This window comes from Argiope bruennichi, chromosome 11, assembly GCF_947563725.1.
Source record: "Argiope bruennichi chromosome 11, qqArgBrue1.1, whole genome shotgun sequence".
In the NCBI taxonomy this organism is placed as follows: Eukaryota; Metazoa; Arthropoda; class Arachnida; order Araneae; family Araneidae; genus Argiope; species Argiope bruennichi.
Window position 1 is genome coordinate 81413894 of NC_079161.1, and position 72089 is coordinate 81485982.

Consider the following 72089-nt stretch of genomic DNA (forward strand, 5'->3'; position numbering starts at 1 on the left):
CTCACATTAAGATTAATCATGCTGGCCGCCTTTGGCGACCAATTTGTTCACCTTGATTATTGAATTTTTCTAGACAGTAAATGATTAATAAAGAATATTTTTTTAATTCACTTTTTTTTTATTACAAATCGAAAAACATTACTTTAATTGACTGAATTTACTACAAATTAAAAAGCATATATATAATGAAATAAAAGCGCAAATGAAAATCCTAATACAGAGTTAATGATTAGCAAAAGTACGCGAATGTATCTTTTGATGCATGACTTTGAATTCTTGTATAATATTTAAAAACATTGGGTATCAAACCGAATTAAGCAATATTATTAAAATTAAGAGATAAAATTATACCTATTTAATGAAATTAATTTCATTTCCATAATTATTTTTAATCCTAAAATGATGCAAAGGTAATTTTTATAAGATAATGGTTTTGGACGGTATGAACATCCATTTCCATAGGCAAGTTTAGAATTGCCCATCTGATGACGGTTAAGTCTATTTTTGCTCTCGATTAAACTTTCTGTTTGAAACTTATTTCTTGGCTTCTTTTCTCTGACTAAATGGACTATTTTGTTCATACGGCGATTCCTTTCCACAGCATTTAATAATATTTCGCATTTTCAGCAACTTAAAAAGGTAAATGTTAAACTCAATGCAGCTGTAAATATATTCACTGAAGCGGTGTAAAATTCGTACGATATTTTGTTTACATTTGACTGTTGCCATTCGAAAATAAGTAATAAGAGCGATTTCTGTGCCATGCACCTTTTTATTTTATAAATACAGATTTAATCTATTTAAAAAATAGCAAAAAAGTTCATTTAAAATTTTTTTTTTATTTATAAAATTGGTAATACTAGTTCCCCAACTGAAACTACTAGACTGATTTCCCCAATTTTTAATATGTATGAAATATTCTAACTCTTAAATATATAATCAATGATCATCTGCACTCTTCCATTCCTCAATTTCGAGAGCAATTTTAAAGGATTATTAACTGCGCATTCTCCATGCAAAAAAGTCTCTCAAAGACACCCACAGTATTAACTTCGTCCATTTTAATTTCATATGAAAATTGTCGAGGAATAGATATATTATCAATGATCCTCTCCTCCTCATTATCTTCCATTTTCAAACCAGTGGGACTGGTCTTCTCAAAACTTTCTCGCATACTCTTCTAATAAATTTGCTACGCCAGAGAAACCTTACATGACTCTGGCGTACGAAATATTGACTTTTGGCGAGAATTTAGCATTTTACTGAATATATCGTGTCATCCTTGGAGAGTTATTTGGCGATTAATCCCTGGCATACGGTTAATAGTATTCTTAAAACAAATGTGTGTTTTAGATACATTTTTCTCAAACGACTGAAATAAAAATTTGACATTAAACTGTCATTGTTATCGCAAAATCCCATACTAAACTTGATATATTTAAGTCATTGAATTATCGCATTTTTTAACTATCTCATTTACATATTCCTGATAATACAGACTGACAGACAGCCAACCCTTTGTTGGATTTGGCTCAAAATTTTACAGTTGTCTTCACTACAGATGTTAAATCTGTGATTATCCCGAATGTTGCGTATAAGAAAATATAATTTATTAAAAAATGTCTCCAAATTTTGAACTTTTAGTATAAAATATTTTCTGTGAATGTTTGTTCTCGGAATAACTAGTAACGTGGTTCATCTGCAAAATTTCTTCTTGATATTGCTGGTCTCGTGGTAAGGAAATTTCTTTAATAGATATTCTATGGCATGTCGAATCAGTCACCCCTTACCTTGGCGATAAAAATGAAAATTTCAGAATATTCGAAAATCTTATCGAGATCTTCATTAGAACTCGATTTTAGGACATTTGATGCCCTGCCACGAATGTACTACCAAGAACGAACTCCATTTCATTATACATTCTCAATGGGTAAAAACTTTGACAAAGTTCTCCCACTACAGCCAGTGTATCAATTTCAACAATTTTTATCATTCATGATATCTTATAACTGCTAGATATATCATGACAGGTCACCTTCCCTCTACAAGCTATATTGCAAACTGTAATTCTGAAAAAGTATTCTAGCGTCTTTAACTAAATCCGCTTTCCATTCAGGAAACTTTTAATAAAGTTCTCTAATTACAGCCACTGTATCAATTTCGGCAATTTTTATATTCCGTCGCATCTCATGATCGGTAAATATTGTGGCGGATTTGGGATACGCGAGGATAGAACCTGGGAACTTGTGGTTCGCAGCTCAGTAACATGACCATGATACAAAAGTAATTGCTTGGATAGCGTAGCTGTTAACTGGATTATAAGCTATTCACTACACACTCTCCCTCCAGTGAGTCGGAGGTGAGACGAACGATATGGCTGTTGAGTGGTGATGTATTAGCTGTTGATTCTAATGCGCCTGTACCCGTTTGAGTAGCGCCAAGCGTTATGGCGAGCGTGTTTGGGTTGCTGCGTCAAGTGAATCTGACAACTGGTTGCGGGTAGATGGCGCCACGAAGCTGTACGAAGGTTGAAGGTTCATCGTCCGAGGTCACCAATGGTATGGATTTGGGATACGCGAGGATAGAACTTGGGACCTTGTGGTTCGCATCCTAGTAACATGACCATGATTCAAAAGCAGTTGCTCGGGTAGCATAGCTGTTAACTGGATTATAAGCTATTCACTACACTATATCATCAGAGCTCACTTGTCCACTGCCCTCCTTTTTGTGATAATAAAAAACGAAATTCTGATTGAGTGTTCTAGTGTCAATAATCAAATGTGAATCGATATATTCCCCCCCCCCACTTTGCTATCAAAATGATTTATGATTATTGCTACTTTAAAAAGTTAAATTAGTGAATACGGTACAGATTTCTCGCCAATTTCTGTCGAATCGTGATAAGCAGTAGAAGAATCGTCAAACTTTAACTAAACAATAGAGTTTAAATTATAATTTCTGGTAATTTAGCGAATTTAGAAAGGAACAGTTTGGTGATAATACCGTATTCTTTAATTCATCTGTTTGAATGAATATTTTTGCTTTTTCAGCCCTTCAATCAGTGTTGTATCTCAGAAGTATTGTAAAATATCCATAAGTGGTGAAATTTAAAAAATATAAGATTATATTTAAAAATATGAAATTTTTTTTGCAGAAATATTCTACAAATAAAAGACGTCCTCTGTAGATATTGCAACTCAATGAAATTTATTTAAAAATCTCATATTTAATGATCTTGGATATTCTAAATCTAATAAAAGTTCTGCAAATTATGAGGATTTAATGGCAACAGACAAAGATTATTTTGGGGATGCAGAAATTATACAATCATAGCTGATACTAGCCACAGACTGTCCAAAAAACGAGAAGAGAAGCTTGTAATAAATCATAAAAATGCTGCTATATTTATTTCTGCTTTATTAATGTCTAAATTCAAATACAATTTGTACTTTTTGTCTCTAGGTTCTCGTTTTCTTATTGATAATTTCTTTTCCATGGTTTGGAAAAAGAAGAAACTTTACAAAATTTAATCTTTTAACTCTAAATGCTTTTTTAAAAACAAAATAGAAAGATAAAACTTTGGTAAACGAAATAGCAAAGAAAATTAAAAATTCATGTTGAAAGGAAAGAAATGACGCAGGGAGAAATATTGCAGGCCAATACAAATATTTACTCTTTACGAATAACAAATTCTTTTCGTATTTGATAAAATACTTTCGTTAACCAGCTGCAAACAAATGAAACAAATTTTCTGAGTCACCAAAAGATGTCGTTACGTAACAATTATTGTATCAATAAGCAAGGTTATTTTGCTTTTGGTGTCGCCATCTACTGATGAAAATAAACATTACTCCTAAGAGATTTTTTTTTTTTTTTTGTAGAATTATATAGTTAAATAAACGATAATTTACAAATGGTAATCACTGATGTACATTGATGAATATTATAAAACTATAAAAAGTTTTTGTTTATTTTTTAAAGACTTCGGTTTGAAGATGCATTCCTTACTTTTCTCGTTTCTTTCTCATTAATATGATGTTTGAAACAAAAAATATTTGTAATCAATTTCATGATTTTCTACTGACGCATTAATCTCGGTAACTACCTTACTAACGATTTTCAATTATGCTAATTATTTTGAAATAAAGTTGCGCTAAATAATTTCTAAATACAAGAAGATATAACTGGTTTACATGGTTGAATACTTTTTTTTATTAATCATTGGGCTAGAAATCAACTAATGTCGAAGCTATTAAATGCCACAGTATTTTTGCAGGGTTATTGTTCCAATTTTTCGTTGCCAAAAAACAGCACAAATTTCCGGTCTTTACAAATTGGAATTATTAGGCAAGAAAAACCGTTATAATTTTCCTATATTATGTTATTGCTAGAGAACAAATAATTTATATTTTAACACTAGATATTTATCCAAAAAAAATAGTTCTAACCAGGGCGAAATTAAACCCTTTAAGGACCTTCAGTCAAAGCAATGTTTGCAAGCAATGTTAGTCAAAGCAATGTTCATCTATAAGTTCCTACGCCGGATATATTTTATTGATTTTTTATTCTCTGTATAAGCAGTTTTATGCATTAAATTCTGATAAACCGATAAAACATGTAATCGTGGGCTGCTTTCAAGAGAATTGATTTTAGTATTTCACAAAGTTAAAAAAAAGATAATTGAAGTTTCAAATCTAAAAGCAATTTTAAACAAAATAGTAAAAAACGGTTTTTGAATACCATCTAAAAGCTATTTTATTAAGGATGAGCATTTTTTTAAACTATAAAGCAATATATTTTTTAGAAATTTTAAACAATATAATATTCTTATTAAAGATAGTTAATTAGGAATATTAGAATAATGTTCTACCCTTTAAATGATTCTAATTTGTATCAGTTCAAGTACACGACTCTTGCAAATTAAATGAAAAAATAAAATTAATACACTCTGAAAGTATCGGGGCAAAATATCAATATGATTTTTAAAAAAATATGCAGCGAATTTCAGGGCTTCGTAATTTGATAGCCACGCCTGGATATAAACATCTGCGAGTTTCTTTGAAGTGCTTTATAAAACACTAAGCGTATTTTTTCCCCCAGCACTATCGCCTATCACAAAATGAAAGCAACTGCAATCAATCGAAATACCGGATATGATGCAATCTATCAGCCATTTCCGTCTGCAGAAAACCGTTAATATATAATCTATTTTTACTAGATAGTGGAAATCGATTTCGGTATGAAATTCAATGGAACTATGAACAAAAATGTAGAATTAGGAAGCAGTTTCTTTTTTATATATTCCGTATTATTTTCTATTGATTTTTTTTAGATTAGTCTTCAATATTATCATTTAATTTTTTTGAACTATATTTTTTTCATTTGACTTATTTTATGTCTGTAAATATGGGATTTGATATGCTGGAATTTTGTGTGTTCCCGATGACAATATTTTCATAATTTGGTTATAAGCTAATGGTTTATTTAATGAAATTTGGATCCCACAGCGTGGCGCTATCATGTAGCGAGTTAGGAAAAAATTCGATATAGTGATTTAATACGATTTATAAATTAAAATCTAAAAAGTGAAAAATATGAATATATATATATTTATATATATTTTTTTAGTACATTAATATAAGTATGTTTTTAAAAATAGTTTTTATTAAGATTGTTTTAAAAAGGAATCGTTTAGTGATTTGATTAAAAAGTCTAATATGCTTATTTTCGTAAATCTCTTGTTGCACTTTCATGCCTCAAAAAAAGTAGTTCAAATTCAAAAATCTAAAAATAAGTAGCATAAACAAGAATAAGTACTTCCTTCACAAAGCTGACGAACACCCCCAATTTTGTCAATTTTCGTTCCATATGGAAGCTCACTATTCGGAGATAGTCGTCAGGGATTGCCTGTCCCTTACACCAATTTTTGTTCAAAATATCAAAAACACTTCTTCAAAGCGCATTTTGTATGGAAAGAAAAAAACACGATGTCGAATCATCTAGTCCTAAATACTAAATCGATTTCGCCAATTTTATTTCATTTGAAGCTTTGTGATGTTTAAGTAAATCCGTAATGTTGCTCTACCCTCCTCCGCCTTTCATTTTCAAGATAAATCTCAAAATAAAACATCGAAACCTTGACTACAGACCCCAGCTTCAACGGCTGAATCGATTTCGCCAATTAATTTCACCATTATGCAGTCATAGTTAACCTATTAGAATGTTCTATGTTTATTCTATTAGTATAGTCCAAAATATTACTGCGAGTGTGATAAAGTGTAAGTCATCAATGACATTATTAAAATAATGTTATTAACATCATGGACAAACAACTAGTCGCCAAAGGCAGCTAGTAAATAAATAAGTAAAGAAATTATGTCTCAGTGTGTTTAGCTATTGACCAAAGACGAACAAAATTCTATCCATTGTACTGTTGACTAACTAAATTCATTTATTATTTTTTTGATGCGAAATTGTAACATTTGAAATTTTTTGGAGTGAACATTTATATCTTAAAATATAAATTCGGAATTGGATGTTTTCTGCGTAACTGTGTTCTTGCGTATAGAGAGAAAAATAAATTTTTTGTACTTTGATGAGCAAAGATGTCTCTTTTTAATATATTGTATATAGTATATTTAGCTGATGAAGACAGTAAATTAAAATTAGTCATTCCACTGTGTGTCAGCGTGTTACGAAAAGTACGAAATGAATTTTGCCTTTATTTGTTGCATTTCAAATGAGTTCAAAAAATTATTTTAAAAAAATGCATGTTGAGAATTTTTCGGTAATTTCTTACTTAAACAATTGTGATTCAAAAGGTAGTTTTAGAACTTTTTAACGTGTATCTGCATCAAAATAATGGATAAGATCCAAACAGTTTTGTTTTCTGATAAGCAAATATAAACTATTCTTATGATGATTTAAACTTTCGTTAATCAGAAATTAAGTATTTCCAACTATACTATTGTTCAATAAACTAGTAATTGTGGTCGGATTAAGTTTTTAATTAATTTAGACTCAGATTTTAGTTTCCAGAGTCTCGCATATAGGCATTATATGCTTTTAAGTATAGTGAAGAAAATCGAACATGCAGTTTGGCAGCCATTTTGTCGACTAATTAAAATTAAAGTTTAACACAAATTTAAAATTTTAATAATATGAACACAAACTAGATTTCTGTCTTTTGTAATTCGTTGCATTGTTGAAAAAGTTCATATGCATATGAAAATACAAAAAGACAGACAGTCAATAATTTGTTTAAAATTTAATACAGGCTCACATTTCAAATGCTGAATAGCATTCCAATTTTTGTTTCTCCAGTTCTTAAGATTGTGAAGTTAACATCGTGTTCACTTGCACTGAGTATATAGACAAACTTTTGAATGGATTTTAAAATTGCTTAAAAAAATATTTCCATTATTAATAAAGAGATTATATCAATATTGATTAAAGCAGACATTTAATTGCAATTATATCAATACTTATAAAATCAGATATATAATTGCAATTACATCAAAACTGATAAAAACAAAGATTCGTTTGCAATCATCCAATACCGATAAAAGCAGACATTTAATTGAAATTATATCAATACTGATATAAGCAAAGGTTTGATTGCAATTATTTCAATACTGATAAAAGCAAAGATTTGACTGCAACTATCTCAATCAATACTGACAGAAGCAGACTAATTGCAATTTTGTGAACGCTGATTAAAGCAGATGTTTAAATATTATTTTGTGAATACCAATAAAACAACCATTCCAAGATCTTAACTTAAGAATAAACGAAATATCCAACAAAGAAGAACAGACATTTAACGGACTTCATGCACAATTCAGGTTCGAGATTATAAAGAAATCAGTTATTGGAAGGTCAACAAAGTGATTGTGTATTCTCTGGAACGTAAAATCAACATGCAAGTTATGGTGTTTGTAATTTATTGGTTTTCTCATAAATGCGTGTTAGTGAGTTATAGTTTGGTATGCATCAAACATTAAATAAATAACTGTCTATGAATTTTTTTATCTTACTGTATCATGACTTATCTGAGCATTACATTTCTCATTAATTGAATATTTGTTTTTAACGGCTGTGTGATTACTATTTGTTACTGTTTCAAAAAGAAATGCCGGCTTTCAAAAAGAAACATGGCATACTAAGAATTCTTGTTTGTTGTTATTTATTGTAATGGTTTTAGCTCTGCGTTGATATTAGCAGAGCACTGTGTGTGTGTGTGTGTGTTGTCCTACGATGCTAAATTTTTATATTTATATATCTTGGAGGGTAAAGATGTGCACATTGTACCTTTTTTTTTTATAAATTTTAATTAATTCGAAATTAGGTTGCATTTTGACACTTTTCCTGATAACTTCCAAAAATACTATCGCACAAAAAATAAAGTTTGCAAAATTTCAAAATTTTAGAAAAATATTATCTTTTAATGATACCAATTTAATAATTGTGCAAAATTTTCCAGAATTTTAGCAATTTTTAAAAAAATATTTTTCTTGTCTAATTTCCAACTATAAATTACATTGTTGACCTGAGGAGCAAATGCTGTTCCATTACTTCATCAGATATCTGATTGAGTGTTTTTTTTCCGAGTAAAAGAAAAGAATTCTTTTTAGTAGTTATTTCTTTTAATAGTTCATGTGTACATTAAACAGAGATGAAATAATATAGCTGAAAAAAAAATGATTTTAATGTCTGATTATTTGGTGGAATCATAAACATGAATTTATAATTATATATTTAAATAAGATTAAATATTCATTCCCGGAGATCCAGCTGGTCTCCAAAGACGGTAAATTTATAATAATACTAAATAATAATTAGAAAAAATACTTAAAAAATTATTAGAAAGATACGAATTTGGTGTAAACATTATAAACCAAATTTCATTTCGTTTACTCCAGTGTTTTAGACTCATTGAGTTCACAGACAGCCATAATACCAAAAATGGGTTTATCGGATTTAAAAAAGGTCTAAAAGTTTAAAATTCGCCTATATTCAAAGTTCGAAATCGTTAATGATTACAATACTTTTTCTTTGCATCAAATGTAAGAAATAAGCTTAAAGAAAAGGATTAAAGATGGTGTTCATTAGAATCTGAAATGAAGACAATATACAGGGTGTTTATAAAGTCCCGGACCCATTTTGATGTTTAATAACTCATAAAATAATAAAGATAGATTTAAATTAATAACATAAATGGTTAAATAGACTCAAAAAGTTTCATGACCCTTGTCAATGAACTTCCACGTGCGCCCCCTTCGTCGCACGGAGAATATCAAGTTGATAGTCAATTTCACGCCAGGTAGCGACAAACATGTCGGCATCCACAGAGCCATTTGCGCACTTTATGGCAATTAACAATGCCAGAAACATGAAAGGATGCTTCATCGGAGAACATTATGCTCTTCAGAAAATCAGCAGCATCTTCTATCCTCCTTAGCATATCTGTTGCAAAGGCCATCCTCCTAGGTCTATCGTTCGGTTCCAAAACTTGAACAATTTGAACTTTGTATGCATGCAGTCTTAATTTTTTCTTAATAACCTTGTACACCGTCGAAATTGGCATATTCAATTCTGTTGCCGCTGATCTCACAGATATTCTAGGATTGTGTAAAAATGTCTCTCTGACACGCTCAGCATCAAAATCATTTGTGCAAGGACGTCTGGAACGTTTCTTATCTTCGATACTTCCAATTTCTAGAAAATTCTTTTTCCACCGCAAGATGCTGTTTTTGGATGGAGGATCTTTTTGGTAAATTCTTCTGAAATTTCTCTGTGCTTGCACTATCGATTGATTTCATTTCTATGGACCACCATAAAATCTGTGCTTTCTCTTGTGGTGTATGCATTCTCCTTAATATCCGCTCGAATAAAACATCACATACAAAAGTACTACATAGAACAAACACATCAAAAGTAAACATAACATTGCAATAGTTGACAAAAACAAAAGAGAGAAAAATGCAATTAATAAGCAGACAATATTTAGAAAAGTACAGATATTTAGACTGGGAAATGAAATTAACCACACGCGCAGACGATATTTACAAAAGTAAAAATATTCAAACCTGAAAAGGAAAATATATGAGTTATTCCATCAATAAATGTCATAAGTGTGTTTATATCTTTATTATTTTATGAGTTATTAAACATCAAAATGGGTCCGGGACTTTATAAACACCCTGTATATTTCAGAAATTAGAAAGGAAAGGCGAAAAAGAATCAAGAATGATAGACAAAAATTGGAGAATAGGTAAACTGTAGCGACCAAAAAAATTTGATCACCGATTTTAGAAATTTTTTCCATTCTAAGCGTTCTTGGTAAATCCCGACATTTTCATTTTCTCATATATGAATTAAGGATAAATAATCGTCAAAAGATTTGAACATGACATTTTCCCTGCCTGTCTGAGACAAAGATAACTCAAGACCCTTTGAACTAGATAGATGGAATTTGGTATGCCGTCTTTACATCGAACTTTAGAATATTCATCGAACTTGTTTTTTATTTATTTTAGTAAAATTGTGTTTTTTCAGAGAAAATATTTCGACATTCAGAGGAATATAATTTATACAAATCTATTTTACTGACTGCCCGGCTGTACGAATAAAAGTTGGCTTAATAACTACAAAGCAAAGAGAGTTTGATAGATAAAATTCGGTACACAAATTTATCATACATAAAGTAGACACCTGTAAAGTTTTTAGTCAAGTCCATCAAGGAGTTGACTATCTGTCTGTCTGTACTCTCAGAAGCATTTAAACGGGATAACTCCAAAATGCAATTGTATTTTTGTGTCAAATTTTGATTTAAATAGGTTAAGAAAATATGCGTCTAAACACAGAAATTCGAATTTCGGGTACTATTAATAGCATGCCAGATATTAATCGCCAAAAGTGATGTGATAGATTCAGCGAGAACGCCAAAATTCGCGCCAAAGTTTAACATTTCATAACTATTGTACGCTAATACCGTACAAGGCTTCTCAGCCTTACCCAAGATCCATAGTATTTTGAGGGGGTGGGGGGATATGACCTTTATTAGAGAGAATGCGAGAAAATTTTGGGGAGACCATTTTCCCTAGGTTGTCCGATGCAATTCAATTTAAAACAACTACTTTCGAATTCGTTTTTATTTTTTAGCATCATTGAAACTGCTGTATTTATATTTCTATCTTATATAGATTTAAAACAAAGCCTATTTTGGAATCTAAGAGTTTGGAATTTTATTTTTACATAATTAAAAAAAAATAATTTTTTAACTGAAAGAGCATTTTTTTAGTTGAATCCATAACAATTTAAGATATTGTGAGAAAAGTTCCTACAGCAGTGAGGACCTGAATTCTGCCAAAATAATTCAAGAGTTTTTCGACAATAATTTGTTTTTTCACAATGCAATCATTATTTCCGAAATTTTGAAAAAAAATCATGTGCCTTTCTATTAGCTCTTTAATCACCAGATGTGACACCAGGTGACTTTTTTTTATAACCACGATTGAAATCACTTCATCATGAAGACTGTTTCGAATATGGAGATAATACATTTATTAGAAAATACGTGAGAAAGTTTAGGGGTTCGACTGAAAAAAAACAGTAATTCTCTTGCTGCGAAGCAGAAGTACAGTTTTTTCATCAAGACTACATAAATTTCAGCTGTCTAGGTTGTTGCGCTATTGCATCTTTTCCTTTCCAAACACAAATACACGTATACCAACACAAATCCTGCGGGAATATTCTAATCTCGATTTTTTTTGTGTGTATGTTTACAATGTGGAGGTAGCTTAACATTAAAAAAAAAAATCTGGAAGACCAAGCTTCTCCTGGCATTTTTTATTTATTTTAGTAAAATTGTGTTTTTCAGAGAAAATATTTCGATATGAATCAAGCACTGATAACATACGAATATTTTTCAATCTTACCTACGTATGAACTGGTCATTAAAAAAAATCATGAATGCACTTATTTTAACATGTTAGTCGAAACAATCTGCTCTATTACAATATTGATACATTTTACAGTTTATCTATCATTACTGATATTTTTCAGCTTACACTCAGTTTTATCATAGTGAAATTGGCTCCGAGATGGCGCTAGACGACATTTTCAGTATGAGATTAGATAGAAAAAGGCTCTAATATTTAGTTATAAAAAGTTTGTGTTCGTGAAGCGTGTGCATGTGTGTGTGTGTGTGTAAAGTCAACCAACTGACTCTCCGACCCGCCACGAAGGCACACGGATTTAAACCATAAGGCTGAATGATCGGGCCGCCGCAACAGCAACATTGGCAGGAACTGTGGTTGAGTTCTAAGGGCCATCACCGGCCACGGTACAACCCTTCCCGAAGGAAGTACGTCCCGTCATCGATGGGAGAAGTCAGATCCCCGACCTATTTGTGTACCCTCCAGGGTGGCGAGATCCAACCACCATGCCGGAAGCATCTCATCCTCATTTTGAGGTCCTCCCCCCCGGGGCGGGGGTCTGTCTAATAAAAACTGTTTTAGAAGTTCGTTCGTGTAAATTAGTATCTTTGCTTTTGTTGACAATATTACAAGTTATCCGCAATTTATGCATCTCCTAAGTTCTAGTTTACTTTATTATTAAATGTAATCCTTTCCTCCTTTCTTCTTTCCTCTCACTGCCATTTTGTCTAAATGAACGCATGCGCAAAAGCGTGGAGGATCTTCAGATCCGGAAATGATCAATATATGACTGTTGAATGGTTGCCAAATCAATGTCTCTAGCCATGACCCTTTGTCGACTTGGTGGCGAATTTGGCGATAAAAGTTAAAGATCCAGTATATCTGAGAATTTCATAATAACACTATCAGAGTTCGAGTTCCGGCGTTTTTTCTAGAACTTTCGATGCTTTATCACGGAATTTATAAAAAAAGGTGGAAGGTTGGAGTCAGTCAGTTGAGTTAAGAAACCTGAGTAAATATTAATAACAATATCTCTTTTTTAAGTGTTCATTTCCTGCGATTTCTCTTTGATCGCTCTTTTTTGTTATAATTATTTATTACCAATATCTCTGTGTATTACCAATTATTTGTGTACCTATTTGTGTACCCTCCAGGGTGGCGAGATCCAACCACCATACCGGAAGCATCTCATCCTCATTTCGAGGTGCCCCCCGGGGGTTTGTGTGTGTGTGTAAAATCATATTTTTTTCAGAAAAGACACATGTAAATAAACTTAAAAAGCAAAAATGTTAAATATAAATGCATAAGTAATAAAATAATGTTATAAAATATAAATGCATAAATAACAAATTCAAAAGGTGTGACTCGGACCGAGGACCCGCATCATTGACGTTGTTCTCACAATTATACTGCACTGCCAACGCTTCGAAGTGGAAGTTGAATATATTTATTCTAACAGTTAATTATATAAAAAAAAAATTTGTGTGTGTAAAATTGCGTTTTTTTTTTTTTTTTTTTCCAGAAAAGTCACCTATACAGATAAACTTAAAAGCAAAACCTTATCTAAATATTAAATTTGATCAAAATCGTTATAGCCTTTTCCGAGATGCACGAAATAAATAAATGTGCACATATAAAAGAATTGCTCATTCACGGATATACGATAAAGCAGAATATGAAACCTTTCGTCCGATTTTGTCTAATCTTGGACACAAATTTATAATTTTGATATGAAAATCACATTCACTTCCATGCAGTGCACACGCATAAATGCATACACCACGTACCATTCCTGAGTTATAGCGTTCAGAAGCGCAAAGGGACATAAAACTTGCTCTAGGTATATTCTGTCCACTATTGAAGCATATGTTCGAAGTGTTTTCTAGAAACTTAGTTCGATTTTCAATTTTTGCTCTGCATTCATGTTTTTACGCCCACACGTCCATTTAGCTAACTCATCTATGTCCCAATGGGAGGCACCTCAGTTATGAGGATAAGAAGCTACCAGTATGGTGGTTGGTTCTCGCCAACAGGGTGGATGCAGAAATGGTGTGGGATGGGCTACACTTAACGAAGACGAGACGTACTTCCTCAGGGAAGGGTTGTACCGTGGCCGGTAAAGAACCTTAAAGCACCTCAGTTGTGAGGATAAGAAGTTTCTAGCATGGTGGTTGGTTCTCGTCATCAGGGTGGATGCAGAAATGGTGTGGGGTGGGCTACACTTAACGATGACGAGACGTACTTCTTTAGGGAAGGGTTGTACCGTGGCCGGTCAAGAACCTTAAAGCTCAACCTTAGTTCCCCCTGGTGCTACCTAGAGGCACACAAGTCAAAGTAGTCAACTTGTGATTATATGATTCATTAGTAAATAGAAGCCCTTTTTAGATCTCTGAGTATTGCGTTGGCTGCAAGAGTTTAAAATACTTTTTTTTAAAGTTATTATCCTTTAATGACGTGTGAATTAGGATCTGTCATCAGCTTTCTTAATGCTAGGAACATTAAATAAATTGAAGATCTCCGACAAATTTGTGAAGTTTATGAACAAAACGCTGAGTGATTTAGCATTAAGAGATGGGTTCAAGTTTTTAATGGAAGACAAGAAAGGTCGTTCAATGAAATTTATCTGTAAGATAAAATTTTACTAGCTACTGAGTTAAAAAAATATCAAAACAGTTCATTCAAATTGTCTATTATTATAAAAAAATAATATTATTTTAACAAGAAGCACTTAAATATTTATTTTTGAATAGTTTTTTTAAGTACTTTATCAAAAGTGTCTGAGGAATATTTAATTATGTTAGTACAAAAAAAGTTGTAGATTTTTCTTTAATTTATGATTGAGTTAATTTGAGAATAAACTATTTGTGATGTGAGCTAGTGTAAACTGAAACTGATAAATGTTTCACATGTTTTTTTGCAACGATAAGAATGTTAACATTAATTATTTTCTTTAGGAAGAATGTGTTTTAAACAAACCAGCATGTTTATTAAAACTTAGAAAGATTAAATGTGGTATTAAAAAAGTTTCAACGAGTTTCTAATGGCATTGGAATAGAGGTTGAAAAACTATTCTTTTTTCCGCCAAAACTTTTAAACAAATCACAGCATAAAAAATAATTTTACATCATCTTAAAACCGGATCATAGGAATTTCATTTTTATACTATTTATTTCTCAATTTTAATTATTATCTGAAATTAATTTAAATATAATTTTTGTAAATTTCTTTTTTTTTTTTGTCGAAATATTCACTGTTTAAACAGATTTGTCATTCATGCATTTCTGCAATTGTTTATGTTAAGTTGCTGTTTATGTTAAGTTAAATTGTTTATGTTAATTTTTATTTTTAATTCATAGAAATTATTTATATGTACATGCAACACTGTCTTTAAAAATTATTGCAATTTCTTTAGTTATTTGATTTAATTTTTCTACATATTATAGTATTTTTTTAAATTTTTAAGGCGCTCAGTGTGCTTTGTCATCTGTTTTTTGTTGTTGCTATTTATTTTGTTAGCTTGAATTCACTGAAAATGATTTCATTTTACTTGATAAATTTGTTAGTTTTTATTGTATAATAATATATTATGTACCAAATGGTGAAACTATAATGTCTCTTAATTCCAAAGCTTTAGAGTAGCAATTAATTAATAATTATTTATTAGAATTAAGTCATATAATTTTTTCAGAGATTGAGTGTAAGAATTCGAAAATTGATAGACATAAAAGAAAACAAATACACGCTCATATATATGGGGGGGGGCTCTTTTTTACTAGACAATAGAACAAATAAATGCAGCGGTAGCGGCGGATACTATGACTATACTATTATATTAATCTAGCTAAAACAGCTGATCGTTGGAAACTATATAGCATTGTTAAAAGTCCGAAAGTATAGCTAATAAGATTAAAAAAATAGCTATAATTTCATATTTAATGAATGCTATGTAGATAGTTATGCTTTCATGTTTATGTTATGATTCTTAACTAAATTTAATATATTTTGCATCAATAAATTAAGTTTCTAAAATGTCACAAATGCTTTTTCTTATTTTTATATATATCCCAATGGGAAAATTACGAAGAAATTTTTAAAAAGATTTTTAGATACCTCTAGCTTGCTATTCGGAATACGACAATATTATTGTTATTGAATTCAGGAATTAGAATTTGAAAAATCTTAACTATACATTATAATCTGTAAAAAAAAAAAAAAAAAATCTATGGATTGAATTCGTGATATTTCTCATTCCAAATATCACCTTGGTAAGATTCTGATAAAAAAAATGAAAATTTTTGTTAACCTTAAACATTAAGTAGCTACAGAATTTTGAAACATGTTGTATATTACACACAATAAAAAGTATTTGATTATGGAAGTCAGTCTATCACATGTTTTCCACTATGGTTCTATAATCTCGCCTACTAATTCTTCAATTAAATTGTGCAGATAATAAACAAAATCTTTTTTTTTTTGTAGCTTTCAACAATAATAAAGATTACACGTTGGTTGAAAGAATAAAAACAATTAGAATTGTATTAAAAAGACAGAAAAAAAATATTTCAAATATATCATAAAATATATTTTTCAAATTAGCAAAATTTAGGATAGAATTTTACGAGGGCTAAATTGGTATAATGAAAAAAAAAACATTTCTTTTATTTTTAAAATGCTATAAAGAATTTTTATGCGATGTCATTTTGAGAAGTTATCGTAGAAAAATTTAAAATTCCATTTAGTTTCTAATTAATTAAAATTTCAACAAAATCACAAGGAGTTGCACGTTTCGAATTTCTAAAATATATTTCTGTCAATTTCGGTAATTCTAGATCCAGGAACGTGTGTGTGGAGTACAGAGCACACACACACACACACGCATGTTCTTATTTATTATTAACAAAGATTCAATTTTTTTGAAATATGAAAATTCAAATCTACTTTCAATTTCAGAGCAAATTTCGTACGTTAACTTTAAAAAAAATGAAAATGTAACTGATGTCAAATAATTCTAATTAATACAATGCAATGCAGAAAATTTGGTACCTGATATAGAATATTAGAGTTTGGATTTTATATGAATGGTAAATAATTTTAAAAATCATCCTCAGTTGTTTAGGTCATGTCTGAGTTAATTAATAGCCAACTACTTTATTTCATTTTCTACATTGCATAATTATTTAACACATTTAATTTTAAAACAATTTATTTCTAGAAAAACAAAAAGTACATATCTTTTTTTAGATTACTTGACAAACAATACACATAAAACACAAACATTTAAAGGGCACTGAGGTTTCGTAGAATCTCGCTTCCAAGCTTCAGGTCATGTTCGTTTACTTCTTGTAACGCAGATTGCTGTAATGAAAGAAAATATGTGTGAAAAAAAACATAAAGCTTAACATAAAAAAATTCTGTTTATCTTATAGGTCATCTTAATAAAATTAATTTAGTCCTCCAATCGACCACAATCAATCACCAAACTTAAAAGTTTCCATACGATTTTGACGCCAAACTCTAGAATAGGGAGCCAATCTTAAACATACATACACGCCACAGTGATGCTATAATAACAGCAGCAAAATATAAAGTTTCGCTTGAGAATCATTCAGTTTTCTTTGTGTAAGGTAGTAATTGAAATTTTGAAGTTTGCCATATTTGGCAATTTATCGATTAAAAAAACTTATATTGTGTATATCTAACAGAATTGCGATTAACGGAGAGTTATTTAAATATCTTTTGCTAATATATTGTTATATTGATGGTTTTAAATAAATTCTTCCATAGTTTTGTAATATTTAGTTTCAAATTGACAATAATGGGAAGGTATCACTGTAAATACTTATTTACTGTCCTTAGTGTATCACTGCGCCAAGGAAAACAGTTTTAAATGGGAATCTAATAAATTAAAAAACACATCGGAATGCCAATATATCTAACTTCCATATATCAATAATTTCTATATATTGAACATTCATATATCGAAGATTTTTACGTATCGAACTTCCACTTATCGAAAACCTTTATGTACCAATTTTTTTCCTAGAATCTTGAATTTTCAATAGAAAAATTGATTCTTATAATCGAATAATGCTTCTACATATGGAACAAAACATTCCGCATGAAATACAAAGTTATCTAATTGATTTCTTCCATCAAAAGGAGTATAAATGAAGAAAAAACTGTTTCACCGATTCTTCCTGCAATAAAAGATTTTCGAAAACTGGTAGTTTCTGACGTAAGCACAATAAACATTTGTTATTGAATCATATGATATTCTTAGTTTTTGTTCCAAGAATTCCTATCCTACCTTGGAATCATGTTTTTTACTTTAAATCAGTTTAAGTTTCTTATACTGAGTAAGACTTTAAATGAATTCTTCAAGAACCAATGAGAAATTAAGCTTAGCAAAAGGCATAGAAATCAGAAGGGAAAAAAAAACATACAACAAAGAAATTGCCAAAATGTGTCAAATCAATAACTTTGAAAAATCTTTGTACATTTTTAAAATTTGCCTTTTTCGATAGTTTGATACTTTTAAATTTTCTTTTATCCTAAAAAACGCCCAATATAATTATTGTTTAAAAGATGAAACATTTACAGTATTAATTTCTGTGAAATTAAAATTTCTATATATTGGATTTTCTATGCAACGAATTTTTTTCAGCAATCTTAAAATCCGATCTATAAAGATTCGACTGCATTTAATTTGTTTAAGTATAATTTAGTATTTAATAGCAATGATAAATAATCTGTGTATTAAAATACTATTTGCATGTAGTTAAAACATTTTAACATTATGAAGTTTCTATAACAGTGAAATGAAAGTCACTTAATAAGAAATATCTCCTGCTATACAGGAGTGAAAGCTATTTAATGCTGCGGTGCTTCTATTATAATAAAAGAAAGTTGTTGAATATTATCCAGCTCCTACTACAGAAAAACGGAAACAATTTGTCGTTTTGGATTTCTGTTATTGTGAAACGGAAGTTATTTAACGCTATTTAGTCCTGTTATAACGAAACAGAAGTTATTTAACGCTATTTAGTCCTGTTATAACGAAACAGAAGTTATTTAACGCTATTTAGTCCTGTTTTAGCGAAACAGAAATTATTTAACGTTAGTCCTGTTATAGCGAAACGGAAGTTATTTAACATTCTGGAGTTCCTACTAGAGAGAAATAAAAATTAATTAATGTTATGTGAACATCTATCCACATGATCCATTATATGCATTCCAAAAGGGAAATGATATCTCAATATGTTGTTATGCTATTTAGTCCTGTTATAGCAAAACGGAAGTTAGTTAACGTTATTTAGTCCTGTTATAGCGAAACGGAAGATATTTAACGCTATTTAATCCTGTTATAGCGAAACAGAAGTTATTTAACATTAGTCCTGGTATAGCGAAACGGAAGTTATTTAACGTTCTGGAGCTTCTACTAGAGAGAAACAAAAATTAATTAATGCTATGTGAGCGTCCACCCACATGACCCATTATATGTACCCCAGAAGGGAAAAGATATCTCAATATATCATCAAGTTTTGTAATTCTCAAGCTGCAACAGCAAGGTTGCCTTCAAAATACCATTTTTATGCAAGATGGTGTACCACCTCATATTACTTGAACAGTTTGTATTTTCTTACATTCCTTACTATATAAATAGCATAAATACATATTTCATTTTCTAATATGATGCAGTCGCTTGTAGCTTTCTATGATGTATCGTTTTTCATTGGAGTGTGACTGTGCAGTTCATTTACAAAGTCACTTATATTATGAAAATTAACCTTACCAGTCTGGCACATTTTCTAATGCATCGCAGGTGTAGGTTTCAAGATTGAAGGCTGATCCATATCCGCAGTTGAGCAACCTGGGCTGGTCGTTGACGCAGACGATCAGTTTTTGGCAGTCGTTGGGGTGGGGGTATCTTGGGAAGGGGTAGAATTTGGAAGACAGGCCAGTAAGCTGGGATGGGCACTTGAATCCGACGATGGCTGTGAAAAGAAGCAATTCAATACTAATGCATGAAAACGAAACTAGGATAAAAACTAAAAATGTATTCACAAAGGAATTAAACGTCTGATTAACAGGTTCAGAAAGTTGTAAAGTTTATATTTACATACTTAAATGAAGGTACGCCGAGAAAATTATATATATATATATATATATATATATATATATATATATATATATATATATTTGTGTCGAATATAGGGGACATTTCCCTGTTTGTCCCCTAAACAGTCATAAACAGTGACATTTCTGCACTGCTTATGAGCACTTACCTTGTGTTCCTGTTTGCAAAAAATAGAAGATTCTACTCAAGAAAAATCAGAAACAGTTTTCTTGACTAGTCATCCATTTATTTTTTATCGATCCATCCCTCATTTTTACACACTTTCTGATACGCAATTTCATATCATGGTTACGAATATTTCTTCAAGGCAATAAAAATTATTGTCTTCATAAATTACTTATTTGACAAGGAATTATATAACAAGGTTCATATAACCGTTCATATAACTCGCTAGGTTTCTGCGTCATCGTTAAAATAAATCTGCTCTGCTTTTCCTCGGTAGCTACTCACACTCCACGTGAACGTCTACTTTTCTTGACTGCCAAGCAAACAAGAAATCTTTTCTGCATAACTTTTAAAACAGCGGGAATGCACTGCCATCTGGGGTTAGGAAGGGGAATTAATCCTAACAATTTTATTAGTAAAATGATACATTTGAAATTTGACCGCTTATCTTGAAAAGCAAATCGAATAAACAAATATACAAATTTTGCTAAATTGAGTTGGATTTTATAATATAGCTAACTAGTTCATATAACCGGATTTGGCTCAGATTAAAATCTTTTCATGCATGAAAAACTAATTTAGTATAAACGAATTAGTACGTAAAATCTAATTTAGTTTAAAATATTGCAATATATAAAATGCAATTATCATTTGAAATGTTTTTAAATTAAAATTAGATTATGAATTGAATCAAGAAATTTTTAGAAACAGCTGACAGCTAATTTTTTTCATAAATTTTTGATATTTATTGTACTAGTATTGCAAATTTTGATAAAAAGTACTGAAATATAAGAAATATTTTAAAAATAATTTGAAGCAATGATTGATTTTTCATTAATAAGAAACATAAAAATAAATTTAATCAGTCATAGTTCCTTAAAAATTGTTACTGGTCCATTTTTAAAGTTTTCTTTTAGAATTTTACTAATGAGTTTTGCCAGCAGCTCTTCATATGTATTCTTGTTCTTCAAGAATAAAAAAAAAATCATTTACAATCGAAAGTTTTACTTTCTTTTCTTTAATTATGGCGGTAGACAAGCTTGTTTTTATATGTCATTAAAGCATTACTTTATATCCAATAAAATCATTTGTGAATCGATATGTATATAAATAAATTATAAATTTTAAAAATAATGATAGTGATATTAAAAATCCTATTGCCTTGCAAAGAAGTGTATCTACGTCTTTCCTGATATCAAAATCGTCTGCATTTATTTTTTTAATGGAAAAATTGCACAGAAAGGATATTATTATCGTTAAAAAGACCAAATTTTGAATTTTCAAGATAATTTAAAAACAGTTTTTCGAGAATAAGTTCTTCCAAAGTTACTGCAGAAAAACGGCTAAATTTTAATTAATTTCAAATTGATTTAATAATTAATTAATTTTTTACTTTGAAAAGTTGACTGTAATCTTTCTCTTTTTTATGAATAAATATGCATAGTTCAAATGAATTCGATCAAATTTTTTAGAAGTAAATGGTAAAAACATCCATAAATAGCCACAATGACTTTTAGTTATGTTATGATGACTTTTTTTAAATTTTATTTATATATATACTACATGGCAATTAAAACTCATTAGAACTTAGGAATTTAAATCACTTTATTTTAATTACTTAATCCTGGGATTTGTTCATATGAAAATAGAAATAAATATTTCGATATTCATAAACTTAATTTTGTAGAAATTTCTTTAGCTATAAATATACATCTAAGCGTATTGAACGAAATTCGATCAAGAATCTATATTCTTAAATTCTATGACATAATTCAACCGATTTAGAAATGATGAAATTCAAAACTATTCGAACGATCGTTTTGATCGTTATGATGAAATTCAGAACGATTCGAATCAACTAGACTTTATCAACGAAATGCAATGCATTAATTATCTATAGGAAAATAACAAATCTAGATCAAAACTTTATTAATCAGGTTAAGATAGTTAGTCTGGTCAATCAAAATAACACAAAATACTAGTTAACCAAGATAATCTATATTCTAACCGAAAACTGAACTATAATCATGACATAAAAACGTGACACCCTTTCGATAATCATCTTGAAAAATACAAAATAGGTTTTTAACTTATTTAATGCTATTAGTATTAAATTATTCCATGAGATCAGTTGATTTACAAATATATTGGTATCTATATCAACATCATAATGTTTATTGATTCATGACATAATTGCAGCTTCAAGTGCTGTTTCGTGCAATTAAATACGATGTTCAACCCATTTCGGAAAACGAACCACGAACTAAAACGATTGTAGCAGTCTAATTTCACACGAATAACAAGTTATCATGTTTGTGTATGCATAGCAAAATTAAATATGATAGCAATAAAAGTTTATGAGGGAAAGGAAAGTTATAAATGAGGGAAGTAAGAAAATAAGTAATTGGATTCCTTTTTTCTTTAATTTTCTTGTATACAAAATACAGAGGAAGTATTGCAATCGTCAAAAACTTCAAACTCGAGATTTTGACGAATCATCAAGTTTAAAATCTCTTTGGGTTTGAAAAGCGCATTATTATTTTCTCGAGTACGAAGTATAGAGGAAGTATAGTAACAGTTAAAATATTCGAATTAGAAATATTGGCGAATTTTCACAATTCATACCATCCTGAGTTCGAAAAACACATTTTTTGAAAAATGTCCGTCTGTCTCACTGTGACAAAGACAACTTAAAAATATTTCGAGCTGGATGGTTGCAATTTGATACATGGTATTTACATCAAATTTGCAAATTTCTGTCAGTTTTTGTGTAATGTCTGTCCAGAGGAAGTCCGTGTGTATAGCGGCTGTTCGAATACGATTTAACAAGATAATAATGTATATGGTTCAGTACACAGATTCAACATCTATTGTGTAGACATCTGTCAAATCTTGTACCAAATTCAGCAGCGGATTGACTGTCTATCAGTCTATAATTTCAGAAACATGTAAAAGCTAGAATTAAAAAACGCAGTAACTTAAATATATCAAATTTTCTAAGGGATTTTTGTGACTAGATATGCAGCCTCGGATCAAATTTTTGTTTCAATAGATTGAGAAAATCGTGTCTAAAACACAAATTTGATTTTTGTATACTAATAATGAAAGCCAGGATACTATTACTCGCCAAATAACTCGCCAAGGATTGCACCATAGATTGAGTAAAAATGTTAAATTCATGTCAGTGATCGATATTTCGTAATTATTGTTCGCCAATGCCATGTAAAGTAATCGAGGCCTTATATGAATTCAACAGTGTTATGTAGACAAAGGGAGATAACAATTTTATTGGAGAATATGCGAGAAAGTCTATATCTATAGGACTTTATCTATTATATCTAAACTATATCTACCAGATAATTGAATCACACTATATAGTATTTGCACTGCAAGAAAAGAGTTGGTCAAGATGAGATTTTACCTTCACTGTCACATCCAGGTACTTGATCGGGCCAGATGCAAGAGTGAGTATCGTCATTGTAGGCCAGACCTTCTTCACAATCGGTGATGTTGGGCTCACCCCATGCGCACCTGATGTACTGGGTGCAGCTGCCGGACGGGAAGATACCAAACCGGTAGGGACAGCCTGGAGTGCTGATGGGTGGCTCTAAAAGAATAGGATTTGAATCAAACACTGAATCAAGGTTTATAAATAAAATTGACGATGATGCTTTAAAAGTTAAGGACTGGGATGATAGTTGGTGTAGAAGGGACATAGCCAGAATTTAGTATGCCTTTCACAAATTCTCATTTAAAAAGGTAATATTCTGGTAGAATACAGAAAGTCTCGGAATTTTGAAAGCTTAAGTGCTTAGCAAATAGTGAAGCATTATTTATTTACGTAAAACACAAATATGTATTGAGTTCTGGGTACATAAATTCTGCAGAGGATCTTAGTTGTAAAGATTTCAGGATCATTATTTTCTTGCAGGAAGTTTCTATCTCAGAAATATGATAATATGCTTAGGTTTTCGTGTAACGTTTAAAGGATTAAGGGGAAAAAACCCATTGTCTATATAATAATGACTTGCAGGCGAAACGGAATGCTTTGTTAGTACAAACAATCCAAATTTAGCAATTTCCAAAATAACATTATATCCTAAACATTAACATTATATCAAGGAGATTTTCAGATCTTCTAGCCGGAAGTCCCCGGCTCCAACATCCGTTAATATACATTGGTTTTAATCTAAAACATGAAGGTTTAAGAGAAATGTTATTGTCAACTCAAAATGTCTGAACATTGTTTTAGGTAATAAAAATACAAATGCAGCTATTTCCAAAACAATACTTTTTATAGAATAAACTGATCATAATATATCCTTATTTTGCTTGCTACTTTCATTTTATTTCCTTGTTGAAATTCGAATACCGAGAGATCTGAAAATTAAGCCACGCCTTGTTAATTGGAGCGGTTCCATACGATTTTAACACATTCTTTTTCCATTTTATCTCAACAGTAGGTTTATTTATTATTTTCTTTTTGCATTCTCTTATTAACGAGATAATATATCTTCAATTTTTATAATATAGTTTTCAACTTTTTGTGTTTGAGTATAAACGATAAAGCTTTGTTAAAATCAAAATCGACTTCAAGAAATTTCTAAATAGCAGCTACAATATACTATAGCAGGCGATATGTGAGTAGAAAGTCCAGAAAACGTGAGTTGTAGCGCGATCTGTCCGTAAACGTGCGACACAAAACACGAATAAACTCGTGTAATCCACTCACAATGTGTTAAGTAAACATCTGAACCTTTACTTACCAAATATTTTGAATTATATTAGGATCTGAATGTAATAGGGTGTGCAAAATATGAGTAAAAATAGTGAAATCTATGCGCAATGTGTGACGTAAACATTTGCAGACAATTTTACTTTCTGCACTTCTTGCATAATCTCAAAATCTGTATTAAACAGTGGGTTCACAAAACACGAATACACTCTTGAGATCTATACATAATATGTTAAATAAATATCTGCACCAATACTTCCCAAACTTTTTGAATTATCTCAGAATCTATATGTAATAGTTGGTGCGCAAAACACAAGTAAACTCGTGAGATCATATTACAATGCATTATGTAAACATCTGAAAAGACACTTTTACTTTCCACACTTCTTGGAGTAGCTCAGGATTTGTATGAAACAATTGGTGCACAAAACACTAGTTAACTCTTAAGATCTATACATACTATGTTAAATAAACATCTGTTACCGTAATTTCATTTTCTAAACTTTTTGAGTGATCTCGGAACAATTAGCGCAAAAAATACAAATAAACTCGTTATCGTTCTACAGTGTGTTGTGTGAACATTTGCCACTGTGATTTTTGTCTCTAAAGTTTCTATATTATGTGACATACAGATTATAAGACTTAAGATTAACGTATGGTTTCTCGGCAGGCACTTCAGAATACAAATCTCTCAAAATTCCAAACACTCGCTGAAAATCAGCCATTTTAGATGGCTACCAGAAATGGTAGTAAATGACTTTTAGGATTACAACAAAAAATTGTTATAATTACATTTGGCGAGAAATCGTTGCTACCAAAATACCAATTAGTTGCTTACCAACAGTCTTCTCTCCACAGTCTACCTTCCAGTAGAATGTGCAGAAGTCGTAGACAGGACTCTTGTCATCGAAGACTAGACCGTTAGGGCACTGCTCGTGAGAGAAAGTTCCATTTTCACACTTGTAGTATTGGTCACAAGCGGTCTCGTGAGGCCAGCCAAATACACCGATCTCTGGACAACCTCCGCTGGGGGGTGCGGCACCATAGCCACCTGCTTGGGGTGCGCCTATTAATAAAAAAAATATGAGTTGTTAGACAAAAACTGAATTAAATATATGAGAATTTATTTCAAAATTAAGGTAAATTAACTGCCCTGTATATAGAAAACACTTTGATGGTTCTTGAGAATTATTGATCATATTAAATCCATATACTTTTCGATATAGAAATTTGATTGCAGTTGTTTCTTTCGTTTGTTTCACAGAATATATAATTGTTTAAAATAAATTTTAAGAAGGTTTCATTAAGTACTTCAATGTACTTTTATTAACACAGTACTTCTAGTACAGTTAAGTACAGTCTCAACCATGCTTATAAATACTATATTTTTTAAAAACCAATTTATTTTAGATGCCAATTGGGACTAAATTTTTCCTATTGAAAGAATAATTTGAACTTTAGCTCTGTTATAATTTAATAAAAATTTGCAAGTCTTAATATGAAGAATTATGAAGATGTCAAAAAAAGGGATTGGAAAACAACTTATAATTTTCAAATTCCAATACTTGAACGAAGTTAATTTTAAAGAATCGTTCAATATCTAAAAGCAGTTAAAAGGAAATAGTTATCATGAGTTAAAATTAAGTCGAGTTATTGATACAATTAAATGTTGGAGACCCATAAGTGCTTCCACAATATTTTGGCCATATAAATCGAAGCTTTGAAACTATTATCTGTCTAACTAAACTCAAGATGGCTAACGCGGATAATGTTTTGAGGAGATTTGGCGACAAATTCCTATGAGACAACATAATTCAATAAAGTCAATTAAAGAATTCTTTAATTAATATGATAAACAGGCAATAAAAGTTTCTATTAAATTTTATATTATTATAGCTAATCTTTTGGCGATATGATAAACTAAAACCATGGTTTTAATTGGCGAAGTGGAGAATAATTGGCGAAGTGGAATCCCATCAATATTTGATTATTTCGCATTTCATCTTTTGATTGCAAATTGTTAAATAAACATGATCGAGTGCGTAATTCGATTCTTTTTGGATTGGCATGAAAGTCATAAAAGGGGCATATGAGTATTATTTTTAAATTCTGTTTTGGAATGGCGGCCATTTTAATGATTTCGATGTTTGATGAGACATTGACGAATTTGGCGCCATTAAAAAATTTTGAATCCTTTTGATAATGGCGAGATACATAATTGTATATATGATGATAAAAGCAGTCATTTAACTGGATTTATTTCATACTGATTGAAACATATTTACTTGTAATCTTGTTAATACAGCTAAAAGCAGCCCATTTAATTGTATTTTTGTTAATACTAACAGAAGCATATATTTAATTGCTTTTTTTTAATACTGAGAAACACCGGTATTATATGTAATTTTATGAATACCAATAAAAACAAAGACTGTTGAATTCGTAAAAATAAAGGGTTTTTTTTTCCGAATTCGAGGTCCACCGCTCAGAGGAAAACTAGCATAACTTGATACAAAACTTACAATAATCCTTTTACAGTATGACATTCAGATGATTGCTTTTACATATAAATCTTGACAAAAAATATATAATGATATTTCTCCAAAAACGAGACTTTATAACAATATGGCTCCTACATAACATCGGAGAAAAATAACAGTCCTCCAAAAGCATATTTTTGATGTAATTTGATGTAATCTTAATCTTCACTAACTATTTTATATACAAATTGAAAGTAGAATGATTTATCTTTTTACTGACATATTTTAACTTTAAAAACATTTCATGAATTTATCGTGCATAATCAACTCATAACATTCCAATTCATTTAAGCAGCTTTTACAATAAATCTTTCAAAACCGCAATGGAATTCCTTCACACCTGTATAATTCTCCAATGAAATAAAAATCGGAAGGCATCCAATATTTAGTGACCCACATTTATATTCAATTAGCAGAATTCGCTTTTATTTTTGCCATAAAAACTTCTAAAAATGCGAGAAAAATTGTGATGGTGACCTATTTCAAGTGGACCATCTGATGAAAAACAAAGCGTTTCTTTAAAAGACAGGTTCAACATCCTCGCAATCTGATTTTTAAAAAAATGAGTGCCATAAATTCAGAGACCGTTGGCTGAATAATCATCAAGATAATTTCACATGATTATTCGTTGCTTGACTTCTCTTAGAATTATAATTTTTTAAAATTATGAAAGATAGTAAAACAAAGCGTTTATGAACGCCGTAAATGTAGGCCACGAGGGAGATTTTGTTTTTGCAAAGTTGAGGAGTTTTAAACCATTTTTAGGGCTAGGAATTCATGTCAAGGTGCTGTCTTCTAATACATATTCAAAGAAATAACCCAAAATTTCTCTTTGTAATTTCTTGAAGCTTTTATTAATATTAGGTACTTGCATGCATTTTGATTTTTTTTTTCACTTTAAAAAGGCATTTATTGAGAAAAATTGGTACAACATATATCAATCAACTATTTTCCATCATTTTCTATATAGTTTTTACTATTTTCATCTAATAAATTTTGCAATCGATTGTCTTCGAATTTTTTTGGTCCTCCCGGCCGTTTTTTGTCATTGACATTAAAATAATCTATTTTAAATCGTTGACACCAAAACCTACAATGATATGATATGACAGAGCAGCATCACTATAAATTTCTAAAAGTGTCCGATAGGTTCCGGCAGCAGATTTTTTCAAATCAAACAAAAAAAAATCAATGAATGTCGAAAATGCAATTTGGAGCATTCCATACACTAAATAACTCAATAATACTAAATGGAAAACTTTCAAACTGATAACAATAAAGTAATAGTAAATTAGTAAAACCCAAAACCATTGTAGCTTTATTACTTTTTTTTTATTATTTGTCGGTTATTACTTTATTATTATTATGTCGTTGTTTACTTTGCATGTTTACCAATAGATGTCGCTGATTAAAATACATGCAAGCACCTAATATAAAACCACTTTAGTATATTTTCAGTAGCATAATAATCGATGTCTTTTAAATGAGAATACGTATAGTGATATATACGCATAGTTTCTGATGCTTTAAATATGGTATAGTCATAAGTCAATTCATTTAAAAATTTGAAAGTAAAAGTTTGTAACCAAAATGTAAAAACACGACAATTTTTTTTTATATAGGAATGTAACCCTCTCGTTATGACCAAGAGTACGTGGATGAGAAGTTATCGTTTAAATAAATAAGATCTTGGTTCTCCTGGAAGAATGATAGTAATGTTGTCGTTGATTAATACTCTTGTCATGGATGGGGTAAATGAGTGAGGCTTTCTGCGGGATATGCTCGTAATATTTGCATGGGTCACAGAGCTTGTGTAATTTGCTATCTACTTATTCCTCATCCTATATAAATACATGCATTTTAACTCTTAGATTACCTGAAGATAAATCCTCAAAAGGCCTTTTTATTTTTTCTTGTATATAGATATACTTATCTCGTATAATAAGCATAGTAATCGCCAAAAGATCCGAATTCGAAATTTTGACGGATCTCCACGTTTTAAGCTTCTCTGGTCTCGAAAAGCATATTTTTGGAAAATGTCCGTCTGTCTGGTTGTGACAAAGATAGCTCAAAACCGGAAAGTTGGTATAAGTTCTTAACATCAAATTTGCAGGTTTCTATCAAATTTTTAAAAAAATCTGCGCAATGAAAGTCTGTTTGTCGTCATGTTCAAATATAAGCTGAACGATACCTACAAAACAAAGAGAACCTGATGGATGAAATTCGGTACACAGATTTGATATCTATAGTGTAAACAACCACCAACGTTTTAGCCAAATCCAACTACAGGTTGACTCTTTTCGGTCTGTACTTTCAAAAGCACGCGATAACTAAATAGTAATAACGCGATATTAAAAGTAGTAAGTAAAGTAAACGCGAAACAAAATAAGTAAGTAAAGTCGTAAATATAATAAATAAAATAGTCAATGACTTAAATATATCAAATTTGTTTTGAGATTTTGTCACTACAAGTGCAGTTTTGCGTTAAATTTTGGTTTCAATCGGTTGAAAAAGAGGCGTCTAAAACACAAATTCGACTTTTGAATATTGTAACGCATGCCAGGGATTAATCACCAAATAACTCGCCAAGGATGGCACGATAGATTCTGTAAAAATGCTAAATCCACGCCAAAAGTTAATATTTCGTAAGTATTGTATGCGAATGGTGTGTAAAGCATTTTCTGGCATGACAAGTTTATTAGAGAGTATCGGAGAAATTTTTGAAGAGATAACTTCCGCCGGTTAAAATAACGATTCTCTCTGAAAAACGGAAAACGCTTCATTCACTTTTTTTAAATCAGTGAGTAAAAACATCATTGGTATTTTTTGACTGCTTATGGAATTGCTTATTCTTATTATATTTAATTTTTAGAAATAAATCTAGCCACCATTTTCGAGATGATACAAAACGAAACAAAAAAAATGTTTTCGGAATAATTAGAGCAAAAACAAATTATATTTGAACAGAGAATGAAATCCAGTTATCTTAATAGTATAACATCTGTACTAGACAGCAGGTAAAAGATTGGATTACTGTGACCTTGCAATGCCTGGGTTTCTCAACAAGAAATTTCTATATTCAATACCAGATTCTTCTAATGTGAGCCGTTGTACGTCTGAAATTTTATGCACATAATACATAGAGAGAACAAACGTTCTTCATAAGTTTACTACGGAAGTTTGAGTTATCGAAGTATCGGTTCAGATGTCGTTCTCGACATCTGAACAAAGTTGAAAATGTCAATTTTTATCCCAAAACAGTTCTCCTGTTGTCTTGAAATAGAACGTTTGTGAAGCTAAACTAAACTAAGAGGAATTTTTTACAGTATAGAATTTATAACACCGTAAAGATAAGTCTATTAATCATTAAATTCAGGTTTTGAAAGGAAATGTTAGATGCTATCGTTTCAAATATAAATAAAATATCATTTTCATATTTTCGATCTCATTTATAAACTAGCAAAATCCGCCAGACCTTGCCTTTGACGTCATAAATGTTACTAAAACTAAAAAACGTAATAATATAAAATAAAGCTTTAAAATATTGATTTGCGCCTTCATTTTTCTTCGTTTTTGTCTGGTGAACTCCAGACGATAAAAATCAAAACAAACAAGTGGAAATGAAGATGCGTTAAAAATAGAGCGACGGATAAAATATTCTGAAAACGATAAACCATGCTATTAGAATTTATTTATCTAAAAATATTTTCTTCTTCTTCTTGATTTTGGCTCCTTGCCAAAATAGTAAAAAAAAAAAAAAAAAAAAAAAAAAAAAAAAAAAAAAAAAAAAATCAGAGAATATGGTAATTATCAGTGGATCGTTAAAGAAAATCTTTGAACATATCAGAAAAACACTTAATTAAAAATCAGTAAATGAAGGTATCTTTAACGTTCTTCTTTTAAATTAGAAAAGTTTGAATTATCGCCTCAAAATATTTGAAAATGAAAACGGAATGGAAAGTTGGCTGCTTCAATTTTACTTTAATTCTTAAAAATTTTTGGAAAATATGACACATTTTTAAAAAATTTCCAGAATTCATTAACAGTATTTCAATTTTTATATCAGATGTTTGAAGCCGCACAGATTATTTTCCTAAAATCATCAGAAATGATACTACCAGCAAATACCTGTAGAAAATGTAAACAATTTTCTGTATTAAATCTTGCAATTCGGGTTTAAAATCTATTGTATGAAGCTATTAAAATTTTGAACACTATTACGATAATTTTTGCGTAAAATTTTAATAGCTGCAAGTGTGATAGATTTGTCTGATCAGAAATACATACACAATTTTTTTTCATACCAACAAATTTACCAAAATATCAAAATTCATTTTATACTAGTAAGCAAAAAACTGATCCTATAAGAAACATCATAGAAGACAAATTAATAAGTTTTCTTAACATACTGAATATCAGAAAGTGAAAAGTTTTAATTATTTTTATGTATTTTTTTAGCTCACTTGCTAAAAATTATAGTGCGTTATTTTATTTTCATGAACTTGAGTTAATTTAATCATATTATCAAAATTTTCAATCGATTTGAATTAATCATATTACTATCTAAGATTTAAATTGCATTGTAATACTTGCTTATATACTCGGCCATTACTAGTGATTAAAATATATTCACACTGATTTTTAAAAAAATAATATTTAATTTTTTATATAAAAATTGCTTTCGTATAGAATATTACAATGCACAGAATCTTTTTATCGATTGCAATTATATTTTTAATTAAAATAAAGATGTCGCATGCTCCAAATTTCTTTAAATAACATAGCTTTTCTGAAAATAACAAATCGTACCAAACGATTTTTTAAATGAATTAGAAATTCATTTCTTCCATTAATAATAAAAATTTTCTGAGAACTAAATAAAATTATATTTAATATTATGAGTGGCAACGTGATAGCAAATATGTAAAAATGCTTTAAAATATAAATTATATTTTCACTCAGTAAAAATACCAATACTAAAACTAAATAATCTGTACCCTTTATATTACTTTTTTTTTTACTTCGTGACAAATAAATGATCAATCATATTTTATTAGTAAAAAATTAACTATTTAATTATTTATTACGAACATTTTTCTTATACTTCATCGTATTTATGAACAACATTAAGTAGTGAATTCAGCAGCTGATTTTAGCTTTTTTTAAAATTTTTACTTTTAGTTAGATGTATAAAGTTATAGGTAGAAATTATATTTTTAAAAATGATTTGTATGCCAAAACCAGTCTAATATTTTTATAGATTTCGTGCGACTAAATAGAAGTTGGTATTGGACTTTTCAATTCCTTTTTGTAGTGTTTCTTGCTTTTGCCAATTTTCTCATAAAAGATAGAAGTTTTATAATTGTCAAAAAATTCGGCTTTGAAATTTAAATAAATTTCCACTTTCCCTGAGTGGGAAAGATACAGTTTGAAATTGTTTTTGTTTGAACAACTGCTCCTATAGGATTGTGAACACAATGGACCTTGCACCACTAATTGATTTTACTAACAAAAAAAGCTTTTTTTTTTAATTCGAATGTGTATATATTTGAATATTAACGCAAGAGTTTCTGAATATTTCGTTTCTATCAATCCTTAGCAAATTGAGATTTCTTTTTTAATCTCCTTTCGATCAAATAAAAAATAAGAATAATGAAAAAGAATTACTTAAGACTCAACAGTATTTAAGAACGAATTACTTTTTTACACATTTCATTTATAAATTCAAAATAGATAAAATAAAACCTTAAATTATGATGATATTATCAGCGATTTTACACTAAAATATGTTAAATGGTGATGAAATGGTTATAATCCTCTAATATTGAAATAAATCTTATATAGGAATATGCAAGGCCTATATTGACAGTGTAATATATAAGCCTCATCCATATATTTTAAAGAATTCTTACTGTCCACAGATAATTGAAAGAATTGCTGATGTTGAAAATAAAATATCGAAAGACTTAATTGTTTCGATCAGCATATCCAGAAAATGTATCGGATATGTATTATGTATTCTGTTATTAATCGGAATAATATATTTAGTTGCAAATGCAAAGCCCTTTTTACTTATCTTGCCTCTATTATAAAAACCACGGCTGCCCAAATTATCAAATCCCGCTGTTCAAAGCACTCATAATTTATTAAACGCTTCAAACATTCCCAACGAAAAAAATACTATAAAAGCAAATGTCACTTTTTGCTGTCTTGTATAAAAAGTAAAAAGTATTTAATCATCAAAAAATTCGTTCTGGAGATTTCGAACGAATCTCCAGAGAGGTCTGGAGATTTTTGGACTTCTCTGAGTTCGAAAGACACAATTAAAAAAAATGTTTGTCTGTCCGATGGCTTCTAACAATGATTAACTCAAAAACGCTTTCAGCTAGTAGGACGAAATTTTGTATAGGGTATTTACACCAAACTTGTAAATTTCTATCAAATTTATACAAATTCTATTCAGAGGAAATTTGTCTGTCCGGGTATTCAAATGTAAATTAACACATAACAACAAAAAAAGAGGGTTAGATGGTTAATATACGATGCATAGGTTTAATATATATTAAATAGACACCTATCAAGCTTTGAACCAAATCCAAAAAGGGTTTAAACATCCGTCGGTCCGTACTTTTAGAATCACGCAAACATGAAAACTAAAAAATGGAATGAAATATACGAAGTTTGATAGGCTATTTTGTAACTACAATTGTAGTTATGTGCCAAATTTTGGTTTCAACAGGTAGGGAAGAAACGCGTCTGGAATACGAATTCGATTTTTGAATACTGTAAACGGCATGACAGGGATTAATTGCTAAAACACTCGCTAAGGATTACACGATAGATTCAATAAAAATGTTAAATTCACACCGAAAATTAAAATTTCGTAACTATTGTACTCCAATGCCAGGCAAGGTGTTTTCTGCCTTACTAAAGGTCCACAGTTTTCAGAATGGATGTGGGATTATACTTTTATTAAAGAGTACGCGAGAAAATTTTGAGGGGACCATTCCCGCTTATTTAAATGTAAATCAAAGGAAGCAATTTTAATATATCCTTACAAAGAAGTCCCATGAATTTCCATTTCCCATAAAAAGTATTTTTCTGCACTTGACTCGAGAAAACATTCGAAAATTTCAAAAACATTCATCTCCATGCTTTTACCGGTATTGCTTTGTTGACACATACAATAATGATATAAAATCTTATAATAAGAATTAATGATGATGATGTCGTGCCAGCGTTACCACGGAAAGAGGGTGCAGTAGCTTTTGAGAGTAACGACCCCTTAGCAGAAGTCTGAATTCTAGCTCATATGAAGATGACACTCACACACTTGCTTGCACAAGCCCTTTTTACAAAAGGGCTCTTTCACACACCTCACAGATAGAACACAGGGGAAGAACAACCATGCCCGAATCAGGACTCGCACCCGGGACGCCCATATCATGAGGAAGAGGCGCTACCCCTAGACCAGGACGCTGGCTTATGATGATAAGAATTAACTAGTCAAAGTAGTACAGAAATTGATTCTATATCATTCTAGCTTTCAAATAGCGTTTTCACGAGGTGGACATTAATTCTGAAACTTTTTTGTCTGTAAGAGGTCTAAAATGTGATGATCCATCAAAAAAAAAAAAAATCGAAGAAGACTTTTTTGTTTTTTGCTAGTTAATGTATTTTTTTTTACTTAGTAAGCTTCATATACAAGAAGGTAAAAAGAAAAGTAAGTGTTTCTTATACAAAAAGAAATGGACTTCCATATTAACAATGTAGGTCCTTACAAATAGGAAGTTTCTTTGGACTTCTATCCGATTTTTTCTGTCCATGAATTATTGATAGAATTGGCAATGACATAAATGTTGTGGTTTCTTATGGCACTTGCCATGGACAAGCCCGCTGTTCGAAGACAGCCGATTTTAGCCTGAGGGGGAGCGCCTCTTGTTTCTATAGTAGCGCCATCTAAGGCCAAGAGGACGACTTAGCTACACACACGTCACAACCCTTTTTAAGGGGCGGACTTCATTCACAAATATCATTTCCTCACAGATCGTAATTTAGACCTGAATCAGAGAACGATCACCCCTGATCCAGTACCCCCAGTGGTATTACTCTCGACATGGAGGACTTTGTGACCACGACAGATTTAACGCGCGTCAGCCACCAAGCACGCGGGGAATCTTCGGCCGTTGGGTTCGAACTCGCAACCTAAGGGACGCGAATCCGACGCTCTACCAACCAGGCTATCCCGGCCTTGGACATAAATAAACGTCGGTAAACAATTTTTTTCACCCCATATGCAATTGGAAACACAAGATATTCTGTTGTAATTGTAAATATCCTTCCTTCTTATTTCTTTTTCTGTTGCGATAATCGAGACTGACCAAATCACCAAATGAAAGCCCTCTCAGTTCATCTTACAAAATTGCGCCAGAAAAAAAAATAAACTAATTAAAGCAAAGGCTGTTTCTTCAATGAGAATCAAAGAAAAAAAATCATCCACGTGCATTTACAAAAGAGTCCAATGAATTTCCATTTCACCCAATCAGTACTTTTCCCTACTTGACTCACTAAAAAGGTAAAACTCACGCTTTTGTCGGTATCACTCCACGAGTTCCTTAGCACATATAACAATGGTATAAGGTCTTATGATAAGAATTAACTGGTCAAACAAGTACAGAAAGTGGGTCATCCGCAAACGAGGCCGAGTCTTCAGAACAACTTCCTTCTGCAAACTGTGTGAGGTCTATTTTTTTCATTGCTTAGATTTAATAGATTGTTATACAACGATCTAGAAATTAAAAAAAAAGAAACTTAGGTGAAGAAATCTTAGAAAAAGAGTTCTTTTGTGTGAATGCTTGTTTGCTTTTTTTTAAATGTTGCTGTAATATAGAACTAGATCAAACAGTATACGAGATTTTGATTTTTGGTGAGATGTCTTCGTTTGCAGAAGTTCCTTTAAATTTATCTTTGTAAATGAATTGCCTATATCTGAATTTTAAAAAACTCTAGTTAAGAGCAAAATTGTTCTATGAATTCATCACACTTGGAGATTTTTTATACATATTAAAGTCTACGCTCTTTTTTAAAAAAATATTATTCACTAATAGTAGCAAATTTCGTTTTTCAGTAAGAATTTATTTGAGCTCTTTAACATTTCCAGTTCTGAAAATTATCAGAAATTTTCAGACAGAATTCTGTCATTTCAAAGTGAACCAACATATTTTTCTTTGTCCTTGGTACGATATCGAGTTCCTGAATACATGGTTAAATCTGTTCATGATACTCTACTAAATGCCATTTCTTAAGAAAATTGTAGCACATCTAAATTCTGTTGAAAAATGGGAATTCTAGTAATTCTATCCGTGGTTGTTTTTCGAGCTGTTACCTACGGAGAACCTTGCCTCCTAATTTTTCTCTAATCAGAAATTGGTACCTGGTTAAATCTGTTAATGATGCTCTATAAATTCTTGTTAGAAAATTTTTCACATATCTAAACTCTGTTGAGATATGGGCATTCTAGTACTTCTATCTTTGATGTTTCATCCAGCAATGGCAAGTGAAAAAACTTTTTTTTCCAATTTTTCTCTTCTGAGAAATTAGTACTTGGTAAAATCTGTTCATGTTTCTCTACTAAATTACTATCACTTAAGAAAATTTTTCGCACATCTAATCTCTGCTGACAAATGGATATTTTAGTAATTCGATTCAAAATATTCCATCGAACTATTATATATGGAGAACTCTGTTTCAAATTTCGCTGTAATGAGAAATTGGTATTTGATAAAAAAAAAAATTTCTTGGTGTTCTACCAATTGCTATTGCTAAAAAGCATTTTCGACTATTATTGTCTTGCTGAGAAATTAATAGTTGGGTTACTCAATCAACGATATTTTACCAAGTACCGTTTAAAAGAATGTTTCATTCAATCTTACTTATAATTGGTGCTAAAAGGATTTTATTTATGATGTTTGACAAAAGCTATGGTTTATGGAGAATTCAGTCTCCAGTCTCTTCTTCAGTCTAATTGAAAATTTGGGCAGAATTGACTTGGGTATGATGAATGCTTGGAGTTGACGATGAAGTCTTAAAACATAAGATAATTTTTCAGATCTTCGTTTATTTACTCAATATAAGCCTAATTTCATCCCTAAATGGATTGCGTGTATATCAAAGTGTTAACAACAAATTACAAGCGTAAATAGAAGAAGACATTAGCCATATTATTTGCTCACCTTCATTCAAAAAGTACTTTTCAGTTTTATTTAATATAACATTAACCGCAATGTATTGTCTTTTATATCTGAAATACAGGCATTTCAGATCTAAAAGTTTTTGTGCTAGTAGATATACATGAATGTCTTTGCTATATACAATAATTATTCCATGTTAAGAAATTTTATACTAAAACCATCAAGAGTCTGCCAGTTTTTCTCTGCTTATGTATGATTCTATATCTATTTAAATTTTTAATAACTTTAATACTTGCAATCACAGTTATTTGGTACATCTTTTACTTTTAATGTTGAATTTTAATCAAATTTTGTACACAGTTTTTAATGGGGAAGAGATACTATCCCAATGTGCATACCCGATTCCTTTAAGAACATGACGAAGTTAAGCATAAAGCTCGTTATATTATGGAAGTATTCTAGAAACTCGACTAGAGAACATTCTTTCAGTCACAGTTGTATCGGGCAATATCCTGTACTTGTATATGTAAATAAAATTACCCAAAAATACAATGAACCATATAAATGAAACATAATATATTATGTGGCGGCTAAAATTTTGAATTTTAATAAAATGTGTACTCAGTGTTTTCAGTGGACGAATACATACAAGATTCTCTTCAGAATACAACAGAGTTAAGCATTAAATGCGCCCTATTACCCCAAAAATCATATTGTTGTTCTAATATGGTTCCTGTTTTAAAACAATTGAATTACGAAAACATTTCACCGCCATTTTATTCAATACACTTATAGCTGAAAGAAAGAATTTCCATTTTTCATACATTTAAATCATACTAATCATGCTTAATTCTTATAATCAATGATTGAATGAATCATTTCTTTTATCCTTGATTTAATTACTCCATCATTAACATGTAAAAGTTCACTGGCAGTCTGCGACATTTGTAAGTTCAAGGCGTTAGGTGTATCCAGTAGAATAAAGGTCTTCTGACCAGGTCAGGTGAATGTATCGGACACTGGGTGTCACAGAGCTGGAAAGGAAATGCCCCAGAATTGTCTAGTAAATTGGATATCTGTCCTTGTTCGTTTTTTTCACAAAATGAGTCACTGTTTAGGAAATCAGATACTTTCAGAATTTCATTAAAATGTTCATAAAGGGTGTTTCTAGAATTTTAGATTGCTATTGGTTAATTAATGCTAATTTCTAATCAATAAAACCGTGGACAACAGGATCTATCCCCTCTTTCTCTGGGGCAATCAAACTTTTTGTCAGGATCTGATTAGAGAAGCACAATTTTGCGCAGGCGAGCATTCTTGTTTCTGTTTAATTTATTCACTGCCGGAATTTCATTCAAACATGGATTGCTGACAAAGAAATCGCTAAGCTCTACCGTCGAAGCCAAATAGCAAAACCAGCGGCGGTGGTCTCCTCAAAATTTCCTTGCATACCCTATAATAAAGCTTGTTATGCCTTAGAACGCCTTACACAGCATTGGCATACAATAATTCAGAATTTTTAACTTTTGGAGTGTATTTAGCACTTTTACTAAATCTATCGTGTGATTCTTGGCGAGTTATTTGGCGAAAAATCCCAATATCGAATTTTTTGAAGATTACTATACTTTTGATGATTATTATACTACGTAAACGAGAAAGTAAAAATTGCGCCTGTGAAGGATTTTATGATATGGAACAAGAAAATTTAACCAAGAATTACTTTTGAGAAATTACGAATGGGGAATTTGAAAATTCTTCTTTCTTTCGCCGCCGATATTAGAGGCAGCAATAATGAACAATATCAATCGATTCTAATTTTCAAAATGTTAAATAAATTGTTGAAAGCGCCATAGGATTGAAATCTGATGAACTAGTTATGAGGAAAGCCTCTTGCAGTAATAATGCAGTATTTAATGCTCATAGGCAATTTGCCATTCTAACGATAATTGTAGAATTCTGTTTTATTTGAATTCTTAATTACATGCACAAAAAGTGCATAAAATACAATATGTGTAATTAGGTAATAAAAGAAGATTTTTATACAAAACTAGTCATTTTTGGCGACCAGTTTGTTGCCCTCTTTCCTGGATGTTAATCTGTTATAATGAATACATTTATTAGTCAGTGACAATAATCTCGCATACTCTCCAATTAGATCTTAATCCCCTCCCTTTCCACACACACACCCGTATAAAATTATGGTTCTTGGGTCAATTATGGTCATCAAAACAATGAAAACGTTATTACAAATTGTATAACAAATTCACTTTTCAAAAAATTATTAAAATTTTTAAAAAAAATATTTGTAAACGAAATTGCTGTCCTAAAAGATTAAATTTTTGTAGTTTTAAGTCGGTATAAAAAAATATTTTAATAAGATTTTCTGAAGACATAGTTGAAAAACATTCAAAATTTGAATAATTTTTAACCTTTGAGAAGTTAACAGTGATCGTTTCTCTGGCTTTAAAGAACTCGTGTGCTAAATACCACCAAGGTCGAACAAAATCTGTAGGTTTATTTGAAAGACATACAAAAGAAAGTTCGTCTTTATATATACATAGATGCTCCATTTTAAAATTTAATATTGTTTACAGTACTTTGTAGTAATATTGTATTTACTATATGAACAACTCGTTAACACTTTAAAATTTTTACCTTAAAGATAATTTCGATTAATTGATGGAAGTTGTTTGAATTCGAACATAATTTCGTTCAAAAAATAATTTTCAGAAAATCAATTAGTTTGTTAAATTTTAAGCCATATTGCGTTACTTACCTCTGTGTGAAATTATAATAATTCAACAAAATTGCCAAACTCATTTAAAATTAAACAATAGGATTATTGTCACGAATTTAAATTTTAATACAATAAATTCTTAATTATGATAAAATGTCTACAGACTAACATGCGAAAGAATCTGTGAAATTCCCATACAGAAATGCTCAATATGCTGTCTGCTTATAAATTTTTATTTTGTTCTTTCATCATAGGCCATCTAAGCAGGTTACTATTTATGTCTCCAATTTATCACTTTATTCTCATCATAATTTAAAACGATAAAAAGCAAGATGTATATTACTTGTACGAATATTAATGATTAGATAATTTTGATGCTTTTAATTCCAAGGACATTGCCATGGTCACGAAAGAAAGCAATCTCTAATAAGATCAAGGTTACGTTCGAGGCTGCGTATCTTTACATCTATATCTATACTTATAATAAAGCTCAATGTGTGTGTGTGTGTTGGCGCTCTACAGGCCAGACCGTTTGACATACAGCTACCAAATTTGGTACATGTATACCTTGGAGGTTGGGAATGTGCACCTGGGGTTCCTTTTTTCGAATTTTTAATTAGAATTTTAATTATTAATTAAAAACTAACTTTCCCGCCAAAAAAATCTTCCATTTTTTCCACCGCCAACTTTTCCGCCAAAAATATCTTCCATTTTACCCACCGACAAACGAGAAAGGCTTCAGCTTTTTTTTCTCCCAACAGTAATGAGGCTAGGGTTAGAATTTCTCGGCGGATTATTTCAATCGATTCTGTTTATTTTCTTAATGTTTGATGCATTTAAAATGAAACATTGTTAATGAATCGATCTTTCAGATTCATTCTGAAGTACTTTTGAATTAAAATAAATCAGAATAAAGGAAATTAAAAATTTCTAATCCGCATAGCGTTACCCCAACTGGCGTAGAAAAAATCACGTATTTGCGTTACGTAACCGGCGAAGAAAATTCACGCATGCGCATTCTGTTCTGATTGTTGCCGTGACAACCGTTATGAATGGATGATTTAAATTATTTTTGGGTTAGTTGCATGCTTTTGTAAGTAAATTGTATTTATGTTAGTTATATATTTTTTGTATATGCTTATAGCTTTAAGTACATCGTTTTTTAAGTAGTTTTTTTTAACCTGTTTTCAATGATTTAAATTATTTTTAGGTTAATTGCATGCTTTTGTAATTAAATTGTATTTATGTTAGTTATATATTTTTTTGTATATGTTTATAGTTTTAAGTACATCGTTTTTTAAGTAGTTTTTTTAAACCTGTTTTCGACCGTATATTTTAAACGATTCGTTTTATTTTCTTAGTGTTTGATGCATTTAAATTTAAACATTGTTAATTAATCGATCTGCTCATAATGAATCTAAGAAAATTTTTTTGACCAACTCTTGAGATATTACATAAATTAAAAAAGATATTCTTTAGTGCCCATAAAGTTTAAACGCTGAGTGACTCTATTTTCAGTAATCAGATTATAAAAAAAATGCTTTGTTTCAGTAAAAAATATTGTTATATTAATTGAAGATTAATTCTTTCCACTTTAATTTAAAGCATAAATTCTACGGGTGCTAACAGAAAATGAGAGAGATACATATTACGTTATGACTGAAGGCCTTTATAATATTATGAATGAATTATATGATAATCAAAATTTGAAGTTTTAAAATATTTTGATGAAGAAGTTATTAAAGTAGAAATTGCATAAAATATTTAATTATTAAAATTTTAGCGAACATTAAGATTGGCGAACCGGCTGATCGCCAAAGGCGGCTAGTTTATAAATAAAATAGTATCAAATTGTCTCTAAATTGATTTGCACACAATGCATAAGTAAACTGAAGAAAATATCACTTGCAGAATGCACGTTGAATTATTTGATTGTGATTTAATTGATAAAGTTTTAAACACAATTGGTCTCATTTGTGTAAGAGAGAAATATCTTCAAATACTTATTTCGACAGATGACATTTATTACAAAAGTCATTATAAAACAAACCATAGTGGTTTGGTTTATAATTGAAATAATTCAAAGTGTAATTGGCAGTAAGATCCCGGCTTTGATACCGGATGGCTTTATGACCCTACCGCTGCTAAGGATTTGGCATATTTATGGGTACAGGATAGAGATGCAAATGTCTAGTCGAAGATCGAATGCACTCTCCTCTTGTGGTATGGAAATTTCGAGAAGAGGCACCTGTTCTCAGTTTTCCACTACATTTGACCGCAGAATAAAATTGCAATACCCATTCCCATACAGCCTTCGTGCTGCTTCAAAAAGGGACATTAACAAAACTAAGTTAAGAGTAACAGGTACAAGAGGAGGTATTCTTCTTTCAACTTTCTCATAAACTGTCACAACATAGTAAATTTTATATTAATCTTCAAAATATAGTGTAGAAAATGGAATTTATATCTTGAATTTGATTGAATTTTGAAAATATCATTTTGAATTTGAAAGATCACAATGACCCAAAGATAAAATCTCGGCTATATGGCCAGGATTCAAGTTCCAAATCTTATTCTAAGAAAAGAAGATCTAAAGCCAGTTGAGTCACTTCTCGTAAGGTAAGATCTTGGCTTCGAGACCAGAGGATTCCAGGTTCGGTACTCTCTTCCATGGAAGATCATCATGTATCTGGTTCTGATACACCTTAAATCTGACGTCTTGAACTAAACGTTCTCTTTCTGAAAGGGTGCGGAAATTCTGAAATTGGGGCTGCCAGATTATATGTCGTTGTCGTCATCCGTTGATATGACACCTGAAAACGACGACAAGACAAAAATTGAGAGATCCCTCCCAAATAACGTTATAACGTTTCTGAACGGAACATTATAGGGTTATTTACTGTATTAAAAAGTATATCATACAATGCTGCTTCTGAACGGAGCGTTATTAGGCTTAAACTACATTAAAAATCTGGGACACGTTGAATCTATCATACCTAAATGTCCTTTTATTAATGTAAAACGGAAGACTGATGAGATATATCAGTCTCGAATGCCGTCCTCGTCATCATACCCATCCTTAAAATAGTCTCGCGGTGCCTGTAATTGCATAAACCGATTTGGCTCAAAATTTGATACAGATTTACAATTTTGTTATGTCGCTTAGTATTGTGTATGTCGAGATACATAGCAAAATTGATATATATAGCTTGTAGCTATTCCATGTTATCGTGTTACTTACACATGAATAAATAGACAGATGGACTAACTTTAATGGATTTGATCAAAAAAATTTAAATTATTAAAGGATATCCTACATTTCATCCATCTAACTCTTTCCACTTTTGAGTTATTGTATTCACATACATATTGATGGATAGACAAACTTCCAATAAACATATTTATTTTATAAATTTCATAAAATCAACAGTTTAGGTGTATAAATCTCCTACTAAATTTTCACATTTCATTTATCTATTGTGTTGAATTTTTGAGCTATCGAGACATATAAGAGGACGACTGACAGGCTAACCAAATACTATAATGTTGGTTTAGACACAGGAAGTTCTAGAATGAAGAGATTCAATTAAATATTTCTATCAATTTTTTTTTTCTGGAAAATTTCTTATGCTGCATTTTTTTTTCTCCAAAATTAATACTTGCATTGGAAGTAGTTTGTTATGGAATGAATAAATATGCTTCAACCACACTGGCCAAAGAACAAATTATTAATGCGAACATAAAACCCATAAAACGCTGATTGGTGTTTTATTTTTCATTCTCGTATAAGTGCATAGAGAAAGTATAATAAACATCAAAAAATTCGAAATCCAAATTTTTCGAGACGGATCTCTACGTTTTAGATCCCCTTGAGTTCGAAAGACACATTTTTGGAAAATTTCCATACGTCTGCCTGTCTGTCTGTGAATACAGTAATTCAAAAACTTAGCACCTAGCATTGACCTAAATGGATGACATATGGTATACGGCCTTTATACCAAATTCGTAGATTTCTATCAAATTATGAGCAAATTCTGTTTCAGAAGGAAACTATGTCTGTGCGGTTGTTCGAATATAATTTAACATGATAACTACAGAACAATAGGCGTCCTGGCATAGGGGTAGCACGCCTTCCCCGTGATCTGGGAGTTTTGGGTTCGAGTCCCGGTTTGGGCATGGTTGTTCTATCTGTGAGATGTGTGAATGTGCCCTCCTGTAAAAAGGGGTTGATGAAGCGAATGAGTGATGCGTGAGTAGCAAAGTCGTACTCTTGGTCCTAGTTGGCGCTACTATAAAAACAAGAGGCGCTCCCCCTCCGGCTTAAATCGCTGTCTTCGTAACAGCGGGCTTGTCCATGGCAAGTGCCATAAGAAGCAACAACAACAAACACTACAAAACAAAAAGGACTATATAGATAAAGTTCGATACTCTTATTTAGCATTTATTATTCAGTCACCTATCAAATTTAAGCCAAATCTCACAAGGGATTGACAGTCTGTCGGTCAGTATTTTTAGAAACATGTAAACGCTATAACTCAAAGTCGTAGTGAATTAAATATATTAAATTCAGTAAGTGATTTCTTTTTTATTACAAGTGTAGTTTTGCGTCAATTACTACAGTTACCAATTATTTTAATCAGTTGGCAAAAACGAGTCTAAAATACTAATTCTACTTTCGGATACTATTCATCACATGCCAGAGATAAATCGCCAAAAATACTCGCCAAGACTCACACGATGGACTCGATAAAAATATCAAAAGGTTAATATTATTTCTTAGCTATTGTACTCCAGTGCTATACAAGTTGTCTAGGATAACACCTTTATTAGAGAATATGCGAGAAAGTTTTAGAGAAACCACTCCCACTGGCTTTGTTTAAAAGCTGGGTCAAATTTCTTAGTATTTTGGAGACTGTTATGGTCATTTCATTGAATAACAAGGAATTAAGATCAGGAAACACAAATAAAGCTTTTGTTGCCAATAACCTTTATGCATGGTTGGTTTCCAGATATTTTACTCGGAAATGAAATTATTCTATTCGTAGAATGTTGTGAGCAAATGATATTATCGCATTCTTTGAATAATCGTGTAATACTATTCGAATCTATTTCATGGTTTTGAGCAATTTAGGGTATCAAATAAGAAATAACATAGTTTCTTTTTTTCACATTTTGGCTATCTTAGAGAATATGAATAATAATAATAAAAAAGTTTCTAAAAACTTCCTTTTATCAGGAGAAAAAGTGCATTTTTTCTTCCTCGTGTATTGAAAACGGCAAAAAAATTCCAATTCGAAGTTTCGAAAAATCTCTGCATTTCAAACCTCTCTGAATCCGAAAAACACATTTATGGAATTATGTCTGCCTATCTGTCTATGAACACAATATCCCAACAGAGTTTGAGCTAGATAGATGAAATTTGGTACTTGGACTTATCATCATATTTGTAGATTTCTATCACATTTTGAATGAAGTTCATTCAGAGAAAGTTTATTTGTCCGGTTATATTATTGAAATGTTGTCGTCGGAAACACACTACTGTATAAAATTTAAGAGCTCTAGTATGTCAGAAAGTGAATAGAAATTTAAAAAAAATTTATTCTTAGAAACATTAAGCAAATCAAGAAACTTAACAAAATAAAGAAACATAAATCAAACAATCAATCAAGTTTAGTAAAAGTTTGTTATAAGAATTAAATATCACTTTTCAGAGTATATATAGGAGAGTACGATATAAGAATGCTATTTGTCACAAAAACGACAATTCTCGTTCAGTATGCATTGAATCACCTATGGAAACAAATTACCTTTTTTTTTTTACTTGGACTTTTCTGACTTTTGATGACTATTTTTAATTAGGTTCTTAATTATATTATTCGAAAGCTGGTAAAAAATTGCGTAAGTTACTGCTGAGATTGAAGATTTCCATTCCCTCCCCCAAAACAAAACACAAATGTGGACCAATTTTTCTCGAAAATCCCTCAAGAAGACACTCTTTCATATGTTGAATCTAAGTTAGACTTTTATCTAATAACTAAGTTCTCTAAGAGCACATTGGCTAAAAGAAGGTATCACTCTCAGGCTTAAAGATTTTTGACTCACTAACTAAATAAAGGAATCAAGCGGAATTAAAACTAAAACCAATATCATTTTCTGAGGTATATTTTTTTTTATTTAAAAACTAATTTTATTTCATAAATAACAGCCTTTAGCCACCAGCTGGTTCCCAAAGGTTCTATTGACTGAGTTTAATTCGTTTAAATATATTTATTATACGTGACTTGATAAATTTATGATACCATCTACAAAGTGTTTTGAAACATCAAAACGTGACAAACATTAAAGCCATGTTATTTTGATAACAGCTGCTCTAATTTATTGTGCACACGAACGTTCCTAATGTCGTTGAGCATCATGACATCAAGGTGTCATTAAAAGTAAAGTATCATTTTCATTTTGCATATTGTCTTTTGCGGTTAATGCAATATGACTTTTTGATTTTTATGTAAATTAAGCAAAAAATTTGCAGATTCTTTCTTCATCTTTCAACAATGAAAGAAATTTCACGTGATTATATTTGATAAAAACAATTAAAACGATTTGGATTTCACCGCATCTATAAAATCTATTGTTAAAAATAATGTTTTTTTTTTTTTTGAGAATGTACAATTTAGAATAAAATATAGGATTGGTACCATTCAAAAAATAATTCTTATATTTTAAAATGAAATACAAATCAATTTCATGAAATAGCATTTTTGAAAATTAATGAGGGGATATGCTAAAATCTTGCTTAATTTTTGATTAATTAAAATTGTAATTAAATTTTTTAAAGGCAGCTTCTAAATACATATCTCTATCTTACAAAGTATATCTAAACCAAATTTAGTTGCTCTAAATTAAATAATCTGTCGAGCGCTGACCTACACACAGAAACACACACTTCCATTTCTCTTTATTATTAGTAGAAATATTTTTTAAAGTTTTCGTATGATATTTACAAACAATTATCATTAACTAATATATATAAAATTACTACACAGATTTTGATAAAAGTCTTGGTTATACAAATGGAAATAAAGAACGAGATGTCTAATAAAATTATTTAGAAATGTAAATCAGCGTTTTATATATATAATTTATATTATATACATCACATATATTATATACATCATTTATATATATAAATATAATGACTACATTCCTGACTTGAACAGGTCTAAAAAAACAAATTATATGTCATTGCATGTTATGGAAGCAAAGAATCTTCCGCCTCCATACTTTAAACGAAAAAAGAAAAAAAAAATCTTCAAGGATTCTCCAAGGAAAACTGGCCCACGTTTTCATCCACGTGATATTGTCTTGAAGCATCCATAATGATATCAAAAACATGGTGTAAGGATTTTTCTAAGCGAATTCGAATTTATAAACAGCAAAACACTTTATACTTCCTTTTTAAAATCGGTTTACGAGGCATTCATTAGGTTTACTTGATAAATTTTCTTTTAAATACTTTGAGGAAGTTAAATTTTCCTTTAAAAAATTGAAATCATAATGTCTGATTTCCTGAGAGTGATCAAGCTGTATTGGCAAATACCTTTCATCTGATTTTAAGAATTTTTTTCCCTTTACTTTCACATATGCGAGGAGAATTATTATAGAGGTCGAAAAATTCGCTTTGTTGTCATATTTCAGACAGCATTTAATCCGAAAAAGAATGTTTCTATTATATTTGTCAACTTACTTGTAAACCTCATAATTCAAAACCGAAACGCGTTAAACCAGAAGTCGGCAAATATTTTTTTCTATATATTTTAATTTTAGAATTAAATTTACTAAATTAGTTATTATGGAGTTGAAGTCTCCAATAAATAATTTGAATCATGAAACGTGCATTTTCAAAAACTGAGTTTAATTTTTTTTAATCAAAATGAATTTTTGCTTCGCTTAGACGTATTACAATAAAATATACTATAATTCAATTATTTATTATCATTATTCCAAAAGTCATTATTATAAAATGTAAATTATTGCAATAAAAAAATAAGTAATTTTTAACAATCTTACATGCAAATAATTATTTTCCTTTCGTTGAATTTTTTTTTTCCGAGATTTTAAATATTTCATAATCTAGTTAATTTGAACCGATATAAACAAAATTAAAATGTCATTTTTTATGCCTATGAAAATCTTAATTATTGAATAAATTTTATTCAGACTTTTCTTATAAACACTATGAATTGCACAGAAGATTTAGAGTAATTGATAAAATTAATAATTTATTAACTTGGCAATTAATTAAATTATTAATTTTTTCACATGATTTTTTTTACTAAAAACTATGAGCTATGTTTCCTTTGCGCATGCGCAGTACTGCTCCAACAATCAACATAGAGGCGTGAAAAATTTGTTTAATGAATGGAATGTAAAATAGCCAAGACATGAGAAAGAGATATATTTAAATAAGATTTATTTTATCTCTTTGATAGTAAAAAATGCTTTTTCAATTGATAAAAAAAAAAGTTTTCTCTCATTGGTTCATTGATTTGTTTTTAGCGAACGCTGGGAATTTAAATTATCTGCTTGGCTACATTATCCACGTTGGAAACCCATTATAGGTTGCCACACAAGTAATCAGTTAAATTTTGCGTCATTCTTTTAAAATAATAAATGAACCTTTTTAAAAAAAATCGTTTGGAGCAAACTGCAGTTTTTTGATAAACTACGAAATAGTAAAGCTCTTATTTTTATTAAAAATTAAAATGAAATTGCAAACGATAAAAAGAATTTTGTATTTTAATACTTTGTATAAATTAATCATATGTCTTAAAATTAGTTATTTAAAAATCTTTTGGTTATAGATGGTTGGAATTTCGTCGAGGATTAACATTAAGATTTTTACTTTCTCGCAAATGAGGCACATTTCTAACTTTGCTATTGAGTAATAAAATTAAAAGATATTCTTCATAAAAAAATAAGAGAATTAAATAGATTTAAATTTAATTTCTGTTAAAGAATTTCTTAAGAAAGTTCGGAAGAAATTTGGTATAATTATCGAATTTTTATACTTATGAGATTAATTTCAATTTAAAAAAGAAACACTATTACACTATTCAATTATTTCAGTTGATGAATTTTTTAAATTTATTTTTGAAACATTTTAAACCATATCGACCATTTATTATTATAACATATGTAAATATTAAAGAATTTATTATTATAAATATCAAAACCCCAACATTTTTTTTAAATGAAAGTCTTTCAATTCATTGAATTTTCATTTAAAATTATCGTTTTCTTTAATTTACTAAACACTTTAATTTGAATCGTTTTGTTTTTGTAATGGACGAATTTTTAAACACTTTATACATTTGTTTGAGATGGTAGAATTCTCAAAAATTGTACTTTTTTTTATTCTTGATAAAAATGTACTATTTTAATGTTAATCCTTGATTAAATAAAATTTTCATTTTTAGTGTTAATAATAACTGATATTTTAAGAAAAAAAAATTCAATATTAAAAAGTAGAAAATAAATACAATAAAAAAAACCGAATGAAAGTGTCTTTCAGAAAACCATAATTTTCCACAACTGCAGATTTTTAAATTAAAATTAAATTTTTAAAGAAAAGTGAAATTTTTCCCAATTTCAGGTTCAGCATATTTATTAAAAGAAGAATAAATTTATTTTATAATCTTATGCTTCACTGGTGACTGTTTCTAAATAACATAAACCTTCATAAATGTAAACAATTACCTTTATTTTTTTGTGTGATCATAACGTGTAATAAATTTCACCAGTTGACATCCCGGATTTTCAGGTACTCTAATTTATATCCTTTACTGTCAATCATCACAGGTCGTTCCCGTTCTTCAATTAAGCATGAAAAATGTGCTTTTGAATATTTTGCTATTTTATTGACTAAATATTAATTTTGCTTTTTTTACCATTGCTTTTTTACAAAGTCTTAACAGTTAAATGGAAAGTATTTATAAAATTTAACTCAAATCAGCATTGTAGTTAGAAGTTACAGTGTAATAGGTTAATAAATTCATTCGAATCAAATAATAAAAAGTCATTCTAAAGTTCTGTTTGTATATTATATAAGAACTTACATTGTAATTAATTATTAATATTTATAGTAACAAGTAAATTCACATTCTTCTTCTATCTTACAAGTGTTTTCTAATTTTTTAATTCCATTTTTTGAAATAATATATAAAGAAAAATGATATGGTAAAAGTTAAACATTATTACAAGGTTTTTTTAAAGTTAATCTTTTTATAGGTTTTTGTTTTATTCATTTGCTTTATTTTTGTGAAAAAAGGAAAGATCAATTTACAGTTTATTTCTTATTGCGCTAAAGTTTTAAAATTTTATATAATTATGAATTCCCAAGCAGGGGAATATTTTCGTAATTTAACTATCATATATGTGTTTAATATAATTTCAATTTCATTACAAAAACGTTTTTAAATTGTAAATTTGAAAAAAAAATGATGACCAAGCTCTATAACATTTATAATGATAAACTATAAAATGTACTAAAGACTAATATTTTTTAAAAACCATAAAAGTGAAAAATAAATATGCTCTTATTAATACACTAAATAGTAGAAAATAACATATTTTATAAAAAATATAAAGAACAAAGAAAAAATACTCTAAAGAGAGGAATAAATGAATGAATATCATGAGTAAAAATAAATATTATATGAATAAAAAATCCCAAACATTCTTTAAAAATACATTTTAAATATGATTCCTATTCTGATTTATTTAAAGTATTTCTATCTGTGCTTCTTGGTTTTACTAATTTGGTTTAGCCTTCTTTTTTCCCATGAAAGAAAAATTCTATTTTCCAATTTATCAATAAAATTATATTTGAGAAATCTTTTATCGTAATTTTTCCCTTAACGTAACTTTAAACAAAGATTAAATTTTTAATATTTTCTCCAAATGCTTTCTTTAAAAACTAAAAGAAAAATCTTTGATTACTTATTAATAATCTTGAATTGATAGAATGCCAGAAACAGTGAATTTTACTTAGAACATAATAAATCAAATTTGTATATTGTAAGATTAAAAATTTGATTTTAAATTGAAAGATTAAAACAAATTGTTTTGAATATAGATCATATTTCAAAATAATGCCTAACCCACATTTAAAAATCCCTTGAAATATTTAGATTCGCACTGATTTTTTTATCCACTCTGATTTCATACAGCAGTGAATTAAATATGCAAGATCTTATAAAAGTTGGCACAGATAGGACAAAACTGGTCAAAACTGGCCAAGGACAGTATCAATTAAATTTGAAAAAAAATTCCCTTATTTTTATTCAAAAATGATTTATTCATTTATGATTGTTTAGATAATTCTCGAATTCTAATTATTTGTTCCTCATGAATTTCTGCCAAATAAAGTTCAAATATAAGCTTGATTATTTACTTAATAATTTCCACTATCTATTTGTTTTGATATATTCAATGGCATGGACTGAATGGAAAATTATGAATTTAATAGACAAGATCTTTATAGATTTGGTACAGACAAGCCCAAACTGGTACAAATCACCCAAGGGCTAGATTAGAACAGAAAAATAGAGCAAAATTCCTTACATTTTCCACAAATAATGAATTTCAAATTGTTTAGAAAAGTCTAGAATTGTATGAACAATTAAAACTCTAAACTCACAAAATTTCAACGAATAAAGGTCAAAGACAAGCATGACTGACTTCCACCACGCCCAACTTTCGTTTTTCTTCCTGTAAAATAATACTTGATCGAATAAACTCAAGGACCAAATGCCTGTAATTTCGAAGGATTTCGTCACACTCTGAGTAAAGGCCAAAGGAAACGCTAATCCTTGAGAATGAAAGTAAGAGCCCTTTAATAGCTGATGGTGAAACGATCATTAAATCGAATTCGGTTAGTAATAAAAGATAATAATGTTTTACTCAATTAATGAATCTTAGATCATTAAATATCTCTAAAACTAACCTCACTACCAAGTTTATTAGATCAAATTATTAACCAATTTTTTAAACTGTGTCTCGGATTAAGAAAAATTTCAATAAGTTAAAGTTGGTTTACAAAGTCTACGACTAATAAAGGATAATGTAAACGCATGCTTGTTGGCGTTTTAAAAGGTGTTCCTCAGAAAGTTTGTCCTAATTTTTTAAAAAATGGCACAAATATACTTTATAATGTAGGAATGTGCATCTCAGAACAATTTTTAAAAATTTAAATTCATTTAAAATTAAATGAATCTTTGAGTTATTTCGCAATAGCTCCACTTAATATAATAGCATAAAATCGTTTTTATACGATAAAAAAAGAAAAAAAATTTTAAGGAAATGTCCTTTTAATGATACTAATTCGTGTAATTTTTTCGAATACAATTACATTATTTCTACAGTTTTTAAGAAAATGTTTTGCATGATTTTCAACAATGTACACTTCTATAACTGCAACACTTCGCTGATGTAGTGAAATTCTCCCCTTTGCTTAATTTCATCAAATATTTTACTAATTTATTCTCTTACGCTGTTAAAAAAAAATGCTTGTTATATGCACAACTTTATATTAAAAAAAGAAAGTGAAGTTAATACATTTCAAAAGACAATATTCAATTAGGAGAGAGATTAACCAGTTTCATTTTTTAAGGCATTATAACGTCATGAGAAAGTGCAAGGCTGTTAAAACAATACATTTCAATATCTATTAGCATTTGATAGAAACTCTTCGTTGATTAGAATCATGAACAACAAATCATACATTAGAATTTTTTCTGAAATTAAATATGGTCAATATACTCAAAGAATCAGTTGGTCGTCAAAGGCGATTGGGAGGCAATATTGCTGCTTCATTTATTAAATGAATCCCAGATGATTAAACATCATTATAGCATAAGTTAGCAGACCTCTCGAATCAGTCGAGTAATTCCGATATTTATATTTCGTTCGGGTTTTAATAAGAACTCATAAAATTACTGACATTTTTTGATGAAGCACATCACTATCAATGCAAAATCGCCAAATGACAATGCATCTAAAAATAACTAGGCATCTTGGATTATTTGGCATCATTCAAAATTTAAATTCCTTATTTTTGTGAAAGAAGATTTAGAAAAATTTCATTTACTTTAGTAGAAGCAGGTTAGTAAAGTTTCATCTCAAACTATGGATCCGAGATATTTGCATGTATACATGAGTATAATTTTATTAAATATTGCAAATTATATGAGATGCATCAATTTTTTTTTTTTTACTTTATCCTGTATTTAGAAAATTTCCATTATTTGGCTCCAAAATCGATTGGACTAATTAAAAGGATTTAACTTTTAAAAGATTAGCTCGTTAAAATTTCTCTTTCTTTTATTACACATAAATCACGGTCGCCCTTAATTTGAAAAAACAAAAACAAAAAAAAAATCTGAATTTTTTTTTTTTTTTTCAATTATATTTATTTTTTCCTATGCATATGCAGATGCTACGGAATTTTAAAAAAGACTATTTTGAGAATGGAAAACGATTTAGAAATAATAAATTATAAAGACTTTAGTTTTTGAAGAATCGTTTGCTTTTAGAAAAGTTTATTTTTCCTGGATAAATCATGTATGGAAATCGTTATATTTCGGAATAGTAGAAACAATTTTAATTTTTGTTTCTTTATCACTAATGAATTGCATTTCTACAAAAGAATTACCAAATTTGATGATAATAAAAATATTTTTTAAAAATCATATCTCATCTTAAATAAAATGCTTCATAAAATTCATAAAATAAATGCATTTGATGTATATAATACTAAATTATTAATAAGCAATTTTTTTATAATATTGAAAGAATTTTTGTACCAAAAATTCTTTAGCTGTTTTTCAATAAACTGCTTGTGCATAAAACTTTCGCTTGGAAATATAATCTGTGTGCTTAGAAAGGCATTCAGATAACAACGTATTAAAATATGTACTTCGCAATTCCTTTGAAGATTGAATGCTGTAATTATACTAATTCACTGATGATGAATTGACTTAATTACTAAGATTCTTGCATTTTTGACCTAATATTATTTATAGGTTCAATTCATTTTCTGAATTACGTCATGTCTGATGCAAAATTCGATCAAAACATTCTATAACACAGAGTTTCGGTTACCAAATTTCCCATGTAGATACTGCCGAGGCAGTAAGTGGGATTTCTAAAGAAGGGGTTCCCAAAATTCCTACTAGATTTATAAGTAATTAAAAATCAACCAATCAATATTTCTTTCTCAGTAACTTCTTTGCTTTTTATCGATTACATGCGTTACATGCGTGACTTTAATTTAATTTTGCAATGATAACGATTATATAACGCTTATAACGCTTTCTAATATTAATAAATTTTTAAAAAAAACTAAATACCATTATATATTAAGATATATAAAGGTATTTAGATAATAAAACTTAAAAAATTATTTTATTATCTAATAATTTTTATTAGATAATAAAATTTTAAACTTAGATAAAACTTAAGTAAATTTTGAATAAACTAAATAAAATAAACTTGATTTTAAATATCATATTCTAACATTTATTTTCATTTATATAACAGTGTGCAACAATATAGTAATATTGGAAATAATGAGTTAGAATATTTTAATAGTTCTCGTGCAACTAAACAAAAATGACTATTAGTTTTCTTTTCAGTTTATTGCGAACTGTTTCTTTAATATATTTCAAAATATCGGTTGTCGTTTGTTTTGTTTTTTTATCGTGATAATGTTTTTAGGCTGGCATTCTTTTTGTTAAATGGTTGATGCTTTATGCATAGTAGAATTCATTGACTAATGCAATTAGGGCGAGCGAATCAAGTCTAAAATATTAACATGCAATTACATTTCAGATATTACAGGTTCGAATTTCCTTTCTTTATTTTTAATTATTAGAATGATCGAATTTTCTCATTCTTTTGACTTTTAGTGAGTTTCATTCAATCTTCAGCAAAAGATTTTAACACATTCATACCGATGTGCTCTACTGCTTGTTTTTTGTTGAATAGATAAACAATATGGAAATGAAATGTTAATCAGTTTGCTATTCACAGCTAAATGATCATAGCAGTTCCAGAAGATATCAAAAATTATTTATACCGCATATTCATTTCAAAAATTATAAATTTTAACTCTTCTGGGAAATTAAAATTTCTTATTCTCAAAAGTATTCATAGTTTCATATTACTACAACATTCTGTATTTAAACCTTTCAATAACGCAAAATAAAAAGTAAAATGAAACATTTTTTAAAACTTTTATTTAAAAAAAAAGTATAATGTGAATAAAAAAGAGTGAAGCAAGGTAAAAATGTAAAAACTTACAAAGAAAATACATTTAAAGTATTTTTTAACGGGAAATTATTTGAAAGAAAAGTAACTCATGAATAACTTTACGAAAAAAACTAGCAAACAATGGAACATTCATAAATTCTACAGAAATACAATAACCCTTCAAGTAAACGGTAGTCACGGTTCTTGAATAACTTTCATTTTTTTGTATATCTTCTAGAAATTCTATGAAATTTTATCAAAGAATTTTAGAGCTTATTTTATATTTATATAAATAAAAAATTCTGTTCATAATATATTTACGTAATATGGAGTTCTATAATTCGAACGTTCGTCCATTATTAAACCCTATGAAATCGTTTTTCTTCATTCATATAAAAGATGAAAAAAATTTTATTCTATTTTTTTTTAAATAAATTGAAATTTTCTCAAGGAACTTTTACACAATTTCTATACTATTTTATGTTTTAATAGAATTATTCCATTTTCAATAATTATAACTACAAAACATACATGTATTTATACTATACATGATATATATTTTTTACGGTTCATTTTATTATATTCATATACTCTTCCTTTTAAAAAAACATGCAACTCATTATTGTCTTTGTTGCCAAAAGACAGAACATAATGATAGATACATTTCACTCACCATAAACGGCACATGCAAGAGAAAAGAAGATTATCCCAGAGGTAATGGAAATCATGTTCCTTAGAGATCGTTAGCAAACTGACCCACTGATCCCTTCCACCAAACGATTTCTCGAGGAACAGGTGGCGCTTTAACCTACTGAGGGGCGGAGGCAGGTGTGAAGCTTTTAAGGTCAGACGAAATCGAGTCGGGAAAAGTGGTACTGAGAGCGAGATTAATTTGCATTTGTATACAATATCTCACTTTTGTCCGTAATCATTCAAATGAATAATTCTATTTTATTTTTGCTTGTTTGTTTTTTTTAACTTCGCTGTGGGAATCGTCAAGGTTGGATTCTCAAGATACGTTCGTTTCAATGAATACTGAAATTTGCATTTTGTTTGATGTTTCTAATTGTGTGATATTGACCTAAGGTGAACTTACACATTCCCGCGATTTATTTATTCGAAGAATTCTAGGCCATCAACTGAAAAATGGGTATTTCCACTTATTCACGCAGATGATTTTTGATTTTAAAGGATGGCATTTTTTGAATGCATATTTAGATTTATGAACACATTCTTATGATCAGATTTTCATTAAAAGTTGAACAAAATTTTCCTGAGAATGATTTATTCAGTTTATTCGATGTATTGTAAACACTATTAAGAGCGCACCTAACAGAATTTTGTAGTATTAAATTCAATGATGATTTTTTATTTGTTTTCTTCATATAAATTCAGTAATGAATCATCTTCCAGAATTTCATAAAAATCTGTAAATTTGATTAAAAAAAAAAGTCCAAAACTACAAATTTTATGGCTACAATTCTAGGCGGGTTTGTGGATTTCCCTGTTCATAAATTGACAGGCAGACATAAAATATATAATATATAAGAAAATATAAAACATGTAAGACATAAAATATATATAAGACATGAAATATAAAATATAAATCCAAAAATATATTTTTGGAATCCAAAGAAGTCCAAGATACGGCGATTCATAAAAAAACTGCAGATCGAATTTTTTCACGGTTACAATAGTTTCCTTTTATATATTCTAATGACCAAAATTAACAGAATTTCCATTTTTCGGTGATTATAGCGGGAAATATTGGGCAGATTGTAGTTGAAATATTGATAACTAATGATAAAAATGAATCTGTGTCTGTATTGACGTTCTACAAGCTGTACTATTTGACTTAAAGCTATAAAATTTGGAACATATGTACTTTAGAGGGTGGGAATTTGTATCTTGGTAAATGTTAGAGAAATTTAGAGGAGTGAGGTGATCTGCGATAACTTTCGAAACTATGACAGCATAAGAATAATTTTTACAATATCTCAAAATTAAAAAATATATATATATTTTTAATGATAATTATTAATTTTCCATATAATTTTCATCAATTTTGTAAAAATATCTTAAGTATATTTTCCAAGAATATTTATTATACGTAATAAAAATTAAAATTTTAAAGGCATGAGCATGTTACGCTTGTCATTGAAAAAATTAGATTTTATTAATTCATTGCCATCGCGCTGACAAAAACTCAAATTAAAAGATTAAATTAATTGGGATAACAGCTTTTGTCGTTATATCCCTCTCTGGTTATATTCAAATCAATTTTCATAATAAAGTAAACCTTGGAAACTGCAATTTTTATTAAATGCTAGTATTAAATAAAATAAGTACGAAGCATAATATTTTCTATAAAAAATAAAGACAAGAAAATATTTCCTTTGATCTTTTAAAATATCTACGTTTTAATTCAATCATTTTGTTTTTTAAGACAAACATACATGATATTCACTCTAATCGGAGTCCAACAGCGCATTTTTAATTCAATTATCCTTTTTTATTTAAGTCAAACATGATTTAATAAATACAGGATATCCACTTTAATCGGTGACTAACAGTTAATTTCTAAACCTCTAAATAAAACACAGGTCTAACTGAAGCAAAAAGTCTTATTTTAGGTATTTTGAATCAATAAATTCTCAAATAAATTACAAATTTTAAATTTTTAGACAGATCCTTTGTACTATAAGCTATATTTAAAGAATTCTTTCTTACTGTAGTGAGTTAAATTTTATGCAGAATCCGACAAACTTTATTGAATATTTCTTCAACATATTACATAAATCGTAAAAATATGTATGTATATCCTGTAGTATACATTATATTTCAGTGCATAAGAATTCAAATTTCTATACTCATTTTTTTTTAAAGTTTGATTTCAGCAAAAACCATTATGTATCAGTTGAAGATTGATCACTTCCTTTTCAAATTAAATTTCAAATTCAAGGGTGGACGATAAAAAGAATTAGAAAAATTTATAATAAAACAAACAGAATGGTTCGAAACTAAAATAGTATGGAGTCAAACTATCCAAATTCTAAGATATCAAAATTCGAAGCTTAAAAATATTTTCTGAAAAAGCTATTGGCACCAAGTGAAATAAAATTTTAGTGATCATTAATTCGTTCGCACCAGCTAGTTACCAAAAGAGGCCAGAGGATTGATAAAATATAAAAAAATACTATATAATGATTACTATATAATTTATATATTAAATTTAACCAGGGGGAGTGATTTCTCTGAAGTGTTCTCGCATATATCCTAATTAAAGTATTGCTCATCCTTGCTCAAAAATAATTGTATATTGTAGGCAAAGCGTGAAAGCCGCAAGTACTCATATTTTTATTTTTAGAGTCCTGCACTTGGTGAATTTTGCACTCTTTAGTACATAAATGAACCTGAGTGTACATTTTAGACACTTTTTCTCGGTGGATGTTAACTGAAATTTGACTTTCACTGTGTATATACTTTGTATGCAAGAATAGAAAAATTAACTATTTAGAGATGTGATTATTACGTCATTTTATTTCACATTTGCACAATTTTGTAATTTTATTTTTTTATAATCACGATAGTATTTCAAATATATATATATATTTAACATTTTCATTGGAAGAAGTAGCTGCATGTGAGTAATTAAAGAATAATATAATAAAATATATATATTGTTACGGAGCTCCAGGTTCTTTTGTGATTTGTTGATCGATGAAGAAACACAATCAGTAGGCCTCAGTAACAAAAAAAACTGACTTTTATTGAACACGAAGACAATAATATGCAGACGACAAATATACAGCCGAGACGTACACACACAATACACAGCAGCACAATACAATAGACAATAACCCACAAGAAGTAATCGGTGGTAAACAATCACAGTACACAAAGCAGCCAGACAGAAGGTAGCAGGAGGAGGGAATCTTCGTAGCCATATCTACGGTCTCTCTAAACGTCTGCAATTCTCCACTGTCTCCTCGCTTTATTTGTATTCAACTGCCGACTCACTACTACACGATTGGCTACTCCACACACGACTCGATGCTGCTCCCCCAATAAACACCAGGACTCGGCACACAGCTCAATTCAGCAATCTCTTGAGCTCCACTTCACGCTTGCTTTTCGCCGTTGCTTCGCTATCCTCTCGACGACTCTATACATGACTGACTCCGGCTTGAGACTGCCGGCCTTTTATAGTTCCCGGAGGTGGGCAGAGAAGGTTCTGGAAGAATCAGGAATATCTCGGTTCCTATTGGCTGTATCACCAAAATTCTGAAAGATTCCAGTATTATTTAATTTTTTGCCAAATGGTCGCCAAGTTTGTCGGCAAGCTTTGAGATAGCTAATTCGACATCCGATCAACATCCAACAGAGGTGATCGTAAAATGGTCTTTCCAGTGATAGAACTAACCTTTCTGGGAAGCAACATTACCGATTTGTAAGAATATATAGGTAATAGTTTATAGGTAACATTTAAATATAGATAACATATGAAATATAGGTCAAATGTTCATTCAATGTGACTGGAAACGTATATATAAAAAAATTGTACATTTTTGTATTTCATTGTAAACGAATTCAACATTTTTTTTTTTTTTTTTTTTTTTTTTTGAAATTTCTTCTGTCTATTTACAAATCTTGCCCAAAGTTCTTTTCCAGTACATTTCGGATTTTATCTAAATAATTCAGTCATACAAATTAACTATTCTGATCGCGTTCTAAAGAATAAACAAATGAACCCTCACTAATTGCCTTGTTTCTATTTTGCTATTTGTCCTATTTCTGTGTTTCAATTATTTTATCAGCCGCCTTTGGCTAGGGGCTGTTTGCCCACTATATTAATAGCATCATTAATGTCAACCGACTTTGATGCATTAGATGTTATCGCACAAGCGAAGTAATGTTTTAAATTACTTTAGCCGCCTATGGTGACTAGCTTGTTCACCTAGAATATTGACTTTTAAGGTTGTTAAACGATTAAAACATGAATTCAATCAAATCAGTTTACAACAAAATTACTGCGCGTGCAAATCTGCATAACATGAAATGAAAACGGAAGTGAATGTTGGAGTATGGCATCATTATCAATAACATTCGATTGAATGTTATTAATAATGATGATGAATGAACTTCATGAATAAATTTGAAATTCCTTATAATATTAAAAATATTTTTACAGATTCTGTAGCAAGAAAAAAATTTTGAATTATTATTGAGAAATGAAAAAATTGTACAGAAATAAAGTTGACATCATTAAAAAATTAAATTTTGAATTTAATGATAAAGAGAAAATTATTGTGTTCGTGTGTGCCCGCGCGAGTGCTTATTGGCTCTCTATAGGACAAATCATTTGTTCTAAAGCGACAAAATTTGACACAATTGAGAATGAGCGCAAAGAAGCAATTTTTTAAACTTTCATTAAAGTTTTAATTAATTAAAAATTAAGGCGTAATTTCGAGATTTTACGCAATAGCTTTCGAAAAAATTATTGCAAAAAATAAGTTTTAAGTCATTTATACAAATTTTTAAAAATCATTTTTATTGATACCAGTTCGTGATAAAAGTCGTGCAAATATTCCCTGAATTTCAGCAATTTTTTAAAAATATTTTTTGTCTGATTTCCAACAATATATTAAATAGTTGTCCTGAAATCTGAATCGTTTTCGTCGTTTCATCAAATATTTAATCGTTTATTAATTTAATTTTCGATTCATTGTTGAAGTTAAAGAAGAAGGATTCTGTTTAATATCTGGACAGTTTACAAAACGAATAAAAGAAAAAGAGAAGTTACAGTGTTAGCAATTTAAAAGGTTCACCTCAAATTTGAGTTTTTAATAGCACTATGTTTACCAGAAATGGTTCGCGCACACAATAAACAAAAAATCTGTAATGCAATTTAAATAACATGACTTTAATGTCAGACAATTTGGAGAAATCTTGGAAGAAGCAGAAGCACTTGCATGAAGTTATATTGAAACGATTTAACTGAAATTAAATATAGCCAATATTCCCGAGAAAATAACCACCTTTGGCGACCCGACAGTTGCTCACCAAAAGTGATTAGATTGAAATAAAAATTGATGAAATCGAATCAGCTGTTGTGGCTGTGGTATTTTTCTTTGGCTTTCGTAATTATTTAAAATATGTAATAATGTTTCAATTTCTAATATTTCTATTTATTTCATCTGTATTCTGTTAGTGTAATTTATAACTATTATAATTATTTATAAATATATTTTCTTTTATTTTGAAGTTTAAATTCATGCGCTTTTCATTTTATTCTAAGTTGATAATGATCTTCCGATTCGGATTCAGGAACTTTAAGTAAGATATCAATCTTTCCCGATGCCATAAAAATTATAAAATGTTATTCTTTACATGCGATGCATTTGTTGCTAAACACTTACTTTTTTGTTTTTATATATATATATATATCATTTGAAAGCATTACCAGCAAATTTTGCATCCAGCCTCAAAACGTCGGCTGCTCACAATTTCAAACGATTTTGAAGGAATCAGAGACCCTTGAAACATGCTGTCTATCATTTATTGACCATAAAACATTATCTCGTCTTGTCCCGAGATTTGGTACTGATTTTCAAGCCGTCGCAACATTATAATAGAAAGTGTGGTCTGCTACCTAATGGCGTACCCGGCACAGACCATACAAAAACACAGGAGTGGTAGCTCTACACGCCATTCCATTCTTTCTCTTGTTCATTCAGTCCTTTCATTCACGATCCCTCCACGCCATTCCATTTCTTTTTCGTCCATTCATTTAGAATGATCGATATGATCGCTAAAATCACCACTCCAAAAACACGTTACTGGAGTGGTGGCATTCTAAAACCATTAGTCTTTCGTCCATTTATTGAGACCTGCCATTTGCTATTATCCCATGCTATGACAAGGACGCGGTAGTCTTCTACGTCATTCCATTTCTTTTCCGTCTATATACTCAGAACGATCGATAAGATCACATAATTCCATGTCATGTTACACGTGTGATAGCATTCCATTCTTTTTTCCCTTCAATGTAGCCTCCCATTCACGATCATTCCATGCAGGCATCATTCTAAAACACACCTGAAACGCCATGTTAGATTACACTCTAAGTACAAACTCCCTACTCGCATTCCATGAAAGCGAGTAGGGAGTGTGTTAGTATCTAAATGATATGATGGATTATTTCCATCGCGACTAATAATTCTCAGACCAATTGAAATGAGATGTAATAGCGTGGTTAGGATATTGAGCCTTCGTCTTCCACACCATGCCAATTTTGACCTGTTTTCCACATTCATTTTGGGATGCCACCACTACATCGATGTAGTACTTAATGATTGCAAAAAACCCGGCTTAACTTTTTATACTTTTTTTTATTCCTCTCTTTTCCTATTGCAAAAGGTAAGTCAAATAAGTTAACCCTTTCTAGGGCCGTGGGAAGTATGAGTCCCACCAAATTTATTAATCTTTGTATGAAATTATGTAGGTTGGCCTAAGTTCTGACAAAATTTTTTAGAAAGACAAAAACTTAGATGCTTCAGTTCTTTATCTCACACAAAATGATATGTTTTGATTTGTTACTAAATTATTAATTAATCAAATTAATTAAATAATCAAGGAAGCACGCGACGAAGACCAACCTCGAGTAGTCACCTGTGAAGATGCGAATACTGCCAGGCGAAGGATCTACAACCAGAATGTTAGCAAGACAACAATCCCCGATCTAAACTGCCCAAGAAACCTTTCCTCCACAATAGCTAGGCTACGTACTGGACATTTCAAAGGCATGAAGATATCACGAACCAATATAAAATTCTATCCCATCTGCATGTTCTGTCCCCATTCGCAGCTAACTCCAGATCATGTTTTTGACTGCCAGGCCAGGCTTTCAACTTGGAGCACCCCCAATCGAAATCCTACATAGCCACCGGGCTCCAGAACTTGCAGATCTTGTCACCGAGGCTTTTGGCAGACTCTAACCTTTTGCACTAGCACTGTATGCATAGACACGACAACAACAACAATTAAATAATCAAATTAAATTTATCTAATAAGCTAAATGAATAACTTTTCTTATTCTAATTTCAAGCCTAAAAATATTTTAACATAATATGACTAGAAAAATGGTCCTTTAAAAGGTTAAAGGAATGGATTTCAATAAAATTGAACAGGTAGTCATATCTTCCGCTCGGAGAAGCTTGAGTAACCTTTTACTGAAGGAAAAGAGAGGAAAGATAAAAAAAAAAATATTAATTTTTATGATGTTGAGTCGAAAATTTCGTGTTAGGCAAAAATTGCCTTTTAGATGGCAGATGGGGTTAGGGTGGCTCTATATAATGAAAAATTTATTACAGCGTAATTTCCAAATATCACGTCCCAAAAAATACGATGATTCTCTTACAATACAATAAATATTCTGAAAACATGGTTCCCAGATAATAAAATGCACAAAGTTTGACTATAACTTCTTATGGTCAATTTCTATCTTAACTTGTACTACACTATACTATAACTTATCTATGACTATCTTATCATGGTCAATTTCACAGCGCGACAGGCTTCCAACAATATGGGTCTTTAACAAGATGATTTCCCTAAGACAACTGCAACAATTTCGGCTGCCCCTTTACCAAAGATGAAATCAGGGAAATGCTTTCCCCAAAACTTTGTCACATATTCTCTAATAAACCTGCCATCCTAGTGAATGCCTTAATAGGCACTTGCGTACAGTTGTTACGAAATGTTAACTTTTGGCGTAAATTTAGCATTTTTATGTAATCATTGGCGAAATGTTTGGCGATTCATTCCTGGTATGAAGTTAATAGTACCCTAAAATCGAAATTTTGTTTTAGGTGCTTCCTCCGAACCGAAGGTAATAAAAATTTCACACAGAACTGCAATTTTAGTAACAAAATGCCAAGTAACAAAATTTAGTAACAAATTCCCATGCCAAATGTCATATATTTTAATCATTGCCCTTTTGAGTTATCGTGTTTACATGTTTCTGAAATTTCAGACGGACAGACCCACAGTTGTGTTTGACTCTAAATTTGACAGACGTCTAAACTATAGATGTAAAATTCGTACATCGAAAGTTATCTATCCAGATCTCTTCGTTTTCAAATTATCACCTTAACTTGTGTTCGAACAGCCGGACAGACGGACTACATCTGAACAGATTTTACTCAGAATTTGACAGAAATCCACAAATTTGGTGAGAAGATCGTGTACCAAATTTCAAGCGTCTAGCTCAAAGCGTTCTTGAGACAGATGGACATTTCTAAAAATGTGTTTTTTGAACTCAAGGAGATCTAAAACGTTGACATTCGTCCAAATATCTCGATCTCGAATTTTTTGACGATTATTATACTTTCTGTATTCCGAGTATCAAATGCCGGTTTTCACCAGCACTTTAAAATTTCAAATTATAGAAATTAAGTTAATTCCTTAATAGAACTTGATTGATATGGAAAGCCTACACTGTATTCTTTTGATCATTATCTTATAATTCATAATTTTTTTTTTGTATAATTCACACCACCTTTCATATTCCCATCACGCTAAAACTGCATAAATCGTGAAACAAAGAATCTTTTCTTTTTCCCCAGACACATCACTGAATTCGAAGAAACCGTTCCGGCGGTCACTTGGGTATTCAGGGTGGAGTGCGTCTGAGCGGGTTTTCTCTTTTTCACTGCTTTCCAACCCATTTCCGCCGACTGACCCGTCTCGACCCATAATTCACTCGCCAGACGATCAACGTGTTCTACTTCGGGAACTTGATACACGCGCCCCTTTATGTGCTCTTATGTCTTTTATAATGAAGCAGCTGTGGAAAGATTTTGCATAAAGTTTATTTGAAAAATATCAATAAAATATAAGCAAATATTTAAATAATTTTAATTCAAATTTAAATCGCAAAATTTTACAGAGAAACGCTCCTATACATTTTACTTTCTCGTACACGAAGTAAAGAGAAAGTATAGTAATCATTAAAAAATTTCTACTCGAGATTTTGACAATTCTCCACGTTTTAGACCACCCTGCATTCGACAAATACATATTTGAAAAATGTCGACAAAGTGCACTTTGTCTTCTGTGACAAAGATAACTCAAAAACGCTTTGAGGTGGACGGTTGAAATTTGGTATACGGTCTTTACACCAAATTTGTAGGTTTCTATCGAACTTTATACAAAATCTATTCAGAAGAAGTGTATCTGTTCGGTTGTTCGAATATTATTTAACATGACAACTACAAAACGAAGATTTAGACAGATAAAAATCGGTACACAGATTTAACATTTTTAGTATAGACACCTACCAAATTTTGAGCGAAATCCAACAAGAGTTTGACCTTCTGTCGGTCTTGTAACATTCCCCGTTTTCCAGTACAGATAAGACATTTACAGCCAGCTGTGTCGTCGCTGTTAATTACTAAACTCCTCGAGATTGCCAGATGGTGGATCTTTTCACCTGGGTGGTCTAGCATCTGTTCATTAGCGGCTACAGTGAATGACCACATGTGGGAATTCCTCGTCCAAGAGATATTGATAGTACCTTCAAAGAGAGAGGGGTGTCCAAACATATGGATGCTAAATGGTTCTCATTGTGAAAGGACTATGATAACTCTGTGTTCCAGAATAGTCAGTTATGAAAGGTGCATCACTAAAAGGACCTTCCCACGACCGACTGGCGCCGCTGAGGGAGCATATTGCTGAACCCCGATTGGCCGAAAGAGAGCTCAAATGAGCAATGTAAATTAAGAGGCGGAGATTGTCGCCGAAATAAAGTGCGGAGATTTTTTTTAGGGAGAGGAGAAGAAACGAATTGCAGGCAGACTGTTGGACTACGCCCACGAGTTCGGAGTCCGAGAACTGCCCCTGGAGTGGTCGTGTTGAATAACACCCTGTTAGTTCCCTGTGGTGTTGTTTCTCCGTGATGATGATGGAGAACTGAGTTTCAAGATAAACCTTCGACTTCGACTGCTGTGTCTCCTACTACAGGCGTAAATAACTATTTATTTAACCAAGATTAGAACAAGTTGTTCTTTTGTATATATAGCGCTGTAAAATAAAGAATTGTTTGGAAATTCTGCTTCGTTATTTGATCAGTCTAGATCAAGACATTACTGTCTGTACTTTCAGAAGCATGTAAACGCGAGAACTCAAAAACGGTCTACCTAATTTAGTATGAGATTTTGTGACTACAAGTGCAATTTTGTATCAAATTTTATTTTCAATTGGTTTTAAATAATGTGTCTAAAATGCAAATTTTATTTTTGAATACTATTAACCGTATGCCAGGGATTGATCTCTTAAACACTCGCCAAGAATGACACAATAGCTTCAGTAAAAATGCTAAATTCACGCCAAAATTTAATATTTCGTAACTATTGTGCGCCAATGCCATGGAAGGAATTCACTAGGATAACATCTTTATTAATGGGGAATGTAATGGAAGAAAGTATTATTTATATTATTATAAGCATTATTATTATTATTTAGTGTGCAAGAAAGTTCTGGGGAAATCGCACCCTTCGGTTAGAATATGGGTGATACTAAAAATTATTGCTTTTCTTGATTACACAATAATTTATTTGAAAGTAAAGATTGTGTCGTGGGTGAAATGACTTGAAGACACATGTTGTCTTTTATGTGTTTTATTAGTAACATCAACAACAAAAGGCACACGATTACGCCATAGTGTAGTAGGCCTAGAGAACTGCACATAAAATTTCTCGGGAGAGAGAGAGCCGAGATCACACTCCCCCTAGCACACGAGTCAAGTTCGCTTCTGCCAGAAAAAATATATATATATTCGAACATCAACAGGGAGACCACGTAATATTTACATGATTGGCAGCTAGCTCCGCCCAGGAAGACCATGTGGTTAACCGAATTCTTAACAGATACAATTCAGTGAAGCCAAAAGGAGTCCTGTATGGTATCCTTAGGTAATGCAGTTCCGGGATCCTATAAAAACAATTTTTAATCCTATCTATGGATTTATAAGTAACAAATATTATAATTAATTGAAATAACAGACCATCTATCTTCAAAATAACTAGAACAGTATTCAATTGTATGAACTAGCTGGAGTAGTCTCCTTCAAAAACTCTCGCATTCCCTCCAATAAAAGTTATTTCTCCTTGTAGTGGTAACTTCATAAGCCAGATAACAACTCCCGGACACGTGGGTACACTTTTGTCTAGTGGCTTTGTTACTCGGCTATCAACCCTAACGTTGCGAGTTCGGACCTCAAACTTGCACATCCTCTTTCTCCGCACAAAGTAGAGAACCTCGAATAAGACCACGAATGTCTTGCATGCCATTGGTGAACGATAGATATGAAATAAAGAGTTTTAACCTGAATCTTCCCTGGGAATACGTATTTTTTGACGCTTTTTTTTCTGGCCGATTGACACTAAAATTTGATACAAAGCTACGGTTTTATTCACAGGATAATATATCGAATTTCATTGATTAAAGTCATTGAATCAATTCTTAAATCTGGGTGCATGCGAAAACACAGACTGACCGACAGTCAATCATTTGACGAATTTAGCTCAAAGTTTATTAAGTATCTATACTTTAAATGTTAAATTTTTGTACTAAAATTTATTTACTTTGCTCTTTCCGTTTTGTCGAGCTCACTTACACTTGAATTGTCAGGCAGATAGACCTCCTCCGAATGTATTTCGTACAGAATTTGGTAGAAATCTACAAATTGGATCATAATTCCATGCATCAGTTTTTATCAGTCAAAACGTTTTTGAGTTATCGTTTTCACAAACAGGCCGATAGACATAATGCCAAAAATGAGTTTTTTTTTAACTCAGGTAGATCTGAAATGTAGGTTCGTCAAAATATCGAATTCGAATTTTTAATGATTAAAGTACTTTTTCTATGCGTTATATACAAAAAAGGAAAAAGTCAAAAGCTATTTAATTTTTTTTTTAATTATAAGACATTTTTAACATAATTTAATACAAAATCTGCCAGATTTATTGACATACCAGTTGGTCAGCCTGCTGCGGAAGAAAATCAGTTTCGTCTACCTATCAGTCAACCGTACTGATTTATAGACGCGCAAATTTGAAAACATGAAAAAAAGCATAGGAAATTTGTTTTGAAATATAAACTGTTCTTAATTTTAATTGGATTATGTTAGAGTATATGACCTTTATATATCACATGGAAGCTTAACATCATATTAGTCTGAAAATATTATCTTCCCTATAAAGTCTTGAAATGCCTCTAGACATTGCTTACTTTTCCTATTTGATAATCCGAACCTGAAATACAATTGCAGTAATCCAAATTGATTGGGACCATAATCAATTCGGATAAGGAGTGAACGATTCGATAAATTCTTTTTAAAGTTTCGACTTGCAAGTAAATAAAATATGAATGACCGAAAAAGCATTCTTTAAACAGGCCATTTTTATTGAAGTTTATATTCTATAATTTTTTATTGCTTTTCTGCGTGCTGTAGGAATTGACGCAAACACAAATATTTTTAGTAAAAATTTCTAATTATCCCAGTATTTTTCTATGACTGCCAACCAAGTGCTCAAAAAACTTTAGAAGTTATTTCAAAAGTCACATTTGGGTGGAAATTCGCTGTCCATCAGGGTACAATTATACAATGTTTAACCTTTGTTATTTTTGCCTATAATAATGAAAAATAAAGATAATAAAAAAGGATATTCTTAAAGGTGGAATCATTCGAATTATTTTATTCAGCTTGTAACTAAAAAGATATACAAGTTATACGTACATTTTAAAATTATTTTTTACGGAGATAAAAATTACTTTAAAACTTATTGTTGTAATGTGTTTCAGTGGAAAATGAACAAATGCATACATTTAATACTTGTTCTTTAACCCTTTCGACCCTAATATAGTCTCGTACATCACATTTCATTCCTATTTTTACAAGAAATTTAATCATGAAAAAAGTCGGATCCAAAAGTCAAAAGGCCAAAAAACACTGTTTATTAAAAACTTTCCTACGTATGTATGTTCTCTAGTAGGAGAAATTGTTTTTATATGAGAGCAAACGCCGCACATATTTTGCCATAAATACTGATCAATATTACATATGTATGAATAAACTTTCATTATAACTAATAATAGTAATTCAATACATTAAAAAAAATTTTTTTTTAGCTACCGGACTGTTATGCACCATTCTCTAGTTTAAAAGTCGCTGGGAAGAAAAAATTCCAACAAAATTTTTATTACTGGAACCTATTGTCTTCATTCTCAAAGAAAATAGGATTTTTTTTAAATTCGTAATTGCTTCTTTTTTTAATTAAATTTTTGACTTAGAAAAAATAATAATAAAATAAATCAATCTCTTTTATCAAATCGTCTGCTCATCATTGTTTCTGTCCGTAACACCATCACAACCAAATACGTAGATTTTTTTTCACCCGAATTTGTCGAAGTCCGAATGTCCAAAGTCCGTGCACATACAAAGATGTTTTTTTTTTTTTAAATTCCTTTCAAGATCGTGAGACTTTTAATGTTTTCAGTATTTCGCGAATTAATGTCGACTTTGGCACGATTAAAATATTTGAGCAATTTTGATAATAATATTGGTGATTTTTAATTTTGTAAATCTATCTATCTATATACTTATAATAAAGCTCAATGTGTGTGTTGGCGCTCTACACGCCAGACCGTTTGACCTACAGCTACCAGATTTGGTACATGTATACCTTGGAGGTCGGGAATGTGCACCTGGGGTTCCTTTTTTCGAATTTTTAATTAGAATTTTAATTATTAATTAAAAACTAACTTCCCCGCCAAAAAAATCTTCCATTTTCCCCACCGCCAACTTTTTCGCCAAAAAAATCTTCCATTTTTCTCCACCGCCAAATGAGCAAGTCTTCATTTTTTTTTTTTCTCCCAACAGTAATGAGGCTAGGGCTAATATTTTTCGGCGGATTATTTCAAACGATTCTGTTTATTTTCTTAATGTTTTATGCATTTAAAATTAAACATTGTTAATTAATCCATGTTTCAGATTCATTCTGAAGTACTTTTGAATTAAAATAACACAGAATAAAGGAAATTAAAAATGTATAATCTGCATAGCGTTACCCCAACTGGCATAGAAAAATTCACGCATTTGCGTTAACGTAACTTCACGCATGCGCACTGTGTTCTGGTTGTTGCCATGACAACCGTTATCAATGGAAGATTTAAATTATTTTTAGGTTAGTTGCATGCATTTGTAAGTAAATTGTATTTATGTTAGTTATATATTTTTTATATATGCTTATAGTTTTAAGTACATCGTTTTTTAAGTAGTTTTTTTTAACCTGTTTTTAATGATTTAAATTATTTTTAGGTTAGTTGCAAGCTTTTGTAATTAAAGTGTATTTATGTTAGTTATATATTTTTTTGTATATGCTTATAGTTTTAAGTACATCGTTTTTTAAGTAGTTTTTTTAAACCTGTTTTCGACCGATTATTTTAAACGATTCCTTTTATTTTCTTAAAGTTTGATGCATTTAAAATGAAACATTGTTAATGAATCGATCTGTTCATGATGAATCTGAGAAAATTTTGTTGACAAATTCATGAGATATTACATAACTTAAGAAATATATTCTTTAGTGCCCATAAAGTTTAAACGCTCAGTGACTCTATTATCAGTAATCATATTATTAAAAAAAATGCTTTTTTCAGTAAAAAATATTATTATATTAATTGCAGTTTAGTCATTTCCATTTTAATTTTAAGCATAAATTCTATCGAAACTAACAGAAAACTACAGATATACATATTACGTTATGGCTGAAGGACTTTTATTTAGAATATTATTTAGAGTGAATTACATGACTATCAAAATTTGAAGCTTTAAAATATTTGATGAAGAAAATATTAAAGTAGGAATTACATAAAATATTTAATTATTAAAATTTTAACGAGCATTAAGATTGGCGAACCGGCTGGTCGCCAAAGGCGGCTAGTACTTATAATAAAGCTCAATGTGTGTGTGTGTGTGTGTGTGTGTGTGTGTGTGTGTGTGTGTGTGTGTGTGTGTGTGTGTGTGTGTGTGTGTGTGTGTTGGCGCTCTACAGGCCAGGTCATTTGACATACAGCTATCAAATTCGGTACATGTATACCTTAGAGGTCGGGAATGTGCACCTGGGGTCCCTTTTTTTGAAATTTTAATTAGAATTTTAATTATTAATTAAAAACTAACTTTCCCGCCAAAAAAATCTTCCATTTTCCCCACCGCCAACTTTTCCGCCAAAAAAAATCTTCCATTTTCCCCACCGCCAAATGAGTAAGGCTTTAGT

The 72089-nt window shown here is 30.2% G+C and overlaps 1 protein-coding gene across 1 annotated transcript; it reads right to left on the reverse strand.

Annotated features, from left to right (window-relative positions):
- Nucleotides 1-17124: 17124 nt before the first annotated feature.
- LOC129957210 (protein obstructor-E-like) lies at nucleotides 17125-56563 on the reverse strand. Its single transcript, XM_056069433.1, has 5 exons — nucleotides 56426-56563; nucleotides 25815-26042; nucleotides 23663-23848; nucleotides 19732-19933; nucleotides 17125-17294 (listed from the first exon to the last, which is right to left on the reverse strand). Exons 1-5 carry the CDS (start codon nucleotides 56478-56480, stop codon nucleotides 17273-17275), a joined length of 693 nt encoding a protein of 230 aa, XP_055925408.1. The 5' UTR covers nucleotides 56481-56563; the 3' UTR covers nucleotides 17125-17272.
- Nucleotides 56564-72089: the final 15526 nt, after the last annotated feature.

What these genes read in the sequence shown, in the direction of transcription:
- LOC129957210 (XM_056069433.1), bottom strand. Translation starts at nt 56,480, where the DNA reads ATGATTTCCATTACCTCTGGGATAATCTTCTTTTCTCTTGCATGTGCC. An exon ending in CTGTGGAGAGAAGACTGTTG is followed by an intron (nt 23,849 to 25,814) that starts GTAAGCAACTAA and finishes CTATTCTTTTAG; the next exon opens with AGCCACCCATCAGCACTCCA. An exon ending in TTAGAAAATGTGCCAGACTG is followed by an intron (nt 17,295 to 19,731) that starts GTAAGGTTAATT and finishes CTTTCATTACAG; the next exon opens with CAATCTGCGTTACAAGAAGT.